Source organism: Anabrus simplex, chromosome 1, assembly GCF_040414725.1.
Source record: "Anabrus simplex isolate iqAnaSimp1 chromosome 1, ASM4041472v1, whole genome shotgun sequence".
Lineage (NCBI taxonomy): Eukaryota > Metazoa > Arthropoda > Insecta > Orthoptera > Tettigoniidae > Anabrus > Anabrus simplex.
Genome location: NC_090265.1, coordinates 580,040,263 through 580,112,351, shown reverse-complemented (window position 1 = coordinate 580,112,351; position 72,089 = coordinate 580,040,263).

Genomic DNA, 72,089 nt, shown 5'->3' with positions numbered 1-72,089 from the left:
CACAGTTCATTACATGGTGTGTGCACTGTTACAAGAGCAAAAACTGGAAAAGTGATAGATATTCAGGTTCAGATTCTGTCATCGTCTTACAAAGGATGTGATCAGTGGAAAGGCAATACTGGCACCCTAGCTTATCAAGAGTGGTGGGAGACACGTGAAGAGGTCTGTGACATCAACCACAAAGGAAGCGCAGGAAGCATCGAGGTGGAGGGAATGAAAAGGACTTTCAGTCGAAGTGTAGCCAGTCATAATTTACGGTGTGTCAATTATATTGGGGATGGAGATACCAAGAGATACAAGGCTTTTTCTGATGACCAGTCATATAGGCCAGATATTCATATAATGAAAGTGTTGGCCATGTCCAGAAAAGGACGGGGTCTCAGTTGAAGAAAGTGAAGAAGAATACTAGATGAAAAGAGCTGAGCGAAGGGAAGCCACTCGGTGGCAAGAACCGGCTGACTGATGCTTTGATAAATACCCTCACTGTCTATTATGGGAATGCCATTATAGCTAATAGTGTATCTGTATATAATATGAGAACAGCTATCTGGGCCATTTGGTACCTCAAAGCATCCACGGATGATCAGCCACAGCATTAATTTTGTCCAAAAGGTCTTGACTCCTGATGTCTTTACCAGCAGGCTGTGGTACAAGGCACTGCAGATAAGTGTAAGCATAACAATAATCTTTCCCCTGCAATTATGGAGATAATTAAACCAGTTTTGAAGAATCTTGTGAAAACAGAAAAGTTAATAAGATGTGTTTGTGGTAACACACAAAGTAATAACGAGTCATTCAACTCTAAAATCTGGAAGATATGCCCCAAAACTATGTTTTATGGAAGAAAAACTGTTCAGATTAGTGTTAATGATGCTATTATGACTTTTAATGATGGAATGAGGCCTAGAATTAAAGTGTTGTAGCAGTTAGGGCTTGTGGTTGTGACATATTGCTCCCAGTTTCTTCAAGATGGAGATTAGAAACGCACACTTTCTCAAAATAAAATGGTTCTAGAGACTACAAAAGAAGCGAGGAAATGCAAAAAGAGACTAAGGGTTGGAAGGGGAGGCCAAAATGAACCAGAAATAGGACCCGGTGTATGCAGCAAGGGGGTTTTAGTGCACATCCAACTCTTTGATATGTTTATCACTCATTTTCTCAAGCTTCATATATTTCCTAATTTTATTTAAATATCAGAAATAAATATTGTTTCCAGTGTTATGTTTTAGTTTCTAGTGTATGTCGTAGACTTGGGTCTTACAAGCAACACAAAACAAGAAATATATAAATAATTAAATAATTGATGTAATTATTGTGTAAACGCTGCCTGACTGCACAAATTACACCAGAATGTTTTGCAGTGTATTGATGACCAATGTATAATATTTTTAACATTTTAAGAATGTCTTAACGATATATAATTAATAAACATTAAACCTGCAAATTTTTATGTTTTTAAATCATAGGGCTGCAGAAATAAAAAATATTGAATTACATTAAATTTACACTAGTGAATGGTGTAACTCCCCCCTTAAGGGCTATGGTCTCCTACAATGCAGGCACAGTGCTCAGTTTATCTCATCAGGTGGGCAGGTCCTGAGGAACATTATTCAATAGGTTTTTTCCTAGTTTGTGTCGTTAAAAGGAGTTACTGCATGTTGTATACTTGTATCGTCTTACCTCAGAGTTGTTCTTTCCTATTTTGTTTAGTAAAAACGTACTGCTACATGTTGTGTAATGGTAGGTCCCGTGGTCTATTCCCGGCCAGGAAAGGGATTTTTACCTGGATCTGAGGGATGGCTCGATTTCCGCTCAGCTTACGTGATTACAATTGAGAAACTATCTGACGGTGAGATAGCGGCCCCGGTCTAGAAAGCCAAGGATAATGGCAGAGAGGATTCGTAGTGTTGACCACGCGACACCTCGTAATCTGCAAGCCTTCGGGTTGAGGAGTGGTTGCTTGGTAGGCTTCAGGGTTGTTGTACCAGAGGGTTTGGTTTGTTTGGTAGCATGTTGTAAACTTGTGTAGTCTCACTTCCGAGTGGTGTAATGGTATCTTTCGAGATCAGCACTTCGTAAGTTTCCTTCTTTGTGAAAGCGTACCCTGCACATTTCGTTCTTGCATGGCTTCACCTGAGAGAGTGCGCACGCGCGCGTGTGTGTGTGTGTGTTTGTGTGTGGAGGTGTCTCCCCACGTGGAAATGTTCCAATACACTTCCCTTTCCTTTCTCCACGATGTTCTTGATGACGACATAAGATCACCACTTCGTGCGAACGTCTTAATACCTACTTGACACCTGCCGTGCTGCTCCCTGTGTGATCAGAAGATGACCATCAGGATTTCCTCTTCGAGCAATTGTACTCTTGTATATCGTAAACTTCACTCCCGTCCTGAGGTCGTACTATAACATACTTTACACTTGTGCGACGTCTCTCCACAGAGTGCGCGATGATGATTTTTAAGTTCACCACTTTGTGAAAGCGTCTTGTTGCATTCTTGGCTCTTGTACTTTTTTTTTTTTTCGGAATGATCAGGAAGGTGACTTTCAGGTTTCCCCTCTTCGTAAAGTGCATTGGTGTATATTTCACTCTGGCACAATTTCTATACTATGCATTTCAATCGAGGTAGTGTATTACAGGTCTCGAACCGAATGCGTATCCCGTCTGACCCCCTTATTCCTAAAATCTCTTACTGCCTGATCCACATTCTACATTTATATTGTCCGTGGCTAATCACCAGAAAGTGCGAGTCGGTGCTGCGTGCGAGGAAGGAGAGCACGACAGTGCAAACAGCTGAGGACATCTGCTTTAAGCATACAAACAAGCAAGAAAGCACATAAATATTGGTGAAAACATTACGATCTGCAGGTCGATGGCAATGTTTCCGAGCAAAATTCGCTCACAAAAGCGTTATGCAAACTTTTTCCACTGACGGAAAAGTATGCATCATAAAATTGAACCAATCTGGATGGAAGCTATGTTTTCCATTGCATGTCATATCTTCACTGTTCCTGGGGACGTTATTTGGAAGACTTAAGACTCGAGTATTCAACCACACGGGCTTACTTCACTTTTTTCACTATAATTATTGCTTTTCCTACAGGAATAAAAATGTTTAGTCTATCTGTACACATGAAACATTAATTCAATGTGCTTATTGTCATATTCATATTTATCAGGATTCATAAAAATGTATAATTACTAATTGAATTTATACCGGGAGGTACACCACAACCCCCTAATTTTAAAAGAAGCGCCTTAAGGAACGCTATCTCTCTAACAAAACGTAAAATAGCTACGGCAGGAAGTTGGGACATTGATCAGAAAATGTCACCAGTTAATTATTGACTAATGTTTTCTTTTGAAGTTGCCTAAACCAACTGGATTTATCTGTTTCGTTTTGGTTTGAACTTTTCTCCATAGATGTCTTTACAAAAAAATGTGGTCATGCACTCTGGTGTAAGACATAAGAATTAGTGATTTAAAGAAGTTTTGTGTTCTTATGTTTCCCAACTAAATTAATGTTCATTTATTTTGTTATTTCAAGGTTTGAAACACTTCTTTCTCATTCCGCCAGTTTTTTAATCTGGCAAATAAATAATTTTCTCTAATTCTTTTTCAACCAATCACACAATTCTTGTACCTTCTGAATTTTCCAATAAAATTGAGAGGGTGTGTCCGGATTCAGTCCAGAACACTCTCGAACCGTCCCCTCGCGTATATAAGCTGCGGCCTTTCAGGCTACCTTGTCTTTTGATCGCCGAATTTCTGCCCAGGTAATGGCACCAGTCATATCTCTCTGTAGCTCCCTCCGCAGACTTACACGAGGGGAAGGTTCTAATTTCTAACTATGTAACCTCCTGTTTTCTGAAATATAAAATTTTTGTAAAGCGTAATTAACCTTCATTCCAGTCACCTCAGAAGCTTGGGATTAGCCTCTGCATCATCGGGCCGTGAGCCCAACTAGGGTTTTATATTTAATTTCCTAGGAGGGCAAGTGTACGCCTCCATTCATTTTGTGTCCGGGCCAGTAATTAACCTGTTCTTCTTTCCACGAAGGCCCAGTAGTTTGGGTAATTGATACCCCCGTGTAAAAATATTAAAAGTGTAAGTGGGCCTAGAGAGGCCAGAAAGTTGTAAGATTTTTGGTTTAATGTCGCCCTAAATACGCTGTAAGAAATTAGGAGCATAGTCTCCTTGGTTAATGCTGGAGAGCATGTAAACTCCTTTCTTAGATTGCTGTAATATTGAGGGGTGTCTTTGGAAGGCCGTATTTTCTAGCTCTTGTTAGATTTCTCTTTGTTTATGTAAACACTAATTGTCGATATTGTAAAATTGGAAATTAAGGGCTTGAAGCCCAAATCTGTTAAATTCTCTGATTTTGGGTTTTCCTATTCTTGTTTCAAGATTGCTATTTGTACCTCTCTCCTTGTTATCTCACTCAGTGAAAAATTTGTTAAGTTTGTGATTTCAAAAGAAATATAACCTTTAATTTAAAGTTTAAAATTTATTTTTGATATCGTAGATAGACCCATTCAGGCCCACACCTTCTCTCACCTCTCTCTGAACCACGGAATCTCTCCGTAACAGAACTCAATTCAGAAGGCCCATAGCGGGAGACTAGCGCGCACTCTACAGGTATGTTGGCAGTAATACCACATCTGTAACTCAAATTCCTGTGAAGAGAACAAGAATAATTACAGGAAAAACATCGGACTTGAAATCCGAACGTTATACGGTAGGTATCCACCAACTGCCCATTTTTCTTTCTTTGTGCATTTAACATCCCTTCGGCATATACTGTATAGGGTAACCCGGGAGGAAAGGGAAATATTATACTATATGACAATATTAGTAATTGTGTTCAAAAATTCATAAGAACATGGGGTAATAGGGGACGGTTGTCGAAATAGACCCGTTTGAATGGTGAGCATTGATAACCAGGGAAAATAAGTTTATTGTTTTAATTGCTTTCCTGTTTTTTCTATAGCAGTAATAACAAGGTTACATAACGTAACCTTTTTGTTTCATGTGGTCCAGTGACAAAGAATTCACAATGATTTCATAATAAGTTATCAGAGATCCGACCATTGACCTCAAGGCATTTGCCAAATCGCTGAAGAATATGACGTGTTTCCCGTCGAAGAACAACCTTGACGTTCCCGTACGCAGTAAAGGCATTCATTATGCGAGAGAGCAGTTCGTCTCATGTACTAACTTTTCTTCTGTAGATTCCTCTCTTCACTCAACCCCACAAACAATAATCTAAGAGGTTGAGGTCGGGAGACCTGGATGGCCAGAAAATGGTGCTACCACGACCAATCCACCGATTAGGAAATGTGGTATTGATATTGTTGTGTACAAAAGCAAACACTTGTACAAACACGAACTTATTTTTTATTGATTCACCAGTACACAAGTATTAATTAACTTTAAATTGCACTGAAACTAAAGGTTGTTCTTCCTGATGATCATGAAAATTAACTGTGTTCATTGTGTACAAAATGATGCTATTAGTGGGAATGACTGTTGTCAGTTCCTGTGTGTGCTTTAAGTCACAATAATATTCTCGTTGCCAGAACACAAACATTAAGGGAAGCCCCATCTTAAAGAACATGAGATCAAGAGTAAAGAATTAAGTCATTCTGTACAATGTTTAATGGGACACAGAATATTTCACGGGAATGCTGAGAGCAAAGAAGACCACAGTGAAAGGGAGAAAGGGAATGGCTCCTTACGAAGTTATGCTTGCGCGTGCAGAGGTGAAACTTCACGACCTGTGTCGGTCCACCTGTCCAGACAACATTTTCAAATAGGGGATACCCTACGTGGCTGGAGTACAGTGTAGACAGGTCGGCGTACGACAATGTGTCGCAGCTCATCCTGTAAGCAAATTTCTACTGAAAATTGGCGTGACGTCATTATCCAGTGCTGCACACTGCTGTGATGTCTGTAGGTGTAGGCATGTGGCGCGCATTTCGATAAGGGCATCACAACAGGTATGATCCATTACCTGGAGCCAATGAGGCGCTCCATCATGCTGAATGTACAAAACAAGACATGTAGCCCAAGGAACATCATTGAATAGTTCAGTTGATGTACGTTGCAAAAATTGCCAGGTACCTCGCCCCATTCATACGATTGTCCAAAACAATGGGGCCTATCAGCCGATTACCCAACATACCACACCACACCTTAACTGAGTAACGTACTAGAAGATTCGTGTCTACAATACCATGTACATTCTGGTGACTGAGGCTTCATATTGACCTCCTATTTACATGAACCCTTTCGATCACAATGGCCAGTACAACTACATCCTAGAATATTGCTCTTTCCTCACATGTCACCCTGTATACTCGAATGAGGTAATAAGCTGAAGGTATATAATATTTACAATTCGTTTTACGTCACACCGACAGAGATAGGTCTTATGGTGACGATGAGGTGGAAAAGGCCTACGAGTGTGAAGGAAACGACCGTGGCCTTAATTAAGGTACAGACTGGTGTAAAAATGGGAAATCGCGGAAAACCATCTTCAGGGCTGCCGACAGTGGGGTTTGAACCCATCATCTCCCGGATGCAAGCACACAGCTGCGTGCCCCTAATCGCACGGCTAACTCACCCGTACAGTATATTTCATGTACAATATAATTACTGCTATGGTCAGTTACAATTAGTACTATAAACACAAATTACAGCTGAACTTCCCGGCTTACACCAACATGCTGTCGGTAACTTTTTGAATATTCCTTGTTAGTCGTAATTAGTAATATTCTACGTTAGGCTCTCCTTTTCTTTCTTAATCTATTTACCCTCCAGGGTTGATTTTCCCCCCGGACTCAGCGAGGGATCCCACCTCTACCGCCTCAAGGGCAGTGTCCTGGAGCGTGAGACATTGGGTCGGGGGATAAAACTGGGGAGGATGACCAGTACCTCACCCAGGCGGCCTCACCTGGTATACTGAACGGGGGCCTTGGTGGGGGATGAGAAGATTGGAAGGGACAGACATGGCAGAGGGAAGGAAGCGGCCGTGGTCTTAAGTTACGTACCATCCCGGCATTTGCCTGGAGAAGTGGGAAACCACGGAAAACCACTTCCAGGATGTCTGAGGTGGGAATCGAACCCACGTCTACTCATTTGACCTCCTGGGGCTGAGTGGACCCCGTTCCAGCCCTCGTACCACTTTTCAAATTTCGTGGCAGAGCCGGTCATCGAACCCGAGCCTCCGGGGGTGGCAGCTAATCACACTAACCACTACACCACAGAGGCGAACTAGGCTGTCCTTCTGTCCTTAATTCCTTACCGGATTCAACAACGCACAGCCAGTACCACGGGACAATTATTTATTCTACCGAGGATAAAAGAGTTGTGGCACAGTTTTACCACGAGCTGGGCACAGTAAATTTTCATTTGCCGCAGGAAAGAGAGCGGTGCGTGACCGCTCAGCTCTCCAATTAATGTGACAGTACTGTAACTCATAGTGGGCTGTCACAAAGCTCGAGAGAACGTTAAAGGGATTGTAGTTAAAAGACTCACGTTGCTCGTGAGACTACCACATGTAGATGAGCGCGTAACATTCTCACAAAGGATCTGTTTGGGTTCGACCAGATAGATAGCAACTGAACCTCAAAGGATGATCAATAATGGTAGTATTAGGGCTTGTTTGTCGAGTACTGAAAATTCCGCCAAGTTTTCATTATAATAAATATTAGTGCAGAAATGTTATATATTGAATGTACCATACCTTCTACATCTCAGCTGGTGCCAGACAAGTATAATATTCCCTTACCTTTGTGGCGTATTTGTCAATGTGGGGTGCTAATAAATATTATGTTCATACAAATGGCTAAAAGGACGAAAATCTTAGTATAGATAATGATAGGATGGTCGGCCCACAACATCAAAGATCGTCAAACGGTAATCATTAGGGCACTATAACGCTGAAAGCAAGCAAATGTTATTTCACTGGTGGTGACTTGTCGGACCACGGAAAGGCATGGGCTTGATGCTTCGTTGGGTCAAACCTAGTATATCAGACTTATTATTCATCAATCAGCAGAGTCAGCAGACGCCACGGCGGGCTAACCGAGAGGGCTGTCCGTGCTGAGTACAATGTTCAAAATATAAAAAAAAAAGAGAAGGAAAAGGTAAAGAGTGAGAGAGAACGTACAACGAACCAAATGTAAGAAAGGTGGATTGATTTAAAACAAATTGTATTTAAACTTCAAATGACTAGAATAGGCAGTGTATAACAAACAAAGAATGGGAATTACAAACATTTAGCAAGGGCTCAGCCCGTTTGACAACCAAAATACAATCAATATGAATAATAATTAAGAATTCTTGGGAATAACGATTATGATTTTCAAGAAAAGCCCAAGACCAGAGTTCGACAGAAAAAACCAGAATTAGCACCTATATAAATATACTACTACTTTTTTTTAAAAATCACATTGGATAAGAATCAAAGGGAGGGGGGACATTAGTATATTTGGAAATAATGATTTAAGGCCACCCTTACAATCTTCATTTGAAACCCAAAAGAGGGCAAGAGAGTTAAAGCACGTCGGGAGGCAAAATTTTCACAACTCAATACCGGAAAAGAAAAAAGGGAAAGAAAAAGAAACAGAGTGAGAAGGGAAGAAAAGAGGAAAAGGAGGGGGGGAAATCCTTCCAGGCTGCTTAAACGCTATCACGTTGGCAATGTAAGCGACCACTCGGGCCTGTAGAAAAGGTCCAGGATGTGGCAACACTTCTATCACTTGTCCAAGCACAGTTTATTTTGGTGTATGAAATTGATAAAGGTATGAGTCTGAAGGACTCAGTTAGAATGGAGACCATGAAGCCACCAAATAATTTAACATTCAAAGCTCAGATCTTGATATAAACCACGAAAGATATAAAAAGTTGTAACATTTTGCTCACCTAGTCTGTTGATAAACAATGCAGCTATTCACAAATTAAAAGTAGGTAAAACGTCGCAACGGGCCAGCCGTTAGCGAACAGTTCCGCTCTCTCCACTCGTGTCGTTTTCCAACTCAATATCTGACCGGGGAAACTAAGGAATAGCTTGCTTATATACGTGGTGAAGAGATTCGAGAAGTTACTCGATGAAAAATACGTAGGTGTGACGTCACAACGAGGGAGCAGCAACAGTGCCGGAGAACAGGCCAGTCAGTGAACAGCTGGGCGAGCAAGCAGATGGACGGTAGAATGCGACAGAAGGCAGAAGGTAAGATGTAGTAGAGCGGTCGTAAACCTTCCGTCACAAATTTTCTTCCCGCATGCTTCTAACCTCACCTTTTTGTACTCACCTCTTCTACTCTCCCGGATCTCTACACCCCTATCTACGCCCATGCGTATTTCTGCTTCTGCTATATTCGAGAACATTCGGTCTCTCTCTCTCTCTCTCTCTCTCTCTCTCTCTCACTCCGTTCGCCCCAACCACTACGGCTATCTACGTCACTTTGGACTCCCTATATATTCTCTTCGTATATTTGAGGAAGGAGACTTGTATTTCAATTATTGAATTTGTACTATCACTATGTTATATTGCTCTCTCATCTTGGCTACCTTGCCCATATAACGTAACTTACTTCTCTTTGGTATCACTCTTTGTCAGTGTGCATCGAGTGGGTTTGAGGGTGGAACTTACGTTTATTTCGTCTTCATGTCGATATATTAATCTAGATCATCCTGCGCATGTGTCCTCAATGAATCAGGTAGGGAGGAGAGATCTCTTGATATTTTTTAATAACCTGGTTCTTCCCAACCTATTTCGACTATTATTCAACTATTTTCTTATACACATGTCACCTGGTGTATTAGATGGTCCTGGGGACTCTATCCATGGTGCCCCTCCGTTTTAACTATCGCTTGTGGTTTGAACATTGCCTGCCGGTTCCACACAGTGATTGTGCTTTTTAATATTCGGTGAGTATTTCTCTACTATTTATCTTTGTAAATTTGAGGAAGGAAACTTCTATTTCAATTACTGAATTTGTACTATCACTATGTAATTTTTCTCTCTCATCTCGGCTAACCTTGTCCATTTAACGTAACTTACTCCTATTTGGTATTATCTTTCATAAACATAGATAGCTTAGCTGTAGTGTCTCTTTCTTGTTATATCACTTTGTGAGAATTATGTATCTCCATCTGAGATTATTCATTTTCAGTTTAGCCATCTAATATTACGAACAGATTTTAGTATGCTGCATCATCATTCTAGTCATTTAAATCCATGTTACTTTGGTGTCAAATACTCCTGATATCATTGATGCTTTTGATATTAGTCAAATAAATATATTTTGTGAAACATCTTTTCACTCCACATGGTCAAGATATTACACACGCATCTATATTTACTGCGAGGTATTCATCGTCTCTTTGGTAATATATTTATGATAGCCTTGTGCTACGATTATTAATTAGTGTTTTCATCTTATTTATTTATTTATGTTTATCACCATACAACATAGCATTGGTACAGAGCAGAGCTAAAATCTTTATCACAAAAATGTATCCTCTCTCGAATACTATTTAACATCTATAGCGGGTTCATTATGCGCATAGGTATTGAGAACTGGAGAGATGCATCACAATAGCCGGAAAACTTATCAACAAGAGCTGATGATACAATGATCCCATAATCTAATGAAATCTACTCACAGCCATTATGAGCATGATATTAATATTATCAAAACGAAAGTAATGATAATAGACCATTCAAAATATTTATGTCAATTGAAGAATGTTGTTGATTATGTAGTGGTGGAAAATAGTATCCACTGCACCACTCTGGTAAAAGTGAGAAAGAAAACCGAAGAATTTCAATCGCCAGAACAGGCATGGTGAACTGACGAAAACGTGGAAATATCGTCACATATCCAGGCCACTAAAATTTAAGTTGATTCATTTTCCAGTCTCCATATATAGAGTACTTTTGTTACACGGACGGTGAACAAGCATGCATTCATCTGAGATGTAGTGCTACAGAAGGATGTTATGCATTTTATGGTCAGGCCATCGCACTAATGACTCTATACAGTGGGGCAGAAGTCACGATCAGAAATGTTTAATGTTATTGCATTGAAACATGAAGCAACATGAAAGGCAAACAATTGTATTTAACATAAGAAAAATACATGCAAGAACGGAATAATACAGAAATTAATGTTCTTACATATTTCATACTCTCTCGGTATGCTGATCATTGTTCTCGGCGCAGAGTTGGATTCGCTGCCATGTGCGTCTGCTTGCCCGGCGCAGCATTTCGGGAGCGATCACTCACGCGGTATGGGTATTCTTTAAGCTATTCAACGGAAATCATACGACTTGCGGAAATATTTTAAAGAAGACCACAGCCAATTGTCGAACGCTCTTAAGTCCGGGCTTCTGGCGGCCATATAAGATACCCTCTACGTCCAATCCATAACTAAACTGGTTTTTCAACCACTCTCGAACAGGAAACCGGTAGTGTCCAAGGACACCATCCTGTTGCAGGCCAACTTCGTCGAGTTCAGGTAACAGTCAGTGAGATAACATTTGGTAGTACGATTCCCTGTCACAGACCCATCGAATGAATACGGCTTATTGATAAGGTCACTGGTAACACCGGCCCATAGAATAACATGAGGTGGGTGTTGCTTAATTTCTTCATAATAACGAAGGGTTGTCTTTCGTCCTGATTTAAACACTTCCAGACCGGGAGCTAAGATACACAGCACATTCATCTGTCATGGCCAGAATCACAAGAAAAACAGAACACGATCACAGGCCGTATTTTCAAAGAGTGACGCATAGCAATTATCACCTGCATTGTTGTAAATTGAGTGACCTGTATCACAATATAGACGTACTACGGGTAGGGATGAAGATTATTCTCAACCTAGAACATATTTCCAGATCCATTTAATCGCGAAAAGTTACTTGAAATACTTTTCTAGCGTGACTTCTGGCGTGAAAGAACTCGGAATTTCATCCTAACTAACGAGAATCCAGCAACAAATTCTGAGATGCCTCGGTCACGTGGAAAGAGCCAACTCTTTCGGAAAACAAGTTATCGCTGGCACCTTGGAAGGCATATGGTGTCGTCCTTTGATGCGCTGAATTACGCAGATCGCATATCATACTGAAATAAGTTTCCAAACAATGATCCACATGGCTAACCAGGGAGACAGTTGGAGAAGGTAGACTCATGAAGTCGTCACGTCCTTCGTAGCCAAATGGAAAAAAAATGAGAGAGATACTAAGAGAGACCTATTTCTACTATTGAGAGCTAAGGAAGCTCTTGAATACAATATTTCTCTAAGATAGGGGAAATAGAATCCAAGAAGCCAATGGGTCTCACCAATGTATGAGAGATATAGTGTGAAACGGGGAAGTCCCAAACAAATGCAAGAAAATGCTATACTCTACCGATTTTGACGTACGAGGCCGGCACATGCACAACAACAAAACAAAATGTAATGAAAGCAGAATCCAAGAAGCCGAGATGAAACTCCTTAGAGGAATAATTGGCAAGGCAAGAAGTGATAAAATCAGAAAGATAGACATCAGAGAGAGAAACTGCAAGACAAGGTAGAGACTAGTAAGCTGAAAGGGTATGGACACTAGATGTGAATGTAAGACGATAGAGTTCCAAAACGAGTATTTATAGAGAAAATTATAAGAGGGAGATAACGGGTAAGGCTCAGACAGAGGTGGACGGATACAGTAAAGGGGAGTATAGAGAAGAGGGGAGGAAATATTGGAGGAAGGAAGGGAGTGGTAGAGAGGTAGAAACCGACGCAGACGACTGTAAACGGGGAATGAATAATAATAATAAAGATAATAACAATAATAATAATAATAATAATAATAATAATAATAATAATAATAATAATAATAATAATGGTTCACCTAATCACGTTATAAAAGGAGAATTGTTACAAGTGTGCTGACTTTAAAGAATTTGTCCCGTGCAAGTCCCTGATCCTGGAATGTGTTTGCTTGGTATGCGAACAATTGTGGATGAGCGAAGAACAACTTGACACAAATAATCTCCTGGAAAATGGAGCCCATCAGGCGACTTCGACTGACATCAGGTTGACTAGAGATTTAAAAGAGAATACATTTATATGGACAACTCCTTGTCGCATGAATTAGTTGACTAAGTAAAATGTTCATACGAAGGAAGTCCGCTGAACAAAGTTCTATCTTCCTTTATATTTTATGAAGCCATTTCTTGCATCCCGTCATAGGCTGAGAATAACTAGAGCGTTAGAAGATTTAAAGTAGATTACAAGTATGATGAACGTGAAATAAAGTTAAGAAAGGCTTCAAGAGAGTGTACTGCTGCCGAGACAAAATACCCGTCTGTCGTATTAATACACACTTCAGTAAAACAGGAAATGGCTTCATCTTGCGCCAATTTACTATCCTAATTGAATGAGATATCCACGATCGCAGACCTGTTTAAAATGTATTTTGCGTAGTATTACCGGTTGTGATTAAAATCCTTCATCAGTACCTTTCTCCAGTGTGCACTTAATGTACAAATTATTATTATTATTATTATTATTATTATTATTATTATTATTATTATTATTATTATTATTATTATTATTATTATTATTATTATTATTATTATTATATAATTCGTTAGGGCCATCAAGGACCACGTTAAGTCATGTTGCATTTGACACTGAACTTGGCCTTCTTTAGAGCCCAAATTTACCTCATTCTTTGTGAGTGGGCCTGCTTACGCTCCTCTGTCCAAGGGGCACCGTGTCTTCTCTTCGGTTGCTCGTCTCGGTTTAGCCCGTTCGTCGATATTTTCTTGCGGAAGAGATCTCTGTTAAGGGCGTCTTCAGCTGAGATATGTAGCATTTGCAGGTCTTCTTTGGTATTTCTAAACCAGGGAATTGTGGTTTTCGGGTTTGAATCAAAAAAGTGAAAGATTCCTTTAGTTAACTTTCGTCCGTCCATTCTTTTCAGATGACCGTAAAATCGTGCCCGTCTTTTTCTGATTGTGTCGGTAATTTTCTCTATTTTGCTGTAGACTTCCTTGTTGGATCTCTTTTGATGGATTCCATTTCTGTACTTTGATCCCAAGATTCCTCTCACAATTTTGCGTTCTTTTTTCTCCAGTTCTTCAAGGAGTCCTTTGTTGGCATTTAGAGACAGGGTTTCGGCTGCATATAGAACTACTGGCTTCATAACTGTTTCATAGTGACGTATCTTGGTGTTTTGGGAAAGGCATTTTAGTTGTAGATTGTGCGGGATAATAATAATAATAATAATAATAATAATAATAATAATAATAATAATAATAATAATAATAATAATAATAATAATAATAATAACCATGATAATAATAATAATAATAATAATAATAATAATAATAATAATAATAATAATAATAATAATAATAGTAATTGTGACCCGTATGTCATCAAGAGTCCGCCTCTGTGGTGTAGTGGTTAGCGTGATTAGCTGCCACCCCCGGAGGCCCGGGTTCGATTCCCGGCTCTGCCACGAAATTTGAAAAGTGGTACAAGGGCTGGAACGGGGTCCACTCAGCCTCGGGAGGTCAACTGAGTAGAGGTGGGTTCGATTCCCACCTCAGCCATCCTGGAAGTGGTTTTCCGTGGTTTTCCGTGGTTTCCCACTTCTCCTCCAGGCGAATGCCGGGATTGTACCTAACTTAAGGCCACGGCCGCTTCCTTCCCTCTTCCTTGCCTATCCCTTCCAATCTTCCCATCCCTCCACAAGGCCCCTGTTCAGCATAGCAGGTGAGGCCGCCTGGGTGAGGTACTGGTCATACTCCCCAGTTGTATCCCCGACCAAGAGTCTGAAGCTCCAGGATACTGCCCTTGAGGCGGTAGAGGTGGGATCCCTCGCTAAGTCCGAGGGAAAAACCGAACCAGGAGGGTAAACAGATGATGATGATGATGATGTCATCAAGAAAGGACAACAGAATTTTATTTTAGTTTTTTATTAGTATATTTTACTTGTTCTAGAAAATGAAGAAATATGGACTCTGGACTCTGCAGTAATTTTTAATGTAAATGGAAGAAAATTATATTTGATGAGAAAATGTTAATTAGAATGTGTCTTGAATATTATTGTAATATTCTTTTATGCAATTTAGGGTTCATGGCCCTATTAGCCATACATTGTACAAAAGAAAGAAGCATATTAGAATATATTTATTTTGTCTGGCAAGATTAAGGCCATTAAGCCCTCTTTTCCACTTAACCAGAAAATGCCATATAACAGAAAATTAATTTTTAATGCCGTGTTGCCTCCGAAGAGGCCTGGTGTAAGCATACGTCTTTCGAGTTGACGTTGTCTAGGCGATCTGTGCGCCTGCGAGAATGGTGCCCTACCTACGATGAATTCTAATGACGAAGACGGCACACACACGCACAGCCTCCAAGTCATCGGAATTAACCATTGAAGGTTAAAATCTCCGTCTCGGCCGGAAATTAAACCCAGACCCTCTGGAACAAAGGCCATCACGCTAACCATTTAGCCATAGAACACGACTATACAGAATGGCTGTATCCTTTGATATAGACTAAAATATACGAATATATCATATACACGAAAAATAAAATGCTGGTACAATAACTGTTGAACAAATTAGTAAAAAAAAAAAAAGACGACACTTGCACAAATATTTCCAAAGTCCTTATGTTCTCAGTTATTTCTTTTGTAACTTCTCTTGTTAGCGAACCGGAGCAATATAAATTTTTATCAAGAAAGTAAATAATAACAATGGCGTATGGCCTCCGGAGAGGCCTGGTTCAGGTCTTTTTCTAGTAGACGGCTTATTAGGCGACCTGAATGTCGGTGAAGAACTGGGCCCTACCTAGGATGATTTCTAATGTAGAATGCGCCACACATACCCAGCCCCCGAGACATTGGAATTAACCATTAACGTTAAAATCCCCGTCTCGGCCGGGAATCGAACCCAGGGCCCTCTGAACCGAAGGCCAGTACGCTGACCGTTCAGCCAACGAGTCGGACGAGAAAGTAAATAAAAGCTATAGACAAGGTAAATGATATTTTATGTCACGATGTCTGAGAAATTCGGCTAAAATTGTATGTATACTGTACTTGAATTGAAAAAGTAAAACCGGTAGGCTTGCAGAAAGTGGAGTTGCGATTTGCAGCAGCTTTTCGAAGAATGCTGATCGCGTTGCACTCTGCTTTATACGAACTAATGCAACATGGTTAAGTTTGCAACTCTACATCTCCATGGCATATCAGCGCAAGGCTAAACACAAAATGAATGGAGCTTTTGTTGATACTGGAGCAGTAGATTTATGTATATGTGACTATGATAAGAATACAAAGCTCGACAGTAATAAACACAAATATACGGGTTCTAGAAGTAAAATGAATAGAGTATCTAGCAAATTGGGGCATATCAAATCTCTAAACAGACTTTATGACAGTCCCAATTTTTAATTGAGGTGTGTATTTCATGCAACACTTGAGTGCTGAAATTTACCCTGAAATGCATTTACTTTTGTGTCGTACAAGCAAATTTATTGCCGGAATGAGTGGCTCAGACGGTTGAGGCGCTGGCCTTCTCACCCCAACTTGGCATATTCAATCCTGGCTCAGTCCGGTGGTACTTGAAGGTGCTCAAATACAACAGCCTCGTGTCGGTAGATTTACTGACACGTCAATGAACTCCTGCTGGACTAAATTCCGGCACTTCGGGGTCTTCGAAAACCGTAAAAATACTTAGTGGAACGTAAAGTAGAAAACATTATTATTAGCAGTAGTAAATCTATTATCACCTTCGAGATATTCTTAAAGGGTTCCTGACTGCGTCTAACAAACCATGCAACACAGCCGATCAGTACCTTAATTTTCCAGTAGTTAACGACTGAACATTTTCAGTAGTGTTCGATATATAATTTAGAATTCATAATATCCTAGTCTAGCTCCATTCTGAATTGGGAGGGAAGACCGTACAAAATCTCCGTTTTGAGGCTTGTAGTACATAATAGAACATACACTTTCATCCACGCTCTCTCCATTTGAGAGATGTTTCTTGATGAGAGATGATCTCTTTGTTCATATAACATTGAAATTCTCTTTGTCTTCCTTCCCAGACTATGACAAGTAATATAGGTTCCGCCTGTAGTCCGTATTCCTTGCTATTCATCAGACAACGCTTGTGTCACCTCCCACCAGTCTCCTAAGCAACAAGCACTTACCACGGAATATGACGTATTCATTGTGGTGTACACTAGTCCATCAAAAGCAGATGTGTGAACGACGTCATGGATTCGGCACAAGCAGTCTGGTAGAAATAAGTAGTAGGCCTCTTCAACATTTCCTGCTGGCTCATTTTAATAGTAGTGCAGAGGAGTGTACGCTCAGCACTTCTTACTATACACTTCTCAAATTACCTGAGAAATAATAATAACAAGTCCGGCCACGTGCGCATTGTAGTACTAGTCGCATAAAAACATCAGTCAAGAAATCGCGAGATCGATAACTAGTTCAAATAATTTGTAACTAACATGTTATAAGAATAATAAAACATCTATACAGTCACAATAATGAATCAAGATGATATTCAATACAATTCTGAAGGTTAATGTACTCACCAATATCGCCTGCGGAAGAAAGATAAGTTATTCAGTTCCCTCCATATCATCGGCGTCTCCATCACTGTCGGAGTTGTTCACATTTATCAATAACCGTTCAAGGCATCGTCTACTTAGGGCAGGTATTATAATGAGGGTTTAAACTGAAGATTGAGTTAAACTGTAACTTGAGTTTAAACCGATGTTGAGTCTAAGTTAAACTGAGGTGGAGAAAGAATATACGATCTTGGTAGCAGTGACTTGCCAGAAAAGATGACTGCTGATAATGTTTTGCAATGACTTGCCAAAAAAGATGACTATCGATAATATTTTGTTTACTTCTAGCAGGTAAAATGGCGGATAGAAGCAATAAGCGTTGTCGTAATTTTACATGCAAGGAAATAGAATTGGTTGTGCTATTAGTACAGAAATATTTATATAATTCGTGAAACAGTGGCCTTATGAATTTCTACGAAATCTCCCATTTTAATTAACATACTACAGGAGGCATAAGACTTCAATGCTAATAGTAGCTGACTGATGGGTTCTACAACATGATTTCTGAAATAGAAGGCAGTTACTTTATTTTCTAAAATTTACACTTCTGACATTCAAACAGTTCAAAAGGTCATTATTACATTCATACCTTTTCGTTGCATGTTTTATTCTAGCACCAATTTGCTGAAATAGGGTTATGATACTCTGTCTTGTTAGCCAATAAACCTATTTAAAAACTAGTTTTCATTCTATATATGAAAGTGACGTTCCCTTGCTCGGAAAACTCGTAGTGCCCACGGTCGTTCAATAATTTGAACCTCTTCTTCTTCATCGTTTAGTATTTCTTCAAACACCTCAAAAATATCTTCGAGATCCATTCGTTCTGCCATGTTGTAAGGTTATGTATTCCTAAACTTCAGTTTAAACGGTAGATGAGTGGCAGTAAAATCAATCTCTAGTTAAACTTAAGATTAAGTTTTATAATACACAACTGGCAGATAAACCGAAGTTAAAACTGAACCAACAGTTTAAACCTCTATTATAATACCGGCCCTAACTGATCTATATTCCACATTCATTTTTCTTGCTTCTCGATGACCTGTTTTACACACATTTCCCAACGTTGAGAGGTCATTAGTTCAATCCCTTCCAGCAGCAGTTTTCTTACTTCCGCAAGGGTGAAAGTTTTGTTATTCCTAGCCACGTGGCCCTTAACGTGGCTCCACACACTTTCAGTTGGATTTAAAGAACAATGGTACGGAGGTAACCTCAAAATTTGCCTTCCCGATTGCAATGCGATATCATCTACTCGATACGCGCCACACGAGTCCTTAATGTGCTTTGGTACGACATAAAGAAGTAGCGGCTATTAACTTTATCACTTTTCGAGAGTGCCACCAGGATATGCGTCACTAAAGTTCTTAAAAACGTTTAGAACACATTGTTTTTCTCCACTGCTTTACGTGAGAAGGCCGGGCTCACCCATATTCACTCCACACGGAACTGTAACAAAAGTTATGTAAACTAAATTAAAACGGTTAACTAAATCCTAAACAGCAGGACAAAGACTGAGTACAAACTTAATTAATAATTATATATTACTAAAAATTATCACGAAGGACACTCATAATAATAGGCAAAGTCACTAGCGAGCCAATAACACCCGGAACACGGCAATAAACAGAAAGCACATGGGTTTTATGTTAGTTAAATGAATCACTACTGAATACTGCAATGGCTGTTCCGCTGTGGATTCGTCGCTCCTCTCAATACACGAGTATCAAATATAAATTGAAACTAAACAGCTTTTTTAAAAGTGAAGTGTGAAGATAAACGGATTTAGATGACGAGCGTAACTTTTACGCGGAAATAACATTACTTAACACCAGTAAAATATTGTTAACGCCTTACCAAAACATAGACAGTACCACTACATTTATCACGTGTTTTATGTGTTTACTTTATCTCCCAGGTTATTTGAGATAGATATTAGGTATTATGCTTTTAATTGTTGTTGTTGTTGTCTTTTGGGTCATCAATGGACTGCGTAGGTAATGGAAGTAATTACTTGTACCCAGGTTCCTCAGTTTTATCATTCTTATCCGACTTCTCTTGATCAACATTTGTTCTCGTCTGACACCGATAGTATTTTGTTAACTATCCGTAGCGTTTCGCTTGTTTTCACTCTTTTCGCGACATTATTTTGGACTAATTCTACAAAGGGACGAACCATTCCCAGTTATACTTCCTCTTAAAAGAATTATCACCACCTGGAAGCGGTAGAATACATCCACGATATCCTCATCCTGTCACAAGGGAAAGCCTGTGTTCACGACCACGGGACCTCTATCTGAGTCTGGCAATTACTTACTTGTGCCCTCATCTTCACTTCCATCTCCACCTTTCTATCCAACCTTCCTTGGTCAACTCGACTCATATAGTACTAGGTTTCGGTGACAAAGAATCTGTTTCGTTTTCACATTTTCCGTGGTCATTTATTCTCTCGATACCCCCATTATTTGAAAGGACGACCTCTTCGATTTTTCTTCTGATTATTGTTAAGTACTCAGATGTACTTCCTCTTAAAAGAATAATCACAAGCACCTCCGGTCCGTATGGTTTTGTGCAGCATTCCTTGCCACCCTACCCAGTGCTAATCTCTTCATCTCTATCTTAATATTATATGCTACATCTACATCTACTCTAATCTGTTTTTCGTGTTCATGTTTTGGCCTCCTCATACCATTAGAATTCGCTTCTCTTCCCTCCAAAACCCAGCGAAGAAGTGTTGAGTAACTTCTGTCAATCTTCCTCTTATACTTGTCACATTTGAGTTCATCTATTACAAACTTCATTCCGTGTATCTTCATTTATGGCCTGATCTACACATATCGTCTTGGATTTTATAACACCACCATCTACTCTATCATTTTCTTTCCTTCTTTCCCTCTTTTCTTCTATTTTCTTTTCCTTTTTTATAGTCATAATAATCATTATACTCATAATCTCGTGGGTGTGGAATCATCATCGTCGCCATCGTCATCACCATCATCATCATCATCACGATAAATCGATTTACTCAATTCGGAGTGTCCGGATTTCACTGGCTTTGCTGGTTACATCTTTGTTGTAGCTTCACCATCCCGGACGATCTTCGGTTTTCCTCAGAACACATTGGAAAGATAAACCAGTGATAGTCTTCACTGAAATGAAATGAAATGTCGTATGGCTTTTAGGGCCGGGATATCCCAGGACGGGTTCGGCTCGCCAGGTGCAGGTCTTTCTATTTGACTCCCGTAGGCGACCTGCGCGTCGTTATGAGGATGAAATGACGATGAAGACAACACATACACCCAGCCCCGGTGCCATTGGAATTAACCAATTAAGGTTAAAATCCCAGACCCGGCCGGGAATCGAACCCGGGACCCTCTGAACCGCAGGCCAGTACGCTGACCGTTCAGCCAATGAGTCGTACATAGTCTTCACTTGTCCTATCCATCTAGTTGTAGTCCTTCCTCGTGGTCTACTGCCCTCAACGTTCCCTTCCATGATTAACTTCTCTAAATTTTCTCCAGGTCGTCTCGCAGTGTGTCCGAAGAACTGCAGTATTCTTTCATTTATACAAGAACAAAGGCGTTTTAAAATCTTCAGCTCCTGAAGAATGGCTGCATTGGTTCTTCTTGCGGTCCAAGGCACACGTAGCATCCTGAGCCAGCACCAAAATCGATGCGTTTTCTCTCCATGTCTCACAGACATATGAGGAAACAGAGAATACGAGAGTTTCAATGAGACGGATGTTTATATCATTTGTAATTCCGCTCATATTCTATACACTAACAAAAATGGAAATTGCAACTCCGCGAAGAAATGGGTCATTTGTCTTGCTGTTTCGATATATGGAATGTTTCCATATAGGTACGTAAACCATACCGCTTTCAGGTCAGTCAGATTGTCCATACGACTGATAGGTCATGAACGAACCATCTCCTGTATGCGAAGCCTCTAGAGCTTAGGCGACGTGAACTGTTCGCTTGTGAAATGCCCCGCTGATGGGTACGAACAGGATATGAATAACTGTCACCGGTTGGAAGAGCCCGGATACTTGGAGTACGAGAGAATGGGTAAATATCAACAATGAGAGCACTGCAAAACTGTTCGTCTATTTATGCCACTGCCACGTCTTGCTTGTGCACTTTTCTCTCTTGGTTTTCATAGTGGGCTTTTCCCCCCGTACCCTCCAAACCTATATTTGCTACAATCCTCGTGCCCCACTTGAGTACTCTGTTCTTGTCTAGGCCTACGCAACAACACTGTCTGCAAGAAAATTTATTCAAATCAATGTCCGTTGAATAATTTATTTTTGGGTGTGATAGAATTTAAATTCTTAAAACAAATCGCGTTCACAATTTGCCCAAGTTATTTGATTTATAAAAAGATATATTTTATTTTAAAATAATATGTGTAACAACGAATATTCACACGACTTAAAGAATGACATCTGATGCTTCAAATGTATGGCAGCTATAAGCTTAGTTGATTTGTGCCCCACACTTGTAAACCCAAATCTTACTCTTCATCTATCAAATGCGGAAAAATATTGAATTTATTATGTGCTTTATTAAAAGGAGGAATAGAATGGGGCCAGAATTTTTTAATACCCTGAAGGCACAAGACAAGTACTGTAGGACTTATGACAACGTAGATCGGAATATCTCTCTCTCTCTCTCTCTCTCTAACCAAAACATGTATAAATCCAGGAATTCACCCATGATGAGTTCCAAAATATTTATATAATCAAACAGTGAAATATATGTATAGAAAAAATTCAAAATAGGTTCTGTTTTAATATCTGCAGCTAAAAAAATATTTTTGTAGGAACGTTTGGAAAATATCGGGACGTTCGGTTTCCGTGTATGGACACGGTCTTGAAAGAGTTTGCAACACTGCAGCCAGCTCATTTGTGCAAATTAAATTACTCCATATGTAAACTTCATTGTAAACATCACTGCTATTGATATTAACAGTATTAGCACGGTTCTATATAAAAACTCCACTATTTCAGTATCAGAGACACACTTTTGTATAACAGACATTTGTGTCTAAAATTATATCATGCTAACAAGGATTGATCAATGGCGAATAATTTTAGCTCGTATATTTAACTCATTTCCCAAGTTAATCAGATTAAATGTCGATGGAATTTAATTAGTGTTTGTACTATATTGGCATCGTGATATTGTGGCTCTAGTGGTATAGGGGTATTTTTGATGCATTGACCCAATTGTTATTATTATTGAACTCTTTCTACACATCTCGATAACTGAAGTCTTCAAATACCTAAATGGGTTATCAACCAGAAGAGAGTCCACGTCCGTTATGCACTATTTTAGAAGTTGACACCAACTTGGAACAGGTGGACCAATGCACTTCTTACGCTGTATATTCTTCCAGGACAGAGCAAACTGGCTGCGTGGTGCAGGCCGTGTAGCTGTTAGCTCGCCTTCCGGAGATGGTGGGCTTCAACCACATTGTCGCCTATCCTAAAAATTGTTTTCTTTAGTGTCTTATGTTCGCACCAAGCAAGTATCTTAATATAGGCCACAGTCTTTCTCTTCCCAGACCTAGCCCATTCCTATCCCATCGTCGTCATAAGACCTACCTGAGTCGGCGCGAAGTAAAACCAATATATAATCGTTGCGCCAAGAAAAACCTCTTTGTGATAATATTTCAGCTTAGAACTCTGAGTGGAATGATTCTGTCATCTAAGGTTCAGTACTACATGAACTCTATCCAGGAATGTTCGTTCTATGATACATGTGCTGCGGGTCAGTATTCCTGCCATCAACATTGTCCGTTAACTGTGTTGCGAGGCGCAACGACTTACTTGTTCTAGTACCTGTATCTCTACCAAGTTACGTAGCCTTTCCCCTTTCATGATCCGAAACTGTCTTTTCTTTCGGCATGCTACACATTTTCTATCGTTGAATGTCCCGACCACTCTCACCTTATTTACTTTACTTCTCGGAGAGTGACACCCAAGGTAGTAGAGGTGTGTTCTGCTCGCGTGGGAGGACTTCAGTTCAGTTCCAGCAGAAATGAATACCATGTTAGTTCCTGGGAGAAAACGTGGTCGGGAACAGAGCTAACCACTCTATCCGACGTAATGACACGGTTACTATAGTCAACGGGAAGAAACAAACCATAGGAAAATCTTGATCAAAATTCGTAAGTAGATTCTCGAGTTATAAACGTACAGACATACATTGCATTTTATAATAACTTTCCCTTACTATTCGATGGACCAACAATATTATAAGTTACTGTAATTGCTTTATTTCGATGAAAAATATGAAGTAATCACATACTGCAATCTTTTCTTGAAATTGGAGACTAATTACAACTAATTCGATGATGGATAACGATGCAATTAAATTTTACTTGCCTCTTGATCAACAGGCAGCTCCTGCCGTGTCGGAGTTTATAGGCAGTGAACTCTCCTGAGTTCCCACTCGCTTGTCTTAATGAGTGTGGGTGGACAGGAACTCAATTTCTTGTACCACCTCCACAACCCTTTTCTCCCGTAACTTTGGAAGAAACCTTTGAACTTTTCAGAGATGATATTTCTTCATTCCTCTTTCAGTTGGCCGCAGTCCTAAAGAAGGCACTTACCATTGCTTTTTATCGCAGGTAAAATACTGAAATGTATAGCATCACTTCCCTTATGTTTCCTAGTGTTTTAACGTAGCACTAATACATATAGATTTTCGACGAGGGTCGGCCAGGGAAGTGCCAGAACTGAGAAGGAATCAGTCGTAGCTAGCCTTAATTTAAGCAGAGTCAGGCAATTTTCTGGCGTGGAAACGACATCCCTAGGACTTCCGACAGTCGGTTTCGAACATAGCATCCCCGACACAAAGCCTAGAGGTACACACTCTGTGAACTGCAGCCAAATAGCTCGGTATTCCCTGCCGTATCACCTTTATTATCATCCCTTCCTCCGAAACTCAACTAGAATATTCATTCTTCTGAAGATACATTAATTCATAATTTATGATGTATTAAACACATTCACACACATTTTTTGATCATTAGCTTTCATATTTCATTGTTCCAAACATCTTAACCAATCATTTTAATCTATTTATTCCTTTCTGAATAATTGTGCATTACGTTACATATATTCCATACCCTTTTTTGACAAAGACTGTTATAACGTTTAATATTTTACAAAAGACTAAGTGAGTATACATACTAACATCCATACTCCATTAATTGCTTCTAGTAATCTTGCCACATCTGCTTCAGTCTTATAAAATCTATAGTCAATTTATTCATCATTCCTTTCAGGTGTTCAATTAGTTCTCGTGTAAGTAACCAAGCATTCATTCATGCATCCATAAATATTTATTAATTTATTTTTCCCTTTGCAGCGTTTTCATTTTTTATATCATTATTTCTTTGCGAAGAAATCGAATTTCAGTCATACACATTACATATAAGCCTATGTGATATTTCTTTTGTTAACTTAGAAGCAATACTTTTTTGATATTATGTATTAAAAAAAGTCACAAAGCAGTGAAATTAAACTTAGAAAAACTCATTTGTCCCTGTTTACTAATGTAGGTAGGATTCTGATGACAACAGGATTGGAAAGGGTTAGGAGAGGGAAATATGTTAAGGTATATCCACAGCATCTGTCTGGTGTGAAAATAGCAAAATACGGGAAACCATTTTCAGAGCTATAATAGTTGAGCTCGATCCTGCCATCTCCAGCATGCATCTCGTACATGGCCCATACCGGCCAGCCAACTCGCCCTATCGATGCACTATTGTTTAATTAACTTTTGTATAATTTTAGGGACTGTGACGACTGTATTAGTCTCTTATGGGGAATGTATTCTTTCATAACCTATGTTATTACGAAGCTATTTAATTAAATGAGACGAAGTATGAGAGTATCTAGGAGTCGAAGTTCGTTATTCGGGTTTTATTAATCCAATTATTTGTGCACTCCGTTAAGTGATTTGCTTATTTCACTAATTTATGTAATCCTTTTTTCTCTTATTGGGTTAATTTAATTATCAGTGTGCTTGCAGATTAATAAAATGTGTCATGTATCGTAATAAAGTAGTATTTTGTATTTTTGTTGAACTGTAAGTAAGCACCATCGTCATCTTGGAACTGCGAAATCGTGTTTACTGAGGATTAACATCAGAAGTGCTCCCAGCTCGCCTTGCGCTGCTCTCATTTCTCTCTCTGTGTAATAATTTCAGGCTGCAGAGAGGCTTAAGAAACATATTTCTAACAGCTTTCTTCCACAACTAGAAAAAATTTGGATCTCATGAAAAATACCAGGGAGACTGAATACAAGGAATGGTGGCGATACTGATGGTCACCGACTGATAGGCCTACGTTATATTTTGCAAGTTGTTAAACGTCGCAATAACTTAGATAGGTTTTCGATAACATCAGGATTGGAAAAGGTTGGGAGAGGGAATGAAGTAGCCGTGGCCTTAATTAAGGTACATCCACAGCATTTACAATTACTACTACTATTATTATTATTATTATTATTATTATTATTATTATTATTATTATTATTATTATTATTATTATTATTATTATTATTATTATTGAAGAAGGTACACAGTTAAAGTAATGGGGTCACACTACACTAGGCACCTTGAATTCAGTTAAGTCACTATTCTGAAGGTATACTCTACAGGTGTAGCATGTACTATGTTTATACATATTTCATGGTTAGTTTTCCTTTTCTATTTATTTAACTTTCAGATGATATAAAAGGTTCATGGTAGTTTCTTTAAAGTCACGAATCATTTAAGTCCTGAATATTATATCCTAAGATTATGATAACACTCATAGCTCTTGTAACTCTGTTCGCCTGTACTCTATAATTTATTGTTATAAACAGTTTTCCAGTTTTAAGCAGATTAAGAAGAAATAAATGTTTGTTTTCATGTCTGTATTACGGTACTCAGTTTTGTATTGCTGTGTTTCATACATTGAGAAGGTATACTATGTAAACAACCTGCACCTGGAGAGTGATTTCTGTTGGTGGTGCATAATAAATAAATAAATACGTAAATAAGTGAGTCCGCCTCTGTGGATGGTGTAGTGGTTAGTGTGATTAGCTGCCTCCCCCCGGAGGCCCGGGTTCGATTCCCGGCTCTGCCACGAAATTTGAAAAGTGGTACGAGGGCTGGAACGGGGTCAACTCAGCCTCGGGAGGTCAACTGAGTAGAGGTGGGTTTGATTCCCACCTCAGCCATCCTGGATGTGGTTTTCCGTGGTTTCCCACTTCTCCTCCAGGCAAATGCCGGGATGGTGCCTAACATAAAGCCACGGCTGCTTCCTTCCCTCTTCCTTGTCTATCCCTTCCAATCTTCCCTTCCCCCACATGGCCCCTCTTCAGCATAGCAGGTGAGGCCGCATAGGCGAGTCACTGGTCATTCTCCCCAGTTGTATCCCCCGACCCAGGGTATGAAGATCCAGGACACTGCCCTTGAGGCGGTAGAGGTGGGACCCCTCGCTGACTCCGAGGGGAAAACCAACCCTGGAGGGTAAGCAGATTAAGAAAAAATAAATGTTTTTGATGTTAAAATGGGAAAATACGGAAAACCATTTTCAGAGTTGATGACAGCGAGATCCGAACCTACCGTCTCCAGCTTGCAAGCTTACATTACACGGCCCGTAACACGTTTCCAACTCGTTTGATTGATATACTATTGTGTTAATAATTAGAGACAGAAATAACAACTTCCAAGTTGGCTGACATGAAATTTGATATCTCCTGAACTCAGATCTCCACGCGCCGTGTCTTCTTCTTGTAGTGAAAAGTGATAGATTGCCAATGTACATAGTGGTATACAGCGTCTTCCAGTGTTTAATACGAGTATAACATTTCGGTAGTGAGGCGGTAAATACCAAGATATCCGGTTGTGTTGTCTGAGCATACCGGCAGGACAGATGTTTTAAGGGCGGAATGAATATTGTGGGTTGCTTAAAACTACATTGGAAGGAGCGGCTTAATCACGCTGTATACCACTATTTACAAAAAATATATATATTAAACTAGAATGTACATTGGCAATCTATCACTTTTCACTACAAGAAGAAGACACGGCGCGTGGAGATCTGCCTTCTAGATCAAATGAACTTGACACGCCGGCGGAACACTAAATTGATATTGTGACCGCAGTAACCCTATGCTGCCCAGTGTGCCGTATGGAACGGCAGTGTAGTCGGTAACGGTGTGGCGGAGCGGGCTTGCATGTCATGTGGGAGGTTCGAGTCCGGGGTGAAGGTTGCAAATTTTTGGGGGATTCGAGTCCAAGGTGAAGATTACAAAGTTTCTAAATATTTGTTTAATACGTACCGCCCGCAATGTAAATTCAATACCCGTTTTCATGCTAATTGTGTGTGAATGAAGCCGGCCGGACACGTACAGATCGGAAATAATAGGAACACAACTGCCCTGACAATATTTTATCGCAGCAAATGCTCGATGTGATTACCTTTTTATTTATGTACATTCGGGCCCGGAGTCCAATAGATCGTCTCGCGCGCTGAAGCATTCCAGATGTATTTGATCGGCAGACGTCCGTGATGAGTTGCCGGAGCTGGTCGGGGTTCTCTGGCGCTTGAGTGTAAACGGCGTTCTTTAAATGTCCCTACAAGAAGCAGTCTAATGACGTTAAATCCGTTGATCTGGCGGGCCAAGAAACAGGGCCTCCTCGTCCTGTTCATTTCCGTGGCGATTGCTCGCTCAGATGGTTACGAACGGGCAAAGTCGAATGTGATGGAGCTCCATCCTGTTGCAACCGCATCGTCAAACGATCGTGCATGGGCACATCCTCCAGCAGCAGAGGGAGTTCCTGACGCAGAAAGTGCAGGTAGTGTGGGCCAGGTCAATGGCCTTCAAAGAAATAAGGTCCAATCAGGCGATCCCCCAAGATTCCCCACCAAACATTCACTCCCTATCGTACTTGATGGCCGCCTGTCGCACCCAGTTGGAATGTCCGGACTCCAATAATGCATGTTGTGGCTATTGACGTTCTCATTATTGTTAAAGCGCGATTCGTCCGAGAACAAGATATGTGATACGAATGCTGCATCATTGTCCAGACTGCCACCGACAGAACTCCATTCGAGCTTCGGAATCCCGCCCATGGAGCTCTAGGTGTAACTGAAGATGGTATGGGTGAAATTTATGTTCATGCAGTATTCGCCAGAAGGGCGGCTGGCTTGGTCGTGCAATCGCCCTTGTACTGATGTGTAGATTATTACGAGCTGTCTCCGGAACGGCCTCTTCTGTTTCACCCGATGTGACTGGCCTATCGCGGACTGGTGGATAGTTGGAAATCACTCCCGTTGTCCTTAGGCGTCGTTCAACACGGCGAAATGTCGTAACAGCCGAGGGTCGCCTGTCGGGATACCATTTCTGGTACAGACGTAGTTCCTCGCACGTGTTTTGTCTTGCATCCCCATAAAAGAGGAGCATGACAACGCATTCCTCTGTGCAAAACATGCCGAATGACAGCAGATATTGCAGTACATTCAGGCCCTAACCAGCGGAGTATGCGCAGGACACAAGATAGATAAGAGCGTCATTCTACTGCTTGAATGTGGTAAACGTGGGCCTGAATTTACGCATTTAAACATTATACTGATGCAAAAATATTTTAACGATGCAGGATTCTACCGCCACTGGCACATTCCGTCGATTGCTAGGCTGACGCCTAACCATATTTTTTAAAAGTTTATTTATTCCATACTTCAATATTTACATTCACACATGAAATAAATCTGCACTTGACAGGTATTAGTGAAATACTGTTGAAATAGTTCATTTGTTCATGCACTGTCAGGTATTAAAAAAATCACTGATACCTTCAAGGCGTTAATTCAAAACTAAAACATAATAACACAAAGACACATCATATATATAGACAGTTCAAGTAATGGCCATATCTATCTTCTAGCTGTCCACTTTCACTCAGTTTCCATCTCTCTTTCTTTAGGTAGTACAAGAGAGTCGGTAGTATGACACCATCCACACTGTCCAACATGTATGTAATGTAGTGACCTAGTAGCCATACAATCGCTTGCTGTTTTATCTGAGGAAAGGCCGTTACAGACAGTCGAATCAGTTTCCTGTCATCGATGTCTCCAAGAGGAAGGTTCATGAGGCGACGCACCTGTCGTTTACACCAGATCCATGTACGCACGGCATGTGTGCATGTTGTCAAGCGATGTATCACTGTGTCAATCTGACCACACACCGTACACTAAGGCGATTGCTCCTGATGTATTTGGTAGCGACGTTGTGCTGTTGGTACCAGATTGTTTAGGAGAAGGAATATTTGGGAACGTGCATGTGATGAGAATTTCATACGGCTAAAGTTGGCCCACACCGTTACCAGTGGGTGTAGAGTGCCGTGGACTCAATCCGCCGGGTAAAGTGCACAGCTCGTCGTAACATAGTGTAGATGGTTTTTGTAGTAGCATTCGTTCCAGACGGGAGTTCACTAACGAACTTTTGGAGTTTCAGTTGGTGATCTCTAAATATTTTCGGCGAGGAACTGGAGTCACCGTTATCTGGGCTCCAAGTGTCTTTGTGCAGTGCCTTCGAGAAATTGTCCGATTGTAATAATATAGAAATATCATGTTTAAGAAGTAGAGCTTGGCATTTCGTTCAGTATGTGATGAGTCCTAATCCACCAAGTTCACATGGGAGATGCAGTTGTTCCCGCTGTACTCTAAATAGATAGCCTTGCCAAATGAACCGGCCAATATATTTTGAGAGCTGGCTTCCAAAGTTGTTGGGTAGCGGAAACACTTGAGCTAAGTACCAAACCTTTGAGAGAACATAGATGTTTGTCACCACAATCCTCTGAGTTATATTCAAATGTCGTGTACGAAAGTTCATCATCACACCCTTAAAATTAGCAATAACAGTAGCCCAGTTGGTTTCTAAAGTACCGAGCACAGTCTTTTTCCATTTAATACCAAGGATCATCACCTCGGCAACAATTTTAAACCAGTCCTTCTGTACGATGTCGGGCCCATCGTTTAAGTTCAGTAAAGTAGTTTTCCTGGGATTGGCTTTCGCCCCTGAACCGGCGCTGTATGTGCTGATAGCTTGAGAGATATGTTGAATGTATGTCCTGTTCTCCTCTGACTAATATCGCTATGTCATCTGCGTAAACACACATTGAAAATTTATGTATATTCACTCTGTATCCTTGTAGCTTTGGTTGAAATGTCCTAATAAATGATTCCAGGCCTATGCCAAAGAGTAACATGGATAGGGAGCATCCCTGTCTTACTGATCTTTATATCGGTATGGGCGTCGAGAGGAATCCGTTAACAAAGATTCGAGATATAGAGTGCAATAGATCATTCGAATGTAATCGATGACTGTGTCAGGGAATTGGAAGTGCTTTAAAACGATGTAGAGGTACTGATGGCTAAGATGATCAAATGCTTTATCAAGATCTATATTCAATAGACTGAGGTAGTCACTCGGCTGGGAGTCTGTCTTCAGGTGGATATCACGTAGTGTTCTTAGATTCGTCAAAATTGTACGTCCGGGAACGCTGCAACACTGTTAGGGTCCAATTACATCTATGAGGACAGTCTTCAGACGACGGGATAACACTCTGGTGAGTATTTTATAATCACTGCTAGTACAGTAATTGGCCTGAAGTCCTCCACCTGAAGGGTTCCTTTCTTTTTGGGGATGAGAACTATGATACCTTCATAGTGGGTTTTACATAGGGCACGACGTCTCAAGATAGTGCGGATAACGTCACAGAATTCCTTGCCAATAATAAACCAGTATTGTTTATAAAATTCATAGGGAACCCCGTCGATTCCTGGAGAGCGATTGGACGGAATATTTTTTATGATGGCTTGAATTTCATCATCAGTAATGTCCATGCCAAGCAATTCTTTACTTGCTGGAGTAAGGTGGGCATCGCAGGACTGAAGCAAGGTACTGACTTCGTGTACATCGATAGATTCCCTGGCGTATAATTGTTGAAAAAAATAGGAAATTTCTCTTCTTATGTCTTCTTGTGACGTCATCTCACTTAAATCGGGCGATCTTATTTTATGAATGTACCGGCGTTGTTGCTCTCGCTGTGTACGTGCTATATAATAGACACTTGCAACTTCATCAGGTAGTGCCGTTTGATCCTTCAGGGTTACGTTTAATTTTGTGAGCGTCCTCTGCTGTACCGTCAACAGTTTATCTTTAACATCTGTAATCTCATTGTAATTTTGCTCACCAGCGTTATTCCTTTCCTGGAGCTGTCGGAGAACACTGTAATAGAAGTCAGTTGTATCGCGTCTCTCTTGGGCCTTTCGATACGCAATTTTTGAAGAGTCTTGTTTTACCCTGTTTGATTAACTGGTACCACCATTCTGCACTATCGCTATATTTACATTTCTGAAGTAGCCATTTGTTCCATTGTCTTAGAAAAACGTCCGTGCATTGATCATCCTATAGCAGTGAGCATTTCATTTTCCAGTACCCTCTCCCTGTGTAGTAGACTTTGTGTGGGAAATTTATTTTACAGACAATTGCGTGATGATTGAAGCTAACGGGGATCACCTCGTAAGTTCTAGGGGAAACATACATACGGTCAAGGCGGGAAGAGGAATTATACTGGGGAAGGGGTATCTGCAACTTATCCACAACATCGGTCAGGTTCAAGGAAGTTATGAGATCATTTAAAGCAGGGTTAACCGCATAAGTTTGCCCCGTCGAATCTTCTATTCGTTGAAGACAATTGAAGTCCCCGGCGAGGATTTTTTCTTCTTTTAAATTATGCAGGTGTTGGAGTATATTGTTCTGAAAGAATTTCTTGCGTTGAACACGGTTGTGGTTCCCTGATGGTGCATAAATATTTATTAGGGTAGTGTCATTAATCTGTCCAGATATGATCCTTCCTGAAGGGTGACTCTGCATATCTTCGAGTTCCAGATCGTGTCGGGTAATGAATCCTGTTCCCCTACTAGCATTGCCAATGTTTATATATTGGTTGTAGTATGAGGAAATAGGTAACACAGGGAGAGAGACTTCTTGTTAAAAAAAGCAATGTCAATATCATTAGAACGAAGAAATCGTTCAAACAAATGAAATTTAAGGTGGCATTGTATAACGCTGATGTTCACAGTAGCGAGAGTCAGAATCTGCACCATCAGCAATATAACCAACTCCCTTGTACACAATGTTCTATCAAACGTGCGTCCCATTATCCACCTATTTACGAGCCTCCGGAGATTTGCGGCGGCTTCGGGAATTACTGCAGGGTTGTGTACGATACGGCTTAGCTCCCTCCCGTGCACTATTTTTACTAGCAGCTTTCGTTGGTAGAGTGTACAAATCTTTAGGAACTATAGGCGTGGGTGTTTTATTATCCAGGTTTCCAGTAGGTAATATCCGTTGTTCTACGGCTACTAAGTCCGTCCTCAGGTTAGGTGTTAGTGTAGACTCAATTTGCTGTACCATGTCAATATTAGTAGGTGCAACTTCATTGTCTTTAGGGATATCTACAGGCATTAATTGGTGTTGGTGCGATGGCATCATATGGTTGGGAGACTCATGATGAATGCCCACTGGAAGGAGTTTATGTAACTGGGGCTCATTATCTTCTAGTACGTCCATCTGTTCCGCCCATGAGGGGGATTTCACTATGGTGGCCGCATTAACATTAAGTTTGCTATCCTCTTGTCCCTGTTCAACGGTCTGACCTGTCACTGTGTTATGTGTATGTCCCTCAGCGTAAGGTTCTAGTACTACTTCTTCAATATCCTGTGTATGTGAAGGTGGTTCATCTGTGTTAATGTGCTGTACGGCTGGTTCTATGTTCTGTTGTTTTCTATGTCTGTGAGATCTGCACGTGAAGTATTAAGGTCTTCTAAGCCAGGACGTGGTGATGAACTAACGTCTCCACCAGCCTCAGCAATGTTATTTATATTGCCAGTTCCGTCAGAAGCAGTCAACACAGTGCTGTATGTCGACTGCCTGACGTTCAAAGCCGGTCAGCTCCTACGATGCGGACAATCTACTTGTAAATGCGTCGTTTCCTTACAGTAAAAATATGATTTCATTTGGCCCTCATACGTTAGGAGAATTCTACAGTCATTAACGGTTAGTTGAGTGGGTGTAGGGTAATTAAGTTCAATACTGACAACACGAATGCCGTTACTCACGTCAGAAAATTCGTAAGGGTCACTCCACTTCTCGTCCCGAATGTCCTTGACCAGTCCGTAAGTTGACAGCACGCGGGCAAGCCGTTCGTTGTTTACTTCAGGTGGTAAGTTGAATACACGCACTCGCTTAGTCGAGGTGTCCGCAGCAGTAATTGTCACACTAGTTGAAAGACCATTAGAAAAACGGAAAACTTCCACACCTTCATGCCGGGATAATAAGTTTTCATATAGTGCAACAGAGACTAATTTAATATACACTGCATTTTCCCCATTATGAAGTTGAATTGCTATAATTTGGTCCTTGTTAGGTTTGAGTTCTTTTCCTATCCAACGATGAATTTCCAGTAGAGTAGGCTTATTATTTCTATCCTCAAACACATATTTAATAGTATTTTTCCGTATACTTGCCATATTAGTACTGATACTAGTTCCGAGGATTTAACGAGAACACTTAACAAGTCGCAATGACTTTCTCACTAGCTCACTGTCACCGCTTGGCTGCTTGCCGTGTTACCTCGGCCGAGGTTGCGCACGAACTGGGACATCAGCTAAGCTACATTGTACTGCTGGACACATGCTGGTAGTACGACGAGAGCAGAGTGCATACACCATCCGATTAGGTGTTTAAGACATTAATTACAGCACTGTTACCTACTTTTATTCATTGATTCCCCTCTTCGTTCCATCCGGTCACGAGGCACGACACATTAACATACAGTAGTTGCATGTTAAAAGGATGTTGCTACACGATTTCAAGGCGTCATGGTTTTTTTTTCTTTTGCCAGTTGTTTTACGTCGCACCGACACAGATAGGTCTTGGCGACGATGGGACAGGAAAGGGCTAGGAGTGGGAAGGAAGTGGCCGTGGCCTCCTTAATTAAGGTACAGCCCTAGCATTTGCCTGGTGTGAAAATGGGAAACCACAGAAAACCATTTTCAGGGCTGCCGACAGTGGGGTTAGAACCTACTATCTCCCGAATACTGGATACTGGCCGCACTTAAGCGACTCCAGCTATCGAGCTCGGTCGTTATGTTTTGCGAACGGTTGATATAACATATCGCTAGGATTCAGAATCGTGCGCAAAATTTGCTCACTGAACATTAGTACCACACAGTACGCATGCAGTGGAATAGCATCCCTATAACCATGTGCACGTTAGTTGAGCTGCAGCAAACGATATTGGAGGGGCTGCTGAATCACACTGTATAGCTTTTCAATAATTTCTTCGGGATTGATTTACTTATGCCAAATGCAACCACCTATCTAATTAATCTAATCTGATTTTTATCCATGTCAGTAAGTTGTGCGACTAATCTATGACCTGGAAAGAACAGAAGTGAATTTTAAGGCGCTAAACATTAAAATACTAGTATTCTAAAGGTAATTTCTGGCAATATTGACTGTTTAAGTCATTTTAATTTAAACCAGTAAAATGCTAAAACGGCACCTTCAAAATTCCTTGACCAGACCACCGCAACAATAAATATCACTCTGAAGAAAAACACACACTGGCGTGCACAAAATCGCACGAAATTTAATGTTAAGCTATTGCATAGTCATATAATGAAATAGTTCGAGTTTATTCAAAGTTCATATCTTGCACACAAATTTGATGGTTGGAAAATTCACAAGAAAGTTTGAAAAGAAAATATTTTAGGTATTATAAACAGCTAATAGAATATAGTATCCTCTACAGCAGGACTATCTAAGAACTTTGCATGCCACACAGAACTGCTGCACAGTTTGTGGTCATCTATCACTTCCGCTTAAACCCCTCCCCTAACATCTCTCCTGACTCCTAGTGAGTTTGTATCTTTACTCCAACTTCATCCTCTCCAAATCCACCTGTTTCCATAGCACTCAGCTTGAATTCAGGCATAACTTTAAGAAATCAGAACTGTTAATTTCGTACAATATCACTTCTGAAAATTCCGTAATCTTGAATGATTTAATGTTGGATTAATGGCTATTAGCTGCAATAATTCTATTATTATTATTATTATTTTGATGATTGTCAGCCTCTGTGTTGTAGTGGTTAGTGAGATTAGCTGCCACCACCCAGGGCCCGGGTTCGATTCCCCGCTCTGTCACGATATTTGAAAAGTTGTACGAGGGCTGGAACTGGGTCCATTCGGCCTCGGGAGGTCAACTGAGTAGATGGTTGTTCGATTCCCTCCTCAGTTATCTTGGAAGTGGTTTTCCGTGGTTTCCCAATTCTCCTCTAGGCAAATGCCGGGATGGTACCTAACTCAAGTCCACGGCCACTTCCTTCCCTCGTCCTTGTCTATCGCTTACAACCTTCCCATTCCCGCAAGGGCCCTGTTCAGCATAGCAGGTGAGGCCGCCTGGAAGAGGTACTGGTCATCCTCCCCACCTGTATCCCCGACCCAATGTATGAAGCTCCAGGACACTGCCCTTGAGGCAGCAGAGGTGGGATCCCTCGCTGAGTCCGAAGGAAACACCGACCCTGGAGGGTAAACAGATGATGAGGAAGAAGAAGAAATGCATTATTAAAATAAAAGTGATTTTATTCATTGTTTGTGTCCGTTGATGTTCTTGTGTTGCACACAAATTTGCTGGTGAAAGATACAAATGTTGAAAAATACACAATAAATATTGACTATGTACTGACACTGCACACTGTTTAGTGTCAGTCAGCATATTTTCCAATGGAAATAAAATATACTACAGACAAATCAACATTTTTTAAAAGTTATTATTATGTCTAATGCATCAAACCTACCGTTCAGTGTAGTATTCTCCTTCAATGGGAGTTATCACGTTATACTTCCCCTCAAAGCAATTGTCAACAAAAGGTCAATTCAATACTGTACCAGGAAAGTCTATGTCCTGGCCCATATCAGTCGAAAGAAACGTTATTCCAGCATAAAATATCCGTCCGACGTACGAACATTTAAATAAAGGAATGTTCCAGCATGTGCCAGACTTCACGAGTGCACTAGGCGAAGTCAAGTGACGTCACCTGTCGCTCGAAGCTCACCTCCCCTAGAGATATTTCCCGAAAAGAACTTTCTTTTCGCAAGCTTTTCAACGCCTTAACCAATTTCAACGGGACAAACGCTGAATTGTAGTGGACGTCATAAAAGTTAATCCCTGTGAATTTCGAATTAATCCATCCCATGGTTGTTGAGTTATAATAATTTAAAGTCTAAGAAAATTATACACTCACGGTCACATGGCCAAGAGAAACCACCCCTCCCAGCGCCGGCATATATATGTCAAAGCTAACAAGCAGAGCAGCGCAGTACAAGGACGAGTACACAGATGTGTGTGAGTGAGACAGAGGAGAGACCGACCCTCGTACAGTATGTCCGCGCAGTCACGGTGAAAGTACTTGCCATCGCGTTTCCGCAACACGAAGTTATATCGCCGACAAAATTATAAAAGACGTCGCACTGTATTTAGTACATCGCGTCGCGACTACAGTCTAATTCTAAAGACATTTGAGAATATAATACGAGTGAACTTATTGAAGTGCAAATACCAAATATTTAACGTTCACAGAATATATCATTACGTGTAGACTTAGTTTACTCCACATGATATTGAACTTCTACAGAAACCAATGTGTAGAATTACCAGAACTCATTTCTTTTCGAGTATTGAACTGTATTTCTTTATTCACGCCATATTAGTATACGACTTACAGTAGTAATCTGGGTGGATACTAAGAACTTTTTCTGAGGTAATATGACGTTATAATAACAAGATAATCAGAAAATAATCCTTAGTGACTTAATGACCGTGTTCAAAGACTGTGATTATAGACTATGATTTGCCTTTTTCAAGTGTGAACTGTGTAATTATGGACGTTTCAGTAACGACTTTAAATAGTATTTCATACAGGAAGGACTGTGATTATTCATTTAACGTCTTAAAGTTCAATTACGCCATAAACTGTGTTCAACAGTAAATGACAGTGTCAGTGATAACTACTCGCACTAAGTGAATTTCTCGTGTGCGAAAAATCACCTTAACGAGCTGCAATTCTACACGATCCAGTTCCAGCTATCATCACCTCATCGGGGGACGTCAACATGGTGTGTTAAGGGAACACCGCCGATCCTGATTCTTCACAGAACATTCCAGACGTTCATCCTTCAACATTTGTAGCAACATTTCTTTCATTAAGTGAGTAGTAACAAACTGACTAAAATTTTCTCATTAATTTTGAACAGTGGAAACTTCAGTGCCGCGTGTGAACAAATATTTCAGAGTTCTCATAGTTTCTCAGAAGTGATTAATTTAATTTTCAAATTTAATTTTCATATTTCATAGAAAGACTTTAGGCTTTCAAGTGTGCTATACATCAAGGTTTACAAACTGAAAAACTGAAAACTTTTAACAGAAATTTAATTTCTCATGTCAATTTGCAATTACAAGTGTGTGCTCATATTTAGAAAGACTTTAGGTGGAAATCTAATACCTCGTCTTCTCACATATGAAAGACTTTGGATTCAGTGATATTCATTTAATTTTCATGAACAGAATTCAGGAAGATTACGTTCAAACTTTTAATTTCAATGCCAGATTTGAGTCCAATAATCATGTTGCAGGGTGAAGAATTAATAAATTGTTTTAAAAAAATTTTAACCATCTATTATTCGCTCTGCGAGTCTATCCTACTCTGTATCGGCTCCAAAACCAAGTTCCACTCCCTGAGGTCCTACTCATGCCCTTTCCCCCAAAACTTTTCCTGGTACAATACGAAACACAAAAACATGCGTAGCAGAGGCGGTAAAGGCGTGGCTGAAAGGTTGTAGGTTCGGTTCCTTGTCATGGAGTCGGAAAATGAGAAACGATATGTTCACTTCCAGGAGGCGCATCAATGTTCACTCAGCCTACATCAAGAAATGAGTACTAATTTGATTCCTAAGGGGAAAGACGGTTGGATATATAGCTACCGACTCTATTAATACTTGAAAGGGGAATTTTTGTGTTACAGCAGACAGATTTCAATGAAACTTCGGAGGGTGAAAAATTAATATATTATCCTAAATTTAATGTTAGTAATCATTTTGCAATAAAATCAACGGTACGGTGGTGTTGTAATTAACTGCTAAAAATATCTGGGTAGCTCGGAGCAGTTTTCTAATGATAACATACGCACTGTAGAAGTGTAAATATAATGCTATTTTTAAGTTACAATAAACACTTTATATTTAAAATTAGATTTTGATAATCAGAACAGAATTTCACGCTTCAGAAACCTTACTTACCAACAAGTACGGAATACCAATATATCAAACTTGTAGGGTTTTAATACTTCTGTATATTTTAAGATAGAATCAAAAATATTATTCTGTATGAAATCTTGGGTGCTGGCCCCACAGTGTAGGAGTAGCGTAACTGCCTCTTTCAAAGAGGCCCTGGATTCAATTCCCGGCCAGGTCAGGGATTTTTACCCGGATCTGATGGCTGGTTCGAGGTCCACTCACAATCATCCTACGTGATTACAATTGAGGCGCTATCTGTCGGTGAGATAGCGTCCCAGGTCTAGAAATTCCCAAAATGGCAGCAAAGAGGATTCGCCGTGCCGACCACACGATACCTCGTAAGGCTGAGCAGCGGTCGCTAGTTAGGTCAAGGTCCTTCGGGGTTGTTGCACCATGGGGTCTATTTGTTTCTTTATTAAATCATGGTCATCTATATACAAAGATGCATTCTAATAATTTGCACGTTATAAACTTCATATTAGAGCCCGTATTGTCAAAGTATCAACTTGTGTAAATTTGGATTTTATAATTCCATCTTTCCAAACCCCCCCCCCCAATTGCACTACAGCCCTTGAAGGGCCTTGGCCTACCAAGCGACCGCTGCTCAGCCCGAAAGCCTGCAGATTACGAGGTGTCGTGTGGTCAGCACGACGAATCCTCTCGGCCGTTATTCTTGGCTTCCTAGACCGGGGCCGCCATCTCACCGTCAGATAGCTCCTCAATTCTAATCACGTAGGCTGAGTGGACGTCGAACCAGCCCTCAGGTCTAGGTAAAAATCCCTGACCTGGCCGAGAATCGAACCCGGGGCCTCCCTACACCACGAGGCCGGCAATTCCATCTTTGTAATACTGTAATTACAATACAGTATTGTAAAGGTGGAATTATAAAATCCTAATTTTCACAAGCTTATAATAATTTAACATTTAATTCCCAACACGAGAGAAGTGCTATCTCTGCTCATAAACACACATTTAGTCATGCTGTGGCCATCCTATTTGATAATGGCAGGCGTTCAGCAATGTTTTCATGTCTCAAATAATCATCTTAGCAGCCCTGAAGATGGTTTTCCGTGGTTTCCCATTTTCACACCAGGCAAATGCTGGGGCTGTACCTTAATTAAGGCCACGGCCGCTTCCTTCCCACTCCTAGCCCTTCCCTGTCCCATCGTCGCCATAAGACCTATCTGTGTCGGTGTGACGTAAAGCAACTAGCAAAAAAAAATAATCATCTTACGAAGATTCATTACAATCGACGTTCTCGATACATCACGTTCCTTTTAAAGCTAAAGCACCAAATTACTATTGTGGTTATAAGTTGTGCCAAGCCTTAACCTTTCACTCCTCCAAGGGCAATCATGACCTGTATGAAGATATATTTACTTTGCTTGGACATGAAGTACAACACTCCTTCAAACAACTACTCGACATCACCATTCCAATGACATAATTTTCTAATAAAATGTTAATCAGTGTCATCTCTCCCGTATTTCAGTAAATAATCGTGGAACTGTTGGTTTTAATATCTTAGCATTGAATTCGATCTCCTCATTGGCAAGCTCAGAATGACGTAGAATTTTTTCTTATGAATAAGTTACTACTTAGCAGCCGTTCAAGCATGTAATTCGCCGATACACGCCATATAGCTATTACTCAGGCACTGACAGGGCTGTCAATCGATTGGCGTTTAATTTACAAGCAGTCCAGGCTTAAGGTTCCCGGTTCTCCCTTTCCTCGAAGGTGTTCAGACAAAGCAGTTGTCAAAATGATATTTTTATGAAGATTGCCAACGCAGTCGCTGACAGATAACATACATTGCAGTCAGTATTAGCACTAACAGTAGTAAATACAATGGAGTATCGTACATAAGTGGATATTTAACTTTTAGGACGGCACTTGACTATTTATCTTCTCAAAAGCAGTAACTAGGCCAGGGCCTCTCAGGGTGCATGCGCCTGGTGGATGCACTGTGCACGGTGCAAAAGACGACTTCGCTTGGTTGACCAGAGTGCAGACCCCCACTCCTCGATTTGGAACAATAGCGCTGTCCCTCTCTTTCCCCGCGCCTGTCTCGCTCGCTCCGCCTGTCTCCCTCTTCCTCACTTGCTCCTTAGCGCTCCAAATCCGAGCCGAGTTGAGCCGAGCTTAGCTGAGTAGCCCAGAGACAAAGCGTTGGTCCGAGCCGAGCTGAGCGAGACCGATACACTGTGCACAGGAACTCTGCACCGCTGTTTGCACGCGTGAGAAATTGGGCGTTTGAGAGGCCCTGATCTAGGCTAATTTGGCTTCAACATGCAGTCTGCTAATTTTTAATTAAGGTATCTTCTCATCCAGGTCCTGAAAGCCGCTACTCGAAATTTCCCATGCAACATGTAAAATGTCGGCTTTGAATTCCGTAATTTCTACACTGCCACCCGATTCAATAGTCTAGGTAACTTACTAATCCCCTGGTGGTAAAATGTTCAACAACGGGTACTGCGCAAGTTTCTTCTTAATCTTAATGTATGGAACACACTTCTTGTTGTTTTAAGGCTTGTTGTTTTAAGGGGCCTAACATCGAAGGTCATCGGCCTGGAACACACTTCACTAGGCCAACCTGTAACTGAAATATCACAAATGGAATATGCCATCCCTTAGTGGAAATACTTTTTTTTTTTTTGCTATTTGCATTACGTACTGGAAATAGTTGATTAATATTACTGGTTTCACTTCCAGAGACGCCGAGGTGCCGGAATTTTCTCCCGCCGTAGATTTTTCCTGCCAGTAAATCTACGAACACGAGGCTGATATATTTGAGCACCTTCAAGTATCAGCGGACTAAGCCAGCATCGAACCGGCTAACTTGAGCTCAGAGGACCAACGCTCTACTGCCCGGCTGGCAACAGTTAACCTTTACTAATTGTTACGTACGCACGATAAGGTAATTTGTACACAAACCTCAAATGAATGTAAAGTGTTGGCAAGAAAGTGATATTCGTTTCTGAAATGGTCTACTGATTTTTCAGATTTTAACCACATTCACCATTCCGGGCCTGACGTAGAAGGTAAATATACAAAACTCCGTGACACAAACAACTTATTAACGAATTCAGTCCCACTAATGTAATGTGAATGTAATAATAATAATAATAATAATGTTATTGGCTTTAAGTCCCACTAAGTACGTTCACGGTTTCGGAGACGCCGAGGTGCCGGCATTTAGTCCCGCAGGATTTCTTTCACGTGCCAGATCTACCGACACGAGGCTCACGTATTTCGGCGCTTTCGAATACCACCGGACTGAGCCAGGATCGAACCTGCGAAATTGGGGTCAAAAGTTCAGCGCTCCAACCGTCTGAACCACTTAGCCCGGCTGTGATGAATGTGATTGCATCCTTATTTGTATTTCCTTACCAGGTCCACTGCCCTCTGGACGAGCCTCGAGTCGAAACCGAGGTCTCGACGTTATCCTTATACCATGTTCAGTCTTCAGGCCTAAGGCTGGTTGGATCCTCAACAGCTCTGCCATCAGCTGTCATAGATGGCCTAGGCATCACTGAAGAGGCGTACTAGGGAAATAAGGAGTGAGGTAGTTTCCCGTTGAATTCCTCACCAAGCCAGAAGTTGCTCTTACATATCAGTCTGCCAAGCCCACTGAAGTGCATGCACCAACCGACTCTATGAGCAACATTTTCACCATTCATAGCAGGGACTGGCTGCAGAAGGAATGGCATTACTAGCATCACTCATACCTCAGTACTTTCATATTGTCAAAGCCACAAAATAACTCTAGCCTATACCAGAACACATAGTGCACCGTAAACACTAGGTCCTGCCAGCAAAGGCATCCTTATATTATGTGACTGGAATATTAGGTACAGACCTGTACCTTAATGTAGTCTTCCAGGAAAGCTGGGCAATTTCAGTCCAGCTTGGGACATCTTCCTTGTACACTGTATCACTCTACTGAAACCTGGAGGATTTTAATTAGCATGAAAGTTTACAGAAGATCACCTGTGTGCATCCAATTAAGTGGGTTAATGGTGTTCAGATTCGACCTTTCGATAACGTTAAAGGAATATTTCATGAATGTTCAGGTATATCTCCGCCGAATATTATGAAGTACCAGAGTGCTGATCTTTGAACACAATTTTATTCGAAAACAGCAGTAAGGTATAGTGGATAACCAATTCAAAGTTGATGAGCATGAGAGATTTTGATAAATCTTCTATCGTATAGAACATGTAACGAAACCTTTGTGTCTCAGTGTTGTCAGGCTCTGTTTCCTGAGCTCTCCCGGGTTATTTGGAAATGTAATCCTCTTGAAAGATCTCTTAGCTACAATCTCTTTCACTGTCATTAAACATCCCATCTACCGAGCTCGATAGCTGCAGTCGCTTAAGTGCGGCCAGTATCCAGTATTCGGCAGACAGTAGGTTCGAACCCCACTGTCGACAGTTCTGAAGATGGTTTTCCGTGGTTTCCCATTTTCACACCAGGCAAATGCTGGGGCTGTACCTTAATTAAGGCCATGGCCGCTTCCTTCCCATTCCTAGGCCTTTCCTGTCCCATCGTCGCCATAAGACCTATCTGTGTCGGCGCGACGTAAAGCAACTAGCAAAAAAAGAAAAGAAAATCTCACCATTTAATTCCCTCCTGCTACTCGAGTTTACAAGCATAGTAAACGAAATAAAACAAGCTCAATTAATAATTAAGGTACCATTAAGAGCTGATCACTTCATGTTTAGAATTATCTCGAATACATTTTAACTTTACAAATTAATTTCTAAGCGCATTTATCAATATGCATATTACGGTAAATTGAGTAAATTATAAGTAATAGAAAAATGAATAAAAATGAAATTTGTTAAAATGTTACATGCGTTTCAATGCATCATATTTCATAATATTATTTACCAAATGTTATGAATTATCCCAAACATACTTTGACAAGAGTCTATCTCATGCACTTTAGAAACTAACTTGCACTATGTGAGTAACAGGTTATTCATTGGCTGACATACCGAATAAAACCGTGCCTCTCAGAGGATGTGTTAAAAAAGAAAATCCACAGTCTGTTTCCAGTCATTCGACCGGATCAGGGATGGAACAAATAAAGCCCCCATCTAGCAGCGAGGATAGGAATTGTGCCGGTTGCCGATACCTGTCGCACTCCTCTGGAGCAATGATAAACGACCGACAGATTAAATTAAATTATACTGAATAGTATTGTCGGAATGGATGATAATAGGGAAAACCGGAGTATCCGGAGAAAATCCTGTCCCACCTCCGTTTTGTCCAGCACAAATCTCACATGGAGCGACCGGGATTAGAACCACGAAACCCAGCGATGAAAGGTCAGCGCGCTGCCCTCTGAGCCACGGAGGCTCTTGTGTAAGAAATATAACTCACAATTATATATGTAACAGACAACTAAACATTCAAATGAAAAATTGTATATACATTATTTGAAAAATATATCAAAATGGTTACAATTACCAGACAGTATCTGACAGATGAAGTATACTTGTATTGAACAAAAGTACGTTTAAATCTTGCATTTATCTACTCAGTCTTTTCAGATGATTAAAGGTGTCAGAGGTGCTTATGCAACTGAAAATATAATTCAACCGAATTTAAGTGTAAGATAAATCAAAATGTGTCCACCTCTGTGGTGTAGCGGTTAGTGTGATTAGCTGCCACTCCCGGAGGCCCAGGTTCGATTCCCGGCTCTGCCACGAAATTAGAAAAGTGGTACGAGGGCTGGAACGGGGTCCACTCAGCCTCCAAGTATCAACTGAGTAGAGGTAGGTTCGACTCCCACCTCACCCATCCTGGAATTGGTTTTCCGTGGTTTCCCACTTCTTCTCCAGGCAAATGCCGGGTAGGTACCTAACTTAATGCCACGGCCAATTCCTTCCCTCTTCCGTGTATATCCCTTCTAAACTCCCCCATCCCCTCACAAGGCCCCTGTTCAGCATAGTAGGTGAGGCCGCTTGGGCGAGGTACTGGTCATCCTCCCCAGTTGTATCCCCCGACCCAGAGTCTGAAGCTCCAGGACACTGACCTTGAGGCGGTAGAGGTGGGATCCCTCGATGAGTCCGAGGGAAGAACTGACCCTGGAAGGTAAACAGATGAAAAAGAGGAAGAAGAAGATAAATCAAACTGTATGATTCAAAGTGCCATGACAGCTAACCTATTTTAAACAAGGCTTAGCCATCAACCCTATCAGTCGAGAATAGGAGCCAGGCTCAACTGTCAGAAGAGAGTAAAACCTCAAAAAACCATATGATGTGCATTCCGAGAAATGTTCCGTACATAATACAACCATCCATTATTACAAGTCAAAGTACCAATTTGACAGCATTCAGGTCATCAATTTTATGGTCGGTGCAAAAAGTACGATTCCAGGCTTCTTCGTAAAGTTATGCAAAGATTGCATGTGAATAATGCTTTCCTTCTAAGCCTTTCCTTCTGGCCTTCTTTCTCCTCAAAAGGGCTCAATTCTAACCTTACATAATCACTTCAATGGACCCTAAGCTATAGCAATACGTTTAAGCTTTCAAAGCCTCCATTTGTGTATAATCACATTTTTGAGTAGGCTTTGACTTATAGCATGGCTTTGCTGGCAGGACCTAGTGTTTGCGGTGCACTATATCTTCTGGTATGGGCTAGAGCAATTTTGTTACTTTCATTGATTCTTATCCTTGGCTTTGACAATATGAAAATGACTGTGGTATGAGCGATGCTAGTAATGCCATTCCTTCTGCAGCCAGTCCCTGCTATGAATGGTGTAAAAATGTTGCTCATAGGGTCGGTTGGTGCATGCATTTCAGTGGGCTTGGCAGACTGGTATGCCATAGCAATTTCAGGCTCGGTGAGGAAAGCAACGGGAAACTACCTCACTCCTCATTTCCCTAGTATGACTCTTCAGTGATGCCTAGGCCATACATGACAGCCGTTGGCAGAGCTGTTGAGGATCTAATCAGCCTTAGGACTGAAGACTGAACATACATACATTTGTCTTATAGCAGTCCCTGAATGGGTAAATCATTTTGATTCTTATCAATAAATAAAAATAATTTAGAAAGCTTATTTTAAATAATGATTAAAATAACTAACAGTTTCTCATTTATCCAAAATTGATGCTAGTTCTTTAATGTTTAAACATATTCATTTATACAATATGTTCCAATAGTTCATTAAATGTTGGACTAAATGCAATATTTAAACATACTTTATGACAATCCAAATATACTTCATTTACTTTGAGAGTTAAGATTTTCAGAAGACAGCTCTGAAGACGGGCTAGTGACTCAAACGGTTGAGGCGCTGGCCTTCTTACTCCAGCTTGACAGATTCGATCCTGGCTCAGTCCGGTGGTATTTGAAGGTGCTCAAATACGTCAGCCCAATGTTGGTAGATTTAATGGCGCGTAAAAGAACTCCTTCGAGGCCTAATACTGCCCCCTTGGAGTCTACGAAAACCGTCACAAGTAAAAAAAATATTATTATTATTATTATTATTATTATTATTATTATTATTATTATTATTATTATTATTATTATTATTATTATTATTATATCTGGCGATCTTAAGCATATTTTCAAATAATGTATTTTAAAAGATAATTTAGTTTGCTAAGTTAAATGGATATTACATTTATAATTAGACTCTTCACTGAACGTGTGATTCCTTTTCTCATTTTCTATAAACCATTTTTAAAACCAACCTCCCCAATTTGAAAATTATATAAAATGACCGGTGAAAATGAATAATTTATCTATATTTACCAAACTTACAAATATTATTGGTGATTATATTTACAACTGCTAGCAATTAATTGCATTTGCCGTACCATGTGCAAGAGGAATTTAAAATCGTATGATCAGTCAAATTTTATTAGTTTCTCAGGTTAAATGAAATATTTATAGCACTTTATTTCAGTTTCTGCAAAAATAAATCACTAATTTTCTAATGTAAAGTACAGTTTTCTACTTACGAAGTGTTGTGTTGAATAGGAATCTGCTAGAAGTCCACTTACCTGGAAACACGAAAGACAAAGTATTAGAAATTCGGTCTTTATAATCACAATATGAGCACACTATTTAAGTGATAAGCGTCACATTAAGGAATGACCTGTGAGTCGTGAGTTGTTATTTGAAGACTGTGTCTACATAAGAACACTAATAATCCACGATTCACCGGGCGAGTTCGCCGTGTGTTTAGAGGCACGCAGCTGTGAGCCTGCATCCGGGAGATAGTGGGTTTAAATCCCACCGTCGGCAGCCCTGAAGATGTTTCTCCGTGGTTTCCTATTTTCATATTAGGCAAATGCTGGAGCTGTACCCTAATTAAGGCCACGGCCGCTTCCTTTCAACTCCTAGCTTTTTCCTATCCCATCGTCGCCATAAGCCCTATCAATGTTGGTACGATGCAAAGCCACAAGCAAAAAAAATCCTCCATTCACTGTCAGCCTAGTTAAAAACATGAAAAAAGTAAAAGAAAAGAAAGTAATTTCAGCGCATGTAGAGGACGTATTACGGAATATATTATATATATTATAAGCAAGGGGAGTATTTGCAATACACACTCCATAAATATACACTATATTTACTTTATAGCTCGTGTGACAACAGTTATCTACCAGCTATTTAAGATACTATTCCTTCCCAGAATTGTAACAGCTTTACAATTATTGAGCAGATCTGTACAAAGTACTGGTATCAGCACGTATTTCCGGTGTGAAAGGTGAAATAATTTTATTTAATGCGATTAGAGGAATGTCTCTACTTGATTGGAAAAGACATATCTGTGTTGACCAACACTTATGTATTTAGTTTTACATTAATAATTGTGATTACCGGGCGAGTTGGCCGTGCGGTTAGGAGCGCTCAGCTGTGAGCTTGCATCCGGGAGATAGTGGGTTCGAATCCCACTGTCGCCAGCCCTGAAGATGGATTTCCGTGGTTTCCCATTTTTGCACCATTGCAATGCTGGGGCTGTACCTTAATTAAGGCCACGGCCATTTCCTTCCCATTTCTAGGCCTTTCTTGTCCCATCGTCGCCATAAGACATATCTGTGTCGGGGCAACGTAAAGCAAAACAGCAAAAACTAATTGTGATCGACCGAGTGATCTTTTTATAATTTGTGAAGGAAAATCAAGGCTTCTATCCTGTGAGAACAAACAAAAGCCACATTCCTCCGCCAGAAAGTTTCTCCAGTAACTATACTTTTCTGTCCGAGAATGTCTACCGGTATCATCACTTCTATTCACCATCGTAAATGAAATCCTAAGACCTGTTTTCTAGTCATTGACCGGGTTAGGGATGTATTGAATGAAACAGATATAGGCTATTAGTACGATGGGGTCGCCACTCCGAAGGTGATTATTAATGACTGATAAATGCTATGAAATGATAATGGAGAATGTTGCTGGAATGAAAGATGACAGGGAAAAACCTGCCCCGCTTCCGCTTTGTCCAGCACAAATCTCACATGGAGTGACCGCGATTTGAACTACGGTATCCAGCAGTGAGAGGCTGACAGACTGCCGTCTGAGCCACGGAGGATCCTTCTATTTATTATTATTATTATTATTATTATTATTATTATTATTATTATTATTATTATTATTATTATTATTATTATTATTATTATTATTATTATTATTATTATTATTATTATTATAAATACTGCCGTACAAAGATGACTCAGAAAGCCTTGGCTCTACCATCTGAGCCACTCATTTCCATTCATTGGTATTAACTCATACTACTGAAGAGTGCGACCTCGTTTATATCTTCTTCTTATATGTAAAAATGAATGTTTGTTTATTCGTATTCTTATAGACTCAAAAATGACTGCACCGATTTCGCTGAAAATTTCATACTTTGTTCTTATTGCTTCTGAGAGGGATATGGAAATGGTTTGACATATCAAGTCCTCAGCATTCCCTAGATTCAAGCCCTTTGGCAAATCACAATAGGCTAATAGGCCTATAGGATAAATATCATCGAATCTGTCGTACTAGGATGAGGAGAAGCTTCCCTGAAGCCTCGGGATGCGAGGAACAAACCTCAGTACGTTCCTGCGGGTCCCAAAAACCACATTTTAAGTACCTAAACACAACCGTTTTCAAGATATTAGCACCTCAGTACCTCGGCTCTAGGAATCGGCTGAACAAGTGACCCACCGTAACCATCGCAGCGTTGAATCAAGGATTCTAGATTATCGAAAAAGACCAATATTAGTGTCGATCTACAGTTTTCAGGCTCGCTGAGATGAACTGTGACAAAATTATTCATGTAATAATAATGATATGTATACTTAAAATAACATGTCCTGACTGACTGACTGACTGACTGACTGACTGACTGACTGACTGACTGGTATTTAGAATCTCTTTTTAAAAAAAGGAACACACATTTTTGTTTTTGGAAAATCCCCTTAAGGGGAGTGAATCAAGGGGGAAAAGGGGTTAAATACCTTTCATGAGGACATTTATATCTAAAGAGCTGAAGATGTTGCAGACGTGAAAATTGGTATATCGAATCTCCTTTAAAAATAAAGAAACATGTACTTTTTTTTTCGGAAAATCGACTAAGAGGGGGAGGATGAAAATAAGTAAAGAAGTTGCTTTTTATGAGGATACTTATATGTCATAAACTGAAGATGTTACAGACGTGAAAGTTGGTACTTTTAATCTCTTTTTAAAATAAATAAATAAAAGCGTACTTATTGTTTTAGGAAAGTCCACTTAAGGTGGGGAGGAAGAAATAAGTTAAGGAGTTGAATTCCTTTTATGAGATACTTATACCTCAAAAACTGAAGATACCGAGCTCGATAGCTGCAGTCGCTTAAGTGCGGCTAGTATCCAGTATTCGGGAGATAGGTGGTTCGAACCCCACTGTCGACAGCCCTGAAGATGGTTTTCCGTGGTTTCCCATTTTCACACCAGGCAAATGCTGGGGCTGTACCTTAATTAAGGCCACGGCCGCTTCCTTCCCAGTCCTAGCCCTTCCCTGTCCCATCGTCGCCATAAGACCTATCTGTGTCGGTGCGACGTAAAGCCAATAGCAAAAAAAAAAAACTGAAGATCTTACAGACGTGAAAACTGTTTTATTTTTTGGAATCTCCTTTCAAAATAAAGAAACAAGTACTTTTTGTTTTCGGAAAATCCACTTAGGGGGTGAAAAGAATTGAAAAACCGGGTGAATGTTTAAAATGATCACCGGTATATCTACAGTATATTTCAAAACCGTAACATGTTACAGACGTGAAAATTGGTATTTGGAATCTTCTTTAAAAATAAAGAAACATGTATTTTTGTTTTGTTTTCGGAGACCCACTTAGGTGGGGTGAGGATGGCGGAAGGACAGATAAAGGGGTTGAATTCTTTTTATGGGGATATTTATATCTCAAAAACTGAAGATCTTACAGACGTGGAAACATGTATTTGGAATCTCTTTTAAAAATAAAGAAACATGCTTTTTGTTTGTGTTCGACTTGAGAGAAAATTGTTTTTCACATGTACAGTTCTATGTCGCATGGTCATCTTAATCCCAAAAAGCAATATCACAAACGTGATTTACAAAGAGTTTCTGGGGTAAATGAAACTCAGTTTTTCGGTGAGCTTAGGCTATATTCTTTAGGGAGTTTCAGATAATGTCCTAGTACAGTACCGAGGACCGATTTTTTTTAACAAATTAGGAAATCCACGCGGGCGAAGCCGCGGGTAACTGCTCGTACTACATATATTTCCTGCTTAAGGTTAAAAGATCAGATAAATGTCAACTCAAGCTGAAGGTGGCAATATTCGTAATGAGGTAAGATGATGTTCAATCTCATCCGCTCATCAAGATGTTAATTGCTGGATGACACTTTAAATATGATGAGATAAAATAAATAATATCATGAAAATAGTAAAATAAATACCTAAACACACTAAACAGAAAGATATAACTGAATATAACTGTTAAGTAACTGAGAAAAACGTATTATCTCTGAACCGTAGGTGACTTTTGAATAATATAGCAGTATCAGTGTTCGCCATCGGAGTGGGAGGGCTGCAAGTATGGGTAACAGAGAATAATGTTGAAACTAAAAACATCGACTGGTGTTACCTCAAGGCATATATTAGTAAGAGAACACCAATGTGTATTTTCGATGCTGTAGAATTGTAGACGCTTGCAATGAGCCCTGTCTCCCCTATTTGGACCGGCCGACGCTGTGATGTAGCGACAAGACAAGACTTCAGACATCAATTTAACGATTATTAGTTATGAAAAGAAAAGTCCTCTAAAGAAAATACACAAATTCAAGCAAGTAGGAGGTTATCCTGCGATAGAATGGCACCTGAATTCCTACACTTAACATTCTCCGCCTAGGACATTTACACTTAGCGGCCGTGGTCTTAGGTGAGGTTACTGTTTCGAAACTTGAGATCCTATGTTTTAACAATCTTTCATACACACTGATAATTAATTTGTCTATAATAGGCATCCATGAATTTCTTATTTTGTAACCTTCGTCTGAATTCGTGTTAATCATATGTTTGTTTGTTTCTGTGGCCTCTCTGAGTCTTCATTCGAACTTCCGGGACACAGCAGATGGAAACATTTTTTCTTTTTGCAAAATACCATACTAATCCGGGCATCAGACAAATTGTAGATGTTCCAAAGGATTTCTCGGCGCTCACATGTGCCTAGAAGTGAATGCACAGTAAAGGACGGGGGAATTACGACCAGATTCGTTGTAAATTATACCTCCCTGTGGATACTGAGTACCTCGGATCAAGTAGCGCTACTACAGTCACCTTGATAAAGTGCTGTGTTGGCAACTTGTACATAAGGTACAATCCAGAGTACGGAATAGTGCCGATGCATATACTTTCCAATAGTATTTTCTCTTAACTAATGTTAGCAGAATCTCATTTAACATTTGCTGGCCACATCAGCCTGTTCATGAGACAGTTTCTTATTGGTTTGAAGTAAATACTGGCATACAAGCACTAACCTATGAATACAGGTCAGCTCTAGGGGACGAGTAAAGAAAAAGTAATCCTGCCTTGTAACTCGATCGTTTAGTTGCCTTAACCTCGTTAGACTCTTAAAACCAAGGTTAAGCATAGGCTGCCAAACATCACAAGGAAACTGCTAGAACCTGACAAGAGAGCGGCAAAAGCGTTGTAACATTCAGTTTCCTATATATATATATAATAGTTTCTATATCGGCAAGATATACTGTAGTGTACATAAAACAACGGCACAGTCCAATTCACAGAACATAATGATAGTTTAACAGACAGTGGAAGCTTCAGGTCTAAGATTCCAGTTTTATGATTCCGGAATAAATTCATTAATTGAAGCCTTCGAACATTTTTAAGTGGGCACTGGGAGTTAATGAGTTATTAGCATGGTTAATAATAAGCATTTTTTACAGGCAGAAGTCCAAACAAGAAGGTGTCCACTCATAATAACAGTTATACTGATATGCATTATGGCGACGGTAGGATAGGCAATGCCTAAGAGTGGGAAGAAGTGGCCGTGGCTTTAATTAAGGAACAGCCCCAGCGTTTGCCTGGTGTGAAAATGGGAAACTACGGAAAACTATCATCAGTGTTGCCAACAGTGGGTTTCGAACACACTATCTCCCGGATGCAAGCTACAGCTGTGCGCCCCTAACCGCACGACCAACTCGACCGGTTATATACTGACTTCAAAACATGAACTGACTTCATTCACGTGAGGAAGGACACGATGGATCACATTGTACAAGTTCCTAGAAGAAGTCAAATAAAACACCCGATGTGGGGATTCTAAAACTTATGAAATCTTTTGTGTACCAGCTATTGTGTTTTATTGTTCATAAACGAAATAGAGAGTGAAGGCTGAACCATAAAAGTTCGAAAATAAATCGTACACAAAGATGTTTTGACAGGAGAATATAACTCATTTTACTTGCACGTAACTTTATGGATATTTTAAACCTTCCGTCAAGTCTCATGAGACTTACTCAAGTGACATCTCAGCTTTTACGGCTGTGGATGGAGCACTCAGAGAAATATGTCGTCCGCCTTGAGGCTCTCAAAACGATCTCAAGAGGTCACTGGCATTTGGTCTAAAGAGCCACAATAATGTATGGTAAATACAGGAAAATACTTGATAAATCCAGTTTACATGGATACAGAGAACAACGCAATACTTGTACCCTGATCATTTGCGCACTATGTTCACAGAGTAATAAAATTATCTCAATTTAAAAACAGAAGATGGCATATCTAGGGGTCAAACTGGAGGGGAAAAAATCTAAAATTTCGATTATGGTGTTATTGCGTATAAAACCTAAATTTGGAAACATTTCACATAAAAAAGAACATGTCCCTTCATGCCCTTAACTTTATTCAGGTTATATCAGTTATTTCTGTGGTGGCTGGAGCTACCCAGTCTCGTTTTGGTTTTGGCTGGGTATTTTAGGCCGTATTTCCTTCCATGTGACTTTTGAGGTGGAAATCTCAAACCAGGATCAACCGGGATTCCAACCTCACTCTTCCGGGTGGGAAGCCTCTAAGTTGCATAATGAGCTATTGTGGCTGTCTCGCTGTCACGGCCGCAAGTTTTCACATAAAGGCCTGTTTACACGCGGACAGTAATTTAGTGGCAACTAAATGTTTAACTTAATTTTAAGTGACTTGCAGCGTGTGAACTTCGACTTAAGTGAGAAAAAAATGAAATGACGTATGGCTTTTAGCGCCCGGAGTGTCCGAGGACAAGTTCGGCTCGCCAGATGCAGGTCTTTTAAGTTGACCCCCGTAGGTGACCTGCGCGTCGTGATGAGTATGAAACGATATTGAAGACGAGACAAATACCCAGTGCCCGTGTCAGAAAATTTAACCAATTATGGTCAAAATTCCCGACCCCGCCGGAAATGGAACCTGGGACTCCTGTGACCAAAGGCCAGCACGCTAACCATTTAACCATGGAGCGGACTGCGACTTTAGTGGTAAGTGTTAAGTAAACAATTAAGTAACAATTTAGTCAATTGGAATAGAATCCAGTCCATTTTTCCTTTCAAGTGGACATCCCGCAAGCCGCGCGCTTCCATCGGAGCAGTGGGGAAGCACTGCACTTGCTACTTACCGCACACGAACAGGCACACTTTAGTCTATTTCATAAGTTGTGGGTGAATCTACGAAATTGATCATCGCTGTGAGTTCGTTTTTCTTTCGATCGTTCGTTCTAATTGCTGAGAACAATGTCTGCATACGTTCAACACAAGTGCCTTTCGAATACTAAAATGCACTACGCAACATAGTACCTTTCTTTTGTAGAAAAGGTTGAACTTCATGCAGTAACTCATTAAATATTACTTCTGACGTTCGCAAGGTTAACAAATATTCCTGTCGATCCTCCTCGGCTGATTCTTTAAAGAGATTTGTACTTGATCCGAGATTATTCCTTCTGGTTATCCATTTTTACTCCCATTCTCTTTCCTCCTAACTTTGGGCAACTAATCCTCAATTTCCTCTAGAATGTTACCTAACACGCAATGAATAACGTCACTAAACTGTTAAGTAATGAGTTAAGCAGTAACTAACCACTTACCATTCTACTAAACACTGCGTGTAAACTGGCCATAAGATATGTACCGCGTGACAGAGTAACATGTACAATGTTACATAATATTGTGCAAGAATTTGTTCATTATAAATTTTTGAAATGATAAATGTTTTATATTCCGCATTTTATGTCATTTTACTCTGGGAATACTCAATATTATAAGTGGGTTAAGATTTTAGATATACCTAATATTAATATTATTTACTTGAGTACAAAAGGTGCTATTGATGAAAAATATCGATTTTTAGTTTTTATCTAAAGTTTCCTCTTCAATTTGATGTATGTTTCATTGATTTCGGACGACAGGAAATATTTATAAATCTAAAAATAAGAATTGTTACTGCAGAAGCCATTTCTCCAGATTTTGTGAACACTTGTTCAGTTAAGACAACATATCTCGGGAACTAATTTTTTTTTTGCTACTTGCTTTACGTCTCACCGACACAGATATGGCGACGATGGGATAGGAAAGGCCTAGGAAGTGGAAGGAAGCGGCCGTGGCCTTAATTAAGGTACAGCCCCGGCATTTGCCTGGTGTGAAAATGGGAAACCACGGAAAACCATCTTCAGGGCTGTCGACAGTGGGGCTCGAACCCACTATCTCCCGATTACTGGATACTGGCCGCACTTAAGCGACTGCAGCTATCGAGCTCGGTCGGGAACTAATTACCCTAGAAGGCTGTAATTTATATTTATTTATATTTAACATCCTGCTGCATACGTTGGCTACATTGGTTCATATGATATCACTTCCTATCAGATGTTTATGTGGTAAGAGCCATGGTAACACCCATTATACTTTCAAGTGTTATTTCTGAGAAAACACCTTTTTCTTCGAATGTTTCCCATTTTATCAGAAACTACTTACTATATAGCTCTGAAAATGTCACCTCTCCTTAACATTATTATTGTTTTTTATACGTGTCTACAATTTTAGAGACCACACATAATTGTACCATAAATAATTTTAAAAGAAGATACATTTAATAATTTTAGGACTTGATTTTTAAAAGAATCCATATTTTGGTTTCTAATAAAAGTAGAGTCAATAGAACAGATCTATAAATGTACTAGATATGAATCTACCTATCAAAATTTCATGTTATTAACTTGGATAGTTCCAGAGAACCCGGGATGTAAATCTGTTAAATTTAACATTAGGGTACCAGGATAGACCATTGATACTCCCCTTCAATATTGTATGGGTAGATCGGGACATATCTGTCTAATCAAAGTACTTTGTACTCAGCCGTTAATCCAGAAAGAGCTCGAGGAGATTAAGTTCATTGCACGGAAACCATTCAAAAGTTATGAGAGAAGGGTTGTAACTGAACGCTTCAGGTAGGGAAAGTTTGAAATCTGTTCAGTTAAAATTAACCGCCACTTGTGGGTATTCCGTGAGGTCAGGTTCGTGGTAGTGGTTTAAATGGAAATGGATATAAAGCGTGTGTTCAGGAAGTGGATATTCACTGATTTGTTTTGATTCTGAGTGCCAGGTTATTTTGTACGGCCGGTACTGGTCGTGAGTGCCATCTTGAGTGTCGTGAGTTCGAACACAGTTGCTGGTTGTGATGCGGGCTATTGGTATGGACAAAGCTCTCAATATACTGTCGTAATTAGTGTGTGTTAAGTGAGCACTGATTCTCGCTATTTATTTAAAACGGATTGAATTTATTCATCGGTTCAGATATACGTCTGGACTTCTGTGCATTACTAGGTCAAGACCAAAGGGACATCGCTGCAAAGTATGAACGTGTTATCATTATATGGAAATTGAATGTCTGAGCCAGCGCCTGGACAGGAAACACGAATGAGAACGTGACTGGAAACTACTTCTAAGAAGAGGAGAACCAAGGACAATAAGATGCGATTATCAGAAGAAAGTATACAAGACATGGTTTGATCTTTTTTCATTTCTTCTTTTGCTAAATGCTTTACGTCGCACCGACACAGATAGGTCTTATGGCGACGACGGGACAGGAAAGGCCTAGGAATGGAAAGGAAGCGGACGCGGTACAACCCCAGAATTTGCCTGGTGTGAAAATGGAAAACCATCTTCAGGGCTGCCGACGGTGGGATTCAAATCCACTATCTCTCGGATGCGAGCTCACAGCTGCGCGCCCCTAACCGCACAGCCAACTCGCCGGGTGTTTGATCTTGTATCGAGGTGTTGGTGTGAATACAAAAAGTAAATAGTATTATACACCGTAATATTTTTAAAGGTCCCAATATTTTATTGTTTAAAATTCACTGTTTTATTCATTTCCATATACAATTGTATTTTAAAACCTGTTAGTTAATTCTTTCAAAGGATCTTGAGTGCATGAACCTATCCATTTTTTATCGTTATCAAGGGGTAGTAGGAATGGCTGATATTGAATCCAAATGGTACAGTGTATACGTACATTCAAATATTCATCTTATGTCAAATATTAATATTTCACAATCGTTAACTTAAAAAACTCTACAACGAACTGACAATTAAAATATCCTTTTAACATCTCAAGACATCATAGGCCAAATAATCAAGAGAGAGGTTTTTAAATTGTGGATCATCTTTATCCAGAATAGCTTCACTAACTTCGAATATTCAACTAATTTTGCATATTTTTCCAATATATCCTCTTGGTTCCGTTTCAACCAATAACAATTTGAATAGTGATCAAGTTCCTATCACACAACCAAAAATCCATTCATCCATTGTCCTGGAATTAATGCTCGAGTCAGTAGAATACAAGTCCTAGGGACAAACTTTCGGCACCTCGATGGGTCCAAAAATTTAGTTAGTTGAATGTAATAACCGAAAATATTATTATCATCATGACAGCATTGCCTAATTCGTGAATTAGGAATGACGTGGATAAAACACCCAGTCACGAAGTCCGAACATTTACATAATAATAATAAGAAGAAAAATAAGAAGATAAGAATGTTATTGGTTTTACGTCCCACAACTACTCTTACGATTTTAGGAGACGCAGAGGTACCTAAATTCTGTCCCGCAGGAGTTATTTTATGTGCCTGTAAATCTACCAACAGGAGGTTGGTGTCTACCGGACTGAATCAGGATCGAACTTGTCAACTTGGAGTCAGAAGGTCAGTGCTCTACCGCCTGAGCTAGTCGGCCCGGCGCTCAGTGAGTCGACGAAAATAAACGTTTTCTGTCTTACTGGTGGATCGCACTAAATAAATTGCAAATGACTGCTAAGAAAGAAACCCCCTAGTCCCACGCATATTAAACTCCCTCAGTCAACAGAGTGCACGCTCAAAATGACTCGATTCGACCAACTCCATAGTTGCCAATGAACTCGCCCTGCGTTAGCATAGGTGTTTGAGACCAAAGCTAAAAGTTAGGCTTCTTATTACGAGAGGACAGTTTTTATAAAGAGCTTCCTTTTACGACGAACGTTTGGTAGGTATATTTCCTCTGGTATAACTGGAATGTCTGTAAATAAAAAAAAAATCTCGAGATCTTTGAGGAATATCTTCCTTTAACGTTTCTATTTAGGTTTGACAATGATTTGTGTGCATTTTTCCGCCAGTTTGACTTTTATTACTTATTTTTCAGGAAAAACAGACATTTTTGTTGAAATATGGATTTCAACCACCAATGCTAGAAGGACGAAGACGGAAATTCTGAAGGCTATTTGTAGTTCTTATAAACTTGAAGATTGCAAAGTGTACAACAGTTTAGATAAATTTAGTGCATTATTGCACGTGACCTTGAGCAAAATGTGGCCAATGTCACACAGGTTTTTCTAGCTACAGTTGATAAGTGACTCTATCGTGTGTGTACGCTTTCGGACTAAACAACAACATTCATAAATGCTTGGTGTCAGAGTAAAGTGAACACTACTCGCGGTAGGCCTATTAAACAGTTCGAGGACTGTTCGTTAAAAATAAAAACAAAAAAGGCGCGTCGAATCTCTCAGTCCAGCAGTATTTGAAGATGCTCCAATAAGTCAGTCTCGTGTCAGTAGATTTACTGGCACGTAAAATAACTCCTGTGGGCCTAAATTCCGGCACCTCGGCGTCTCCAAAAAATCCGTAAAAGAAGTTAGTGGGACGTAAAGCCAATAACATTTTTAAAAAATTAATTGCCTTAGCCACTCTATATATTCTAGATCACTGGTCATCACCGCACATACCCAGACGCGCAGGTCGCCTATGAGCGTCGAATATGAATACCTGTACCTGGCCTCTCCGGAAGCCACACGATATTAATCAATCAATCAATTAGTCAATTTAATGTGACCATGCAATAAAATCTCCCAATAAGGGGAAATTTATCGTCTATTATTATTTACTTTTTGCTAATTCCCTTCCCGGAGTAAGAGAAATTGAGTAATTATGTTAGTAAGCTCATTCATATATTAAATAATGGATTTAAATAACCAGGAATTATCTCTGGCCGTAAACAATGTACCCAGGTACGTCAGGGAACTACTTATCAGGCAGCCGTTAGTCGTTGTCTCTGTGTTTCCAAGATAGTGGAATCGATCCCAACAGCGGTCGGTGGTACTTCAGGGTGCTTACATGCTACAACTCCGCGTCTTTGGCTTCTAGCACGTTAAAAATATCTCCCGTCCGATAAAATTTCTACACCCATCGGCTCTTAAGGTCTATAGAAGGGAGGGCAAACCTTTACCGACCAGCGTGTCATTTAAGGTCGTGTTTATTATTTACTGTCTTGTGTGCCATCGCTTATTTTCCTTTAAAATCGATATAAAAACCCTCATTTACTTCATTTAGGTATTAGATTGAATTACATATACATCCGTACGAATGAATGTTTAATTATTTTATTCTACAAACATTACTGAAAATTACACTTTTAAAAACAAGTAAATTTTGAGAATAACGTATATTTTTGCTTTATCATCATCATCATCATCTGTTTACCCTCCAGGTTCGGTTTTTCCCTCGGACTTAGCGAGGGATCCCACCTCTACTGCCTCAAGGGCAGTGTCCTGGAGCTTCAAACTCTTGGTCGGGGGATACAACTGGGGAGCATGACCAGTACCTCGCCCAGGCGGCCTCATCTGCTAAGCTGAACAGGGGCCTTGTGGAGGGATGGGAAGATTGGAAGGCATAGGCAAGGAAGAGGGAAGGAAGCGGCCGTGGCCTTAAGTTAGGTACCATCCCGGCATTCGCCTGGAGGAGAAGTGGGAAACCACGGAAAGCCACTTCCAGGATGGCTGAGGTGGGAATCGAACCCACCTCTACTCAGTTGACCTCCCGAGGCTGAGTGGACCACGTTCCAGCCCTCGTACCACTTTTCAAATTTCGTGGCAGAGCCGGGAATCTAACCCGGACCTCCGGGGTAGGCAGCTAATCATGCTAACCACTACACCACAGAGGCGGACATATTTTTGCTTTAACTTAATAAAATTTGTAAAAATATAGCCATAGAATTAATTGATACATATTTCTTTACTAAAGCGTAATATGCTTTGTTGCTAGAAATTTCTTCTTCTTCGAATAACCCTTTTGAGCGTATGATAAATCAACTTTGTTTATTTTTCTTTGCACTTAACTTTCTTCATTTTCTGAGAATGTTGTTCCTTTTCTCCTTGAATCCATTTTCTTCCAGTTGTTCATTTCTTTCTCTCCTGAAATCCTTCTCTCAAACATGATCTGTTTCCTATCGTATCTATTTTAATTCCATCGTTTTCCATATTCTTTTCAATTTCAATGAACCACGTCGACTTGGATTTGTAACTGTTCAATAAGTTGAAGATTTGTTTGTTTAGTCTATTGTTAGCATATTCATTCTATAAATGTATCCCAAAAACTGGAGTCTTCAGTTTTTCAACTTTTAAATATAGATTCTCTATTTGATCGTAGTCTAAATACGACATTATTTTTTCTTATATGTCTCAGTGTTTTTCTCAAATTTCTTATTTCAACTTTTTCTAATTTATTACATGTTGAAAACATTAAAATATGTTAGTATGTTGTCTGACGTACCATAAAAGTCCTGTTCACGTGTCTTCTAGTGGCACGCGGGTCATAGGTTTGCCATCCCTGATCTATAGTATTTGATGAGTCGTAAAATGTAAAATAAAAATCTGCCTGCATACATGTGTGTTGTACATCTTCATGAAGTTCGACTCGTTGGCTGAATGGTCAGCGTACTGGCCTTCGTTTCAGAGGGTTCCCGGTTCGATTCCCGGCCGGGTCGGGGATTTTAACGTTCATTGGTTAATTCCAGTGGCTCGGTGGCTGGGTGTTTGTGCTGTCCCCAACATCCCTGCAACTCACACACCACACACAACACTATCCTCCACCACAATAACACGCAGTTACCTACACATGGCAGGTCCCGCCCACCCTCGTCGGAGGGTCTGCCTTACGAGGGCTGCACTCGGCTAGAAATAGCCACACGAAATTATTATTATTATCTTCATGAAATTAAATGGCGTATGGCTTTTAGTGCCGGGAGTGTCCGAGGACAAGTTCGGCTCGCCAGATGTAGGTCTTTCGATTTGACTCCCGTAGGCGACCTGCGCGTCGTAATGAGGATGAAATGATGATGAAGACGACACATACATCCAGCCCCCGTGCCAGCGAAATCAACCAATTAAGGTTAAAATTCCCGATCCTGCCGAGAATCGAACCCGGGACCCCTGTGACCAAAGGCGAGCACGCTAAACATTTAGCCATGGAGCCGGACGTACATCTTCATTATACATTGTTATACCCTTCAGCGTTCAGTCTGTGAGCGTATGTAAATGAACTAAGCGCCTCCTTAATCCTTTATTCCAACTACAGTAGCTGTGTGGCCTCGGTTAGTTCACACCTCTTATCTTATCATTACAAACTGAGCCTAACCGTCTTCGTTTCGATCCTCCTCTATTTTTTATTGACAATTCCATTGTCCTCCTATTATTATCCTAGTTAACCTATCCTCCTCCATTCGCTTTACAAGAACGCACCATTGAAGCTGGTTTATACGTATAGATTTATCCGTCGAATTTATTCCTAATTAACCATTTATCTCCTCATTTAGAGTATCCTCATGCCATTTTCCCACCTGTTCATACCAGAAATTATGCTAGCATAAGAAGAAGACCCAAAACCTATATATTTGGCCTCTTAAGACAGCAATTATCATCATTAGGCTATCAACAAGACCGAGCTAATTGGATGGGTGGTGCAGTCCACGTAGCAGTAAGCTTCCATTCGGCAGATATTGCGTTTGAATCTCGCTACCTGCATCCCTGGCACGAATCCCATAAAATTCATGTGGAACGCCGGGCTGAGTAGCTCAGATGGTAAAGCGCTGGCCTTTTGACTCCTAGCATGCAGGTTTGAACCTGCTTTAGTCTGGCGGTATTTGAAGGTCCTCAAGTACAGAATTCCGGCACCTCGGCGTCCCCGAAAACCGAAAATGTAATTAGTGGGACGTAAAACTAATATTATTATTTTATAATTATTATTGATGTGGAATTTCTATAATGAAAATCCACGTTCCAGTGGTTTAGGTTCTACTTAATACTGAAAGCCCCGTGGCTGTAATGACGATATCAAGAGTTACGTAAAATTACAAAATTGATAATGTTATTATTATTATTATTATTATTATTATTATTATTATTATTATTATTATTATTATTATTATTATTATTTTAAGCCTGGTCGGTTGTTTCAGTACGAAAGGATCAAGTATCTAAAATATTTTTATGATATATTAAGACTTTGACAGAGAAATGCATTGGATTATAATAATAATAATAATAATAATAATAATAATAATAATAATAATAATAATCATTAACTGACGTTGCCATCATGCTAGTAAGTTGAAGATAATGGGGAGATTGATCTTTGTCAATCTCATAGTTACAACTAAGGTATTGAGCCTCAAGATGTTTTCTGGAGATTATCAGGCTGGATTCCGAAAAGGGAGATCCTGCGCAGAACAAATCTTAAACCTAAAAACCATACTACAGATTCGCAAAACCAAACAAACAGTAATCACCTTTGTTGACTTCAAAAAAGCGTATGATTCCATAGATCGGCAGACCCTGTTCAACATACTAGAGGAATTTCAAGTCGACAGGAAAACGAGGGAATTGATTAAACAAACTCTGACCAACACAACACCAAAAGTTAAGTTCTTGGGAGAAATATCTGAACCGTTCGAAATCAGAACTGGCGTCCGACAGGGAGATGGACTATCCCCACTACTATTCAATTTAGTTTTGGAAAAAGTGATTCGTGAATGGAGAAAAGAAACTAAAGGTATAAACATTGGCAGACTTCTTAAAGACAAAATTCACCTTGACTGCTTAGCTTTCGCAGATGACCTTGCGATCCTTTCGAACAACAGACAAGAAGCAATCCAATCCATAGAAAACTTGAATGAAATAGCCGCAAAAACCGGACTTCAAATTTCATTTGAAAAGACGCAGTTTATGGAAGGAACTAAATCAAGATTCGACAATCAACCATTAATCACCAACTGTGGAATAATTTCCCAAGTAGACAAATTCAAATATCTAGGTGAAATTATTCAGCCAGCAGGGTTAAATCAGGAAGCTAACAAAGAAAGAACTGCTAAACTGCAAAGGGCTTACAAAATCACATGGAACAGATACAACAAAAGATGTATATCAAAAAATGCAAAATTACGACACTACAATACAGTCATCAAACCAGAGGCACTTTATGCATCTGAAACACTGATCATTGGCGGCAGGTCACAAATGAAAAGCATTGAGAAACAAGAGAGGAAAATTCTCAGAAAAATCCTAGGACCAAAGTTCGAAAATGGAATTTGGATGAAAAAGAAACCACACGAAATTTTTCAATTCACAGAAAAAATCACAGATACCATCAGAAAGAGACGACTAAAATTCTACGGACACCTACACAGAATGGATAACAACAGGCTGACAAAGAAAATTCTAAATCTAGCTCTAACCCTGAAAATCCGCAACAATTGGTTAGCAGAAATTCATGAAGATCTACAAGAAATGGGTATTGAGGACGAAACCATTCAAGATAGAATGAAATTTAGAAGCTTAGTAAACAAACATAAATTTGCAGAGAAACCAACAAGAAAAAATACAGGCTGGACAGAAACACGCAGAAAGGAACACAGTGAAAAAATGAAGAGAGATTGGGAAGAAAAGAAGAAGAAACATTGTGCAAAATAAGTTAAAACGCGCTCCACAGCTGGGCACAACGAATCAAAAATAATAATAATAATAATAATAATAATAATAAAGCATTTGGGGCTAAAGTTTAAGACCAGCAGAATGGCCAGTTCATTTCTACTCCTCCAGTAGCTAATAACATGCGATCTACACAAGATCTGCTGATCACAACCAATGTTACTTACCTAATGGACCCTGGTTTGCTAGTTGCTTTACGTCGCGCCGACACAGATAGGTCTTATGGCGACGATGGGACAGGAAAGGGCTAGGAGTGGGAAGGAAGCAGCCGTGGCCTTAATTAAGGTACAGCCCCAGCATTTGCCTGGTGTGAAAATGGGAAACCACGGAAAACCATTTTCAGGGCTGCCGACAGTGGGGTTCGAACCTACTATCTCCCGAATACTGGATACTCGCCGCACTTAAGCGACTGCAGCTATCGAGCTCGGTGGACCCTGTTCTTGCAATACGACTACATATTTGCCGTTATCTAGGTATAGCATTATAATAATATTCTAAAATATTAGTCTTTGCTACCTGCCGAACTGAGTAGCTCAGACGATGGTTTGTTGGTCTTTTGAGATCAACATGGCCCATTCGATTCCGGCTCCGTCCAGTGATATTTTAAAATGCTCCAGTACGCCCGCCTCGTGTCGGTAGATTTATATGCACGTAAGATAATTTCTAAGGGGAAAAATCCCGGCACCTCGGCGTCCCCACAAAACAGTAATCGTCGGTAGTAAGACGAAAGCCAATAGCACTATTATTATATACATCGCTGTCGTCATTATCTTTGCTACCTATTTAACTAACACAAGTTTTCGATCACCGCGACGCTAGGATACGCTAGAATCATATTAAAAATGCCATAGCTGGAAGGTAACGACCGTGGCCTTAATTAATACACAGTCCACGCATTTTTATTATGTGAAAATTGGAATCCAAGGAAACACATCTTCAGGACTTCTGACGGTAAGGTTCGAACCTACATTTGCATGAATGGAAACTGCAGTTACTCGGTCGTATCGCGTAGCCAGCTCGCTCGTTTCTAATGCCATATTTATCCGTTTAATGCCCTGGCACTTAACAAATCTTCTCAATCTATTTTCTGTACAATGAAACACTTAAGAGATTAGAGATTTTATATTAGAGTAGCTCGATCTAACATTTATTGACGTTTTGTAAAACCCTTCAAGCTCTCTTCTGTCACAATCTCAGACTTACAAAATCCTTTTCCAAAGGGCTTATCTCTGTCATTTCCTTCTTTTCTCGATCAGAGCCTTTAAGGAGATCACTTGCGGAGCGCTCAATGGAGGTATTGACATCCTTGTCGACTGAGGCTAACTCCCTTTCTTTTATTTCGTATTACGAACTGAAGGAACTTTTTCCATTAGACAGAAGAAATCACTACTAACGTCTAATAGGATCAGAGAGTTTTGATGCATTGTAAATCAATGTACAGGACAGGAATGGCTCAGTGAAATGGTGTTGAACTGGTCTGTTCATACACCACCTATTCGATGCCTTTCTTCGCTCATGATTGTGAAAGTACCGTAGTATCTGAGTAGGTTAATTCGATGAAAGAACAGGTTATATAGAATACGCTGTAAAGCAAATCAAATAGGAATTTGGAAAGAAAAACACAATCCAAGGAGAGGAAGTCAAAACCCTGAAATTCGCCGATGATATTGTTATTTTATCTGAGACTGCAGAAGATCGGGAAAAAATGGCGTATGGCTTTTAGTGCCGGGAGTGCCCAAGGACATGTTCGGCTCGCCAGATGCAGGTCTTTTGATTTGACTCCCGTGGGCGACCTGCGCGTCGTGATGAGGATGGAATTATTATGAAGACGACACATACACCCAGCCCCCGTGCCAGCGAAATTAACCAATTAAGGTTAAAATTCCCGACCCTGCCGGGAATCGAACCCGGAACCCCTGTGGCCAAAGGCCAGCACGTTAACCATTTAGCCATGGAGCCGGACAGAAGATCGGGAGAAAGTGTTGAATGGTATAGACAACAGAGTCTTGGGGAAGGAGTACAAGAGGAAAATGAATAAGTCCAAAACAAAAGTAATGGAGTGCAGTTAAAGGAAGTCAGATGAAGCAGGAAATATATTAGGAAATGAAGTAATAAAGGAAGATGAATATTATTCTTGTGTACTAAAATAATTAACGATGGCAGAAGTAAGGAGGTGTTAAAATGCAGACTAGCACAAGGAAGGAAGTTCTTTCTTTAAAAAAAAATTGCTCCCTTCGAACACCGATACAGGAATTAGAAAAAATGTTTTGAAGACTTTCGACTGGATCTTGGCATTGTATGGAAGTGAAACATGAATGTTGACTAGCTCAGAAAGAAGGAGAATGGAAGCTTTTGAAATGTGGTGTTACAGAAGAATGCTACAGGATAGATCTAATCACGAACGAAGATATGCTGAATCGAATTGGTTGAGAGGATAGCGATTTGGCTAAATTTGACGAGAAAAAGTGATAGAATGGTAGGACCTAGGACGTGTTCAGTTGGTTTTTGATGGAGGTGTAGGCGGAATGAAAGGTAGGGGTAGACCAAGGTATGAATATGACAAGCAAATTAGAGCAGATGTAGGATGTAGTAGTTACGTAGAAATGAAAAGATTGGGGCGTGATAGGGAGGCATGGAGGGCTGCATCAAAATAGTCTATAGACTGATGACTCAAACAACAACACTGTTCAATGATAAACTAATAATATTATTGGTTTTATGTCCCACTAAATACCTTGACGGTTTATGGAGTCGCCGAGGTGCCGGAATGTTGTCGCTCAGGAATTACTTTACGTGTCGGTAAATGAGGCTGTGGTACGTGTGCTCCTTCAAGTTCCACTGAACTGAACTGAACTGGGATCGAACACACCAACATGGGCTTAGAAGTCCAGAGCTTCTATCGCCTGAAATTCTCAACCAGGCTATATGTGCCACACTAATAATACATACAGGTCTTCAGCAACTCTGGCATGGTGAAAAGCGCTACACCACCCGTACCACGTTTTCAAATTGCTTCAATGTTTTGGCCAAGAAGAAGAAGAAGAAGAAGAAGAAGAAGAAGAAGGTCACGGCCGCTTCCTTCCAACCCCTAGGCCTTTCCTACCTCCATCGTCGCCATAATACCTATCTGTGTCGGTGCGACGCAAAGCCACTAGCAAAATAATAATAATAATAATAATAATAATAATAATAATAATAATAAAGAAATAATAAGAAAAATTCTAAGCCTAAAACTCACCGACGGACAATACTGACTCAGAGGCGGACAGGAAATCAAACAATACCCAAATATACACAGTGCACTCAGACGGACTTACAAAACAAATAGTCGAATTCTATGAAAACAGGAGTATAGCCACAACAGACACAATGAAATGGATGGCGAAATCAAAACTGATCTGAAACAGGCAGGAATTACACCACCAGATGACCAGAATCGGGTAATCTTCAGATCCAACATTCAGAAATGGCAAGTTGACCAAGAGGAGAGACCAAAGAAGAAGACCGAAATAGCTTGGTCTGAAGAAGAAATGAAGCCCACAGAAAAATAACGAAAGAAATATGGGCGCAAAGGAAGGCAAACGCATACCGATAAGTACTCTGCGTAGTCCTAATGGGCTACTTCGCACACATATAATAATGATAATAATAATAATAATAATAATAATAATAATAATAATAATAATAATAATAATAATAATAATAATAATGTCCGTCTCTGTCGTGTAGTGGTTAGTGTGATTAAATGCCACCCCCGAAGGTCCCGGTTCGTTTCCCGGCTCTTCCACGAAATTTGAAAAGTGGTACGAAAGCTGGTACGGGGTGCAGTCAACCTCGGGAGGTCAACTGAGTAGAGGGGATTCGATTCCCAGGCCACAGCCGCTTCCTTTCCTTTTTCTTGTCTGTCCCAAACTTCCTATCCCCCCACAAGGCCCCTGTTCAGAATAGCAGGTAAAGTCGCCTGGGCGACGCAATGGTCCTCCTCCCCAGCTGTATCCCCCGACCTAAAGTCTCACGCTCCAGTGCACTGCCCATGAGGCAGAAGAGGTGGTTTCCCTCGCTGATTCCGAGGGAGAAACCAAAATCTGGAAAATAAACGGATTAAGAAATAATAATAATAATAATAATAATAATAATAATAATAATAATAATAATAATAAAACCAAACCCCTTGGTGCAACAGTCCGTGCAGGACCTTGGCCTACCCTGCAACCACTGTTCAGCCCAAAGGCTTGCGGAATACGAGGTGACGGGAATAATAATAATAATAATAATAATAATAATAATGAATTATTAATTATACATAATCATAATATTACTTTTTAAGTCCCAGTAACTACATTCATTGTTTTCAAAGGCGCCGAGGTGCCGGAATTTATCCAACATGTGTTTTATGTATCTGTAAATCTACAGATTGGCTGACGATCTCTTCTTTTGTGGTTAGTGTTTTAACGTCGCACTAAATCAGAAAAGCTTCCCGCGACGATGGGATACGAATAGCTAGGACTAAGAAGGAAATGGCTATGGTCTTTATTAAGATACAGCCCAAGCATTTTCCTGGTGTGAGAATCTTAAACTCCGGCCAGGTTTTATGTCCCTTCTCACTCCCTTCTTTTTCACCCAGGCGGTCTTCGGTCTACCTCTGCGTCTACGTCTGGTACTTTGAGGATTCCATTTTACAACTTGCTTGCCTCAGGCCCATCTTCGGAATGCAAGCTTGCAACTACTTACGCAGCTCATACCACACAACGAACTCCCACTGCGGGCTGGCTAGCGCATTTGAGCACCTTCAGCCTGGCAAAACAAAAATTATTAATAATTATATATTTGGATACATAATATTATATATGCTGTCATTCTTGTAGAGTAATCTAATTTTAGTCATACTTTGACAGTAATGAACGATGAGCAAATAATTAACTTCACAGGCATTTTTCTTTTAAATCAACGATTGTATTCGCCTGATATCATCTTTGAATTGTTATTAATAAACCCGTTGATTATCATATTGTGTGATATGAAGAACTGTGCTTCAAAGGGCATGGAACGCACTAAAACACTGTTCCAGGAAATGTCACTCATCTCTTTGATGTGATATTGAATTATTTGAAATGTCGGTGTTCATGATCATTGAGTATGCAGTTCCACGTCATTTACACCTTTTGTGTAGCTATACGGAGATACTCATCAACAATTGTCTGCAGTAGTTGTGCGACTTCCTGTTAGTTTATTCTCTCTCCAGCAAACCCAGCCACCACAGTTTAATGAACAGCAAATCCATGAGCTTCGCATTGTTTGTTAGATCCTCCAGAGTTTAGAAAGTATTCCAGGAAACGTAAATTTATTTGGAGAACTTCAGATTTATTTTTCCGTTTTTACTTCAAACTGTAGGAAAAAAACTTAGCCTACAAATCGGACATACCATCCTTGATAACACATCGATGCAACTGATATCATTTTTTTTGCTAGTTGCTTAACGTCGCACCGACACAGATAGGTCTTATGGCGACGATGGGACAGGAAAGGGCTAGGAGTGGGAAGGAAGCGGCCGTGGCCTTAATTAAGGTACAGCCCCAGCATTTGCCTGTTGTGAAAATGGGAAACCACGGAAAACCATTTTCAGGGCTGCCGACAGTGGGGTTCGAACCTACTATCTCCCGAATACTGGATACTCGCCGCACTTAAGCGACTGCAGCTATCGAGCTCGGTGATATCAGTTTTAAGAGAAGGTCGAGTGCAGGAGCTTGCCTTGAAAATGAAACTGAAAATTCCACAGCCTGTTTCCAGTCATTCGACCGGGCCAGGAATTGAATGAATGAAGCCACCGTCTAGCGGCCAGGATAGGAAATGTGCCGGCTGCCGAAGACTGTCGCACTCCTCTGGGGCAATGATAAATGACGGATAGACGAAATTATATGTTAATGGAGAGTGATAGTGGAATGAAATATGACAGGGAAAACCGGAGTGTCCGGATAAATATCTGTCCTGCCTCAGATTTGTCCAGCACAAATCTCACATGGAGTGACCGGGATTTGAACCACGGTATCCAACAGGGAGAGGCTGGCGAGCTGCCGCCTGAGCCACGGAGGTTCACTTCCTTGAAAATACACTAGTGTCCAAAAGTTAAGCATAATCACTTAACGAGGCCATACCGCCTGATAGGAATGTCAGACGGTTGCTGAACAAACGGAAGCTGAACCACACACCATATGTCACACAACTCGTCCAAAGAAACAGTGTCAGAAAGGTTCTGATAGCTAAGGTACACCTTTGACAATAACTAACAAAACTTGGCATTGTCTTCCACAACAAAATATGCTATTAATAGGGTGTATGGTTACCCCTAACGGCCACATATGCTTCGCAAGGACGTGGATATCTCTATCAGATAGTCCAAGAGCTCTTGTGGCAGTCGATCCCATTCCTCCGATAGGTCAATGCGAAGGTCTTGAAGGGTCCTTGGTGGAGGCTGACGGGATGCAATTCGCCTCCCCAATGTATCCCAAGCATTTTCTATAGGATTTCTATCGGCAGACATCGCTGGCCAGTCCATGCGATTAATGTCTTCCCCAGCCAGAAATTCATCCACCAGAGCAGCGCGGTGCGGTCGGGCATTACCGTCCATTAAGAGTAATTCTGGACCAACTGCAACTCTGAAGAGTCGAACATGTGGTCTCAGTACCTCATCCCTGTATCTTCGAGAGTTAACAGTGTTCATCGGACCACTCATGAAGATGTGCAGGTCCGTACGGCCATTCAATATGATGCCGCTCCACACCATGACGCCACCACCACCACCACCATACTGGTCCCGTTCCACGATGTTCCTGTGGTTGTATCGGCTACCCGGTTCTCTCCAGATTAATGTGCGACGAGAATCTTTCTGCAAACTGAAGCGGGATTCATCTGTGAAGGTCATATGCCTCCATTCATTCATGGTCCAGTTTCTATGTTGACTGCTCTCCAGTAAACGGGCCCGTCTCTGTTTTGGAATGAACGGGACGCACACCGCTGGACGTCGGGCAAACAGCCCGGCTGTTCTGAGCCTCCGACATACAGTTTACCGGGAAACGGCAACCTCTGAGACGGCTGCAAGCTCCGCCGACAATTGTCTTGCAGGTGCACTCCGATTTCGTCGGGCGGTTAAGCCCAGATATCGGTCCTGCTGTGGGGTGATTACCCTTGGTTGACCTGGTACTGGCCTACAACTAACATCTCCTGTGTCTCGAAATCGTCTCCAAAGCCTGGAAATGACACTTTGTGGCAAATTCAAGGATACGACGACTTCGGTCTGTGTCTGGCCTGCTTCCAGGCGGCCGAGTATTCTACCCTGCAAAACGGGGACCAAATGGCGTCGTTGTGCCATTATGTTGTTACGTTCACCACGAGGCTACACTCCGCACACTATAACAGGGCAAACACGACTGAGGAAATATAGGGCGCAAGCACTGGCTGTGTTTACCTTGTGGTTACGCCGCCAATGAAAGCGGGGAACACTCCTTTCCTATACAGAGCGAACACGTAAGGTTGGTAGGTGGATATGTCGTGCGATTTGTGGTCCATTTCATGTTGCCCTGCTCACTCGTAACTTATGGTTAACTTTTGGACACTAGTGTACTTCCTTGAATGTGTCGCTTGGGTAGGCAGTGGTGCCAAGAAAGACGGCTTAGGGCTAATTGTAGCCCTCTTTAGTTTCTGTTTGGCCACTTTATTAGAAAAGTCCCTTGGATTTCAAAACTCTTCTTCATAAAATCTATATTTCCTAAGTTCAAATCATTCAGTACTTTTTATGGCCGGCTCAGTGGCTGACTGACAACGTCTTGGTCTTCGAACCTCGGAGTGGGAGGAGGTTCTATTCTCTGCTAGACCAACGGAATTAAAACGTGAACTGTTACATCCCTTGGTTCGGAGATCGGATATTTGCCTTTTCAACATTCCTGTAACCCTCCCACCACATATAACACCATCCAATATCCTGTACTACAAAAACACACAGTTCTCCAAACACATGGTTATCGTAGAAATAAAGTATCGAAATACACTGACTGACAGAGCAAATGCAACACCAAGAAGGAGTGGTTCGAAAGGGATGAAAGTTGGGGAAAAAACAGAGACGGCACGGACGAATAATTGATGTTTATTTCAAACCGATATGCAGGTTACACAATGCGCACGGCATCGACTCAGTAGGATGTAGGACCACCGCGAGCCGCGATGCACGCAGAAACACGTC